This window comes from Bos javanicus, chromosome 5 (genome assembly GCF_032452875.1).
Source record: "Bos javanicus breed banteng chromosome 5, ARS-OSU_banteng_1.0, whole genome shotgun sequence".
In the NCBI taxonomy this organism is placed as follows: domain Eukaryota; kingdom Metazoa; phylum Chordata; class Mammalia; order Artiodactyla; family Bovidae; genus Bos; species Bos javanicus.
Genome location: NC_083872.1, coordinates 21,657,554 through 21,729,642, shown reverse-complemented (window position 1 = coordinate 21,729,642; position 72,089 = coordinate 21,657,554).

The following is a 72,089-nucleotide window of genomic DNA, read 5'->3' as shown; positions in this document are numbered from 1 at the left end:
TCAGACACACAGAACTCTTACTTGTTCTGGGCTAAATGAAAAAGTAACTATTTTATCAGTTTAATAGAGTACTGATGGCAAAGCTATTTTTCTCTTTAGTTAATTATTACTCAAATTAAAAGATGAGCTCATTTTTGCCTGACAGTATGGGGCTGAATTTGACTCCTAGCTCTTTCTACAATGCCCCCAAATCAGTAACTTGACTCTCCTAGGTTTCATTCTTCTAATATATAAGTTAAATGATGTCAATTTTCAAAAGTATAAGAATTAGTGGTTTGTTTCTGATGTGCAACATGGTGATTTGATGTTGGTATATATTGCAAAATGGTCACCACAGTAAGTCTAATTACCATCCAATTAGCTTACAAAGGGGGCTTCCCTGATAGCTCAGTTGGTAAAGAATCTGCCTGCAATGAAGAAGACCCCAGTTCAATTCCTGGGTCAGGAAGATCCCCTGGAGAAGGGCTAGGTTACCCACTCCAGTATTCTTGGACTTTCCTTGTGGCTCAGATGGTGAAGAATACACCTGCAATGTGGGAGACCTGGGTTCGATCCCTGTGTTGGGAAGATCCTCTGGAGAAGGGAAAGGCTACAGATTCCAGTATTCTGGCCTAGAGCATCCCATGGACTGGAGAGTCGGTGGGGTCTCAAAGAGTCAGATATGACTTTCAATTACCATATAAAGTTAATATACAATATTATTGACTGTATTTCTCAAACTGTACATTATATCTGTACACCTTATTTATTTTATAACTAGAAGTTCGAGACTTCAAAAAAAAAAAAAGGAATTAATTTGATCTCCTTAAATATGAAGAGATAATAACACCAGAAAAGACCCTGATGCTGGGAAAGCTTGAAGGCAAAAGGAGAAGAGGGTGGCAGAAGATGAGATGGTTAGATAGCATCACTGACTCAATGAACATAAATCTGAGCAAACTCCAGGAGATTGTGAAGGACATGGGAAGACTGGCATGGACTGGCATGGACTGGCATGCTGCAGTCCATGAGGTCGCAGAGTCAGACTTAACTTAGCAACCGAACAACAACGACAGTTAACGTTTCAGGAATTACCAGTTCTGTAAATGGTACTGAGTTAGTCTCCATTTTTTTTGTAGTACAGAAATTCAAAACTACTGGGGCAGAATTGACTGGAGCATTTGCATTTTGCAAGGCGCACTCTTGGCTCTTTACACGTGAAATCACTTTTAACACTCTCAACATATCTGCTAGGTAGAGATTGTGATCCCACGTTCTAAAAGGGAAATTGAGGCTCAGAAATTTTGAGTGACTCACCTGAAATTGCTCAGCTAGCAGGAAGAGCCGAGATGTGAACACAAAGCTGAAACTTCCCACTTGAATCAGGCATCTTGCTCTTTTTCAGTATTCTAATCAGTAAAGTACTTTCCTAATTTAGATAAATTGTTTACAATTAGAAGACTTTCTTGGCACATTCATCTTGGTAACAAGACAGGCATATGTCATATGCCTAAACTTACAGACTTAGAGAAAGTGTCAAAGGAGTATAATGGTAAACGTCCTTTCAGATGTTCATACTTCTGGTTAATAATTGGGTATCATTGGCCCAAATCCTAGTACTCTCTAGAAATTCAATTCCTCTGATTTTTTTTTTTTTTTCTTAAGACTGCACAGGACCCTAAAAGAATCGTACTTTTAGATACAGGGAGAAGGAACTTGCTTCTCTGCTCATGTCCTCCTTCACTGAATTTTTTTATTTGTTCATTTTTCGTCCTTTTATTCCCCAGGTGGTTGATGATCTCTTCACCTTTTCTCTGGGTTCTCAATATCAGGGGCTAAAAATGAGACCTCATTTCACTTAGTGTGTGTGCCCAGCATGAATGGAAAAAGACACAGGTACAATAGCCTAAAAAGGAAGGATTCTGCTTGAAATGCAAACACTGCCTCTCACTGCCATTTACTTTATGACTCATTAAGAACCCCAGGTCTGTTATTTTCCACATTTCATTACCAGTGTTTTTCCTACTGCTTGTCTTCTTTGTATGCATTTTTCAATTGCTATATTTTACTTCTTCATGCATTCCTCAGGCCTCTTTAATTACTCTTGCCAGGATTATGCTGAGGAAGAGGGTTCAGTTCAGTTCAGTTCAGTCTCTCAGTCGTGTCCAACTTTTGCGACCCCATGAACCACAGCACGCCAGGCCTCCCTGTCCATCACCAACTCCCGGAGTTCACTCAAACTCACGTCCATAGACTCGGTGATGCCATCCAGCCATCTCATCCTCTGTCATCCCCTTCTCTTCCTGCCCCCAATCCCTCCCAGCATCACAGTCTTTTCCAATGAGTCAACTCTTCGCATGAGGTGGCCAAAGTACTGAAATTTCAGCTTCAGCATCATTCCCTTCAAAGAAATCCCAGGGCTGATCTCCTTCAGAATGGACTGGTTGGATCTCCTTGCAGTCCAAGGTTCTCTCAAGAGTCTTCTCCAACACCACAGTTCAAAAGCATCAATTCTTCGACACTCAGCCTTCTTCACAGTCCAACTCTCACATCCATACATGACCACAGGAAAAACCATTGCCTTGACTAGACAGACTTTTGTTGGCAAAGTAATGTCTCTGCTTTTGAATAAAACGGAGTGCAGAGAGGGTTTGGCCGTCTCTTTAAATGCCCTGTCAGTGGTATTGGGCCCCAGGTGTGGACACATAGTTACCTGATGTTTTCTTTTAGTGCGGATACATAATACCTCTTGTTCCTCAGCTTTAGGTTCTAGCAATCAACCCTAGAGCAACAGAAAACATCACAAAATTTTGTCATAAACATATTACCATGTTTAACTTCCCTCAAATCTATTTTTCACTGAAAAACTGTAGCTCAGAAAGTTTAAGCAGTTTGTTTAAAGTCACACAGATGGTGCTGGTAGATTTGGTATTCAGGTTTAGGCCTGATTGACTCCAGGCAACAAACACATTCAACAACTCTGTCTCCAGAGAGGCATACGATTTCCTGGGGCTGCATCTTGGGTAACGTTCCTGTGGATTTTAGTATAATTGGTTAGGTGAGACACCAGAATATAAAATATGCAAAGACATCCAGGTCTGCCCCTATATTTCAGGAGACAGAACTAAGATCACACAGGGACCTTTAACCATGCCTTGTCCCCCTTTCCTTCCAAACTTGGCTCTTGAGGTTACACCGTAAGGGATCACTGGCCGTTTCTTAGGCTCAGCTGCGTCTGACTCTTTGCAACCTCATGGACTCTACCCCCACCAGGCTCCTTTGTCCATTGAGTTTTCTAGGCAAGAATACTGTAGTGGGTTGCCATTTCCTCCTCCAGAGGATCTTCCTGACCCAGGGATCAAACGTCTCCTGCATTGGCAGGCAGATTCTTTACCACTAAGCCACCTGGGAAGCCCTTCTTAGGTCTGGGGTCCTCTCAATAGGAAGGATCTGGGAAGGGGATTTATGCAAACCCCATAAGCAATGTCAGGGAATTCCAGCAGGGAAATTCAGGGTCCTAAGTAACTGGAGAGAAGTCTAGAAAGATAGGGGATGTGGGTAACAGGTGTCCGGTACACCTTTGCTGCATAAACTCCTATCTGTAGAGAGAAGTGGAGCTAGCAGAGCAGCAGGACAAGCCAGGCCGGCAGCTCCAGGACCTGGGCTTCCGGGCAGAAATGAGTCTGGAGCCACAGGACGCCTGCTTGTGGTCACAGAGCAGCACAGTTTGTGTACTTAGTGAGCCATCAAAATCACAACGCGGCCACGAATTCACTTTTATGAAGCACACCTGACTGTGTGAATGATCCTTCCTCTGTTTGCTGCTGCAAATGTGTAGCCAGAACAGGACGGCCTCATCAGTGGGTTGGCATTCTAAGAAAGTACATAGTTAATTAAAAAGGAAAAAAAAAAGTGTTCAGAGCATTCTTTTCAGCTGCTTGCGATTACGTGTCTTTAAATGTTTACTCAGCCACTTTGTGCTAGAAACCGGAGTTACATTGGAAACAATAATAAAGAGGGTGATATTAATAGCAGTGTAAAGAAGATAATGTGCTGTGTATTGTGTACTAGGTACCAGGTACACTTGCAGATATCAAGATTGCCAACCTAACTGATTCCTGCCCTTATAGAAACTTTCACACATTTAGAATGACTTCCGCATGTAAAAAATTACAGTTGTGATAAGTGCAATTGAGAAATTTTGGGGTGCTGGGAAGGTTTATGTTATGAGCTGAATTGTATCTCTTCATTCATGTGTTGAGGTCCTTACTCTCTGTATTTCAGAATGTGATTGTATTTGGGGATAAAGTCTTTCAAGAAGAAAATAGGTTAAACGGAAGTCATTAGCGTGGAATCTAATCCAGTATGACTGGTGTTCTTATAAGAAGAGAACATTTGGATACAGACATGTACAGAGAAAAGACAATGTGATGATACAGGAAGAAGATGACCATCTATTAGTCACGGAGAGAGGTCTGGAAAAACCATCGCTTCAGATATCTTGTTCTTGAAGTTGCATTAACAGTTTCCAGAGAGTCTGTAATCCTTTGTTATGGCTGCTGTAGCAAATTAATATAGCATGTAACTCAGAATCCTTATCTAGTGAGGGACGGCTAAAATCAGACATTGTTGAGGATGCCTTCTAAATACAGAGCCAAAGAAGAGATATGAAGCACAACAATGAGAAAGAGGTGGAGTGACCTTTAAACAGTTACTGGAGTTGGTGCAAACTGAAGGCACTTGAGACAGAGTGGAAAGTTCAATGAAGACTCTTGAGAGTCCCTTGGACTACAAGGAGAGCAAAGCAATCAATTCTAAAGGAAATCAACCCTGAATATTCATTGGAAGGGCTGATGCTGAAGCGCAGGAAGGGGATGAGATGGTTAGATAGCATCACTGACTCAATGGACATGAGTTTGGGCAAACTCTGGAAGATGGTGAAGGGCAGGGTAGCCTGCCGTGCTGAAGTCCATGGGGTTACAAAGAGTCAGATGTGACTTAGCGACCGAACAAGATTGTGAATATATGATTTACTTGATAGATAAGTGTTAGTTGAGAACTTTTGAATAACTGACTGAGCACATTACTTTGTTTATATAAATATTTGTCATGCCTTAATATTACTTTTACAAAAAAATTTTACATCAGTTATCAGAATCTAGGCATCTGAGGCCTTGTTTTTTCAGTGTCTATTTATTGACCCCTAGCGGCAGGATTCTGCATAGTTCTAGGAAACTTGAAAAATGAGTTGCTCACACAATAGAGATTTCAAGTCATTCTAAACATGCATTTATTCACTTGTTTATCCTATTTATTGAATCTATTTTATGTATCCAGCGCTGTTTTGTGGGCAACTGAACTAAATTGAGCTCTATATCCTAATTTACACTAATTCAATCATTTCAATAGCCATGATTTCTTGAGCACTTAGTATATATTAATACTAATCACCAGCCTGGGCAGTTTTGTACATTATTTCATTTGACATTGACAAGCATTGTTCAGAGTTGTTATTCTTTCCCTCAGGTCAGTAAACTGAGGCTCAAAATTAAAAGATATTTTTCCCAAACTTAGTCAGTTAGTTGAAGAACTGCAGTTCAACCCTTACTTGCTTGGTTGAAAAGTTCATGTTTATTTTACTGTATCACACGGCATCTTAAACAAATCATTCATGAATTTATTTATTTAACATATCTTAACCTGCACTTTCCCCTTTCATGCATTGGAAAAGGAAATGGCAACCCACTCCAGTGTTCTTGCCTGGAGAATCCCAGGGATGGGGGAGCCTGGTGGGCTACCGTCTATGGGGTCACACAGAGTCGGACACGACTGAAGCGACTTAGCAGCAGCAGCAGCAAGATGTATATGCACATATGTTTGTATATAAATGTGTGTGTATTATATACATGCCAGGGACATTATTAGATAAAGATGCATCTATTCATCCATGGAATATTTATTGAGCAGCCACAGGTTTGCCATGCATTATGTAGTGTGCTGGCAATACAGTGTTTGCCAAAAAGATGTGATCCCTGTTCTCAGTGTGTTTAGGGCCAGATAGAACAGAGGGACATGAATCACACAATTGCACTAATAATAATGTATGCACAATTATAATCTCGGCTTCACTCTGTTAAGAATGACAGTTCAAGTATGTGTATATGTACATTAGAATCTAAATGCTCTTAAAAGTTAATAAAATGGTTTTCCCCAAGGATACACCTTTCAGCTGAGATCTGAAGAATAAACACCTTGAACATATATGTGTTAGAGGAGAAAGTGGCAGGGGCAAGTGGATAGGTGACAGGAGTACTCCAGACATCAGGGACAGCGTGTGTAAATGGCCTGTGACAGAAAAGGGAAATGCAGTTAGAGAAACGTAGCGTGGAGTCAGGTGAGACTGGGGAAGTAGAGGAGTCGGTAGGTAAGAGAGGTGACCACTCTGTTTATGATGCAGTGTATTTTCACCAACATCATGAAGCAGGAACTCTTCATCTGTATATGGCTATTGTAAAGGGAATCCTCCTCCAATGCTGGAGGGAAGAAGTTAGTATAGACCCAGGGCAGATTCTGTGTATGGTCCTTACTGGGGGTGAGGCTGGGTAGTTGGCCATATGCTGAATCAGTTTCCCTACAACCCCTGGGAATACAAACAATGTCCTTCATGGGTATCCCTGTGCTATGGCACTTTACATTCTGCCAGTGTGGCCCCTACACATGCAATCCCATAAACAGAACCCCAACATTATCAGTCTTTTCATCTCTGCCCTCTTTGTCTTTCCTTCTCTTCTACTATCTGGGAAAATGTTTTCTAAACAAGTGCTCTCCCAATGACAGAAAGAAATGCTTGGTATCTTTCTTACGTTAAAGACACCTCTTTTTCCCTCTAGTTTCTGCCTGATCATACTTTTCTCTAGAAACAGTGGGTTCAACTCCACATGGAGGAGAGACGAGCAGGAAAATGAATTACTAAGAAAGAAATAAATAGTATGAGGTATTTCAAAATATTATCCCTGCGTATCTCCTGAAAAACAGCACCCCTGCAAAATAGTACAGAGTTCTCTAGATGCTCAACTTTCATTGAGAGTAGGAAAATGTCTTGAATTGGTTTCTCCCAGACAAGGGGGCTTCCCTGATGGCTCAGTTGGTAAAGAATTGCCTGCCATGCAGAAGATGTGGGTTCGATACCTGGGTTGGGAAGATTCCCTGGAGAAGGAAATGGCAACCCACTCCAGTATTCTTGCCTGGAAAATCCCATGGACAAAGGTGCCTGGCAGGCTATAGTCTATGCGTTCACAGAGTTGGACACTACTTAGAGACTAAACCGCCACTCCAAGACAATAAATTCCTCTCTCAGAGAAACTTCAGACAGTGTGAGCCCTGTTTCCCCTCTGTTCTCCCAGAATCAGGTGATTGAATGTGAATTGCTCCTTTGAGGATAACTGCTTATTTCCCCAGGCACATTCCTAGGCCAAAGCACCCTCTCCCAGAGTGTTTGTTTGTTTTTTTTTCCCTGCCTTGTCTTCCAGATCAGCACTCTGCAGTGGGATTTGACATCTGGCCCATAGGCAGGCCTGCGTCACCTCCTTACAGATAATGCGCCCATCTTCTACTACTTCACTTGGCTTACTAATTCCTTGGTACAGAAGAGTCAAAGGTTCCCATTTTCTTTCCATCGAGCTTCCTTTCAACTCTCTCAGTGAGAACAGTTTATCGTCTAAATAATTTTATTCAGGAAAATTCACCCCCACTCCAGTGAAATTCCTTTACTTGGTCAGATCTATTTTTCTCCTGCAGTTTGACCCTTGGCTAGAAATTAGAAAGGAGGTAGGATTCCCACTGGCAGCTATTTGTTTTTAATCCAGAAGTCCTCAGTGTAGAGCAATACTCTGCCCTCTCCTTGCAAAACTGGACACTTTGCCCTGCCATCAGAGTGTTGACTGCTGTGGTCTGCATTGCATTAAACTGTGTTAGAGCTTAGAAAGTTCCATTTCTGTAATACATTCTTAAAGCAAACTGAACACCGAAAAGGATGCTCACATATCACTCTTCTGTCACCCACCTCGAAGCAGAAATCAAAAGCAAACCACCTGAATGGTAACATATAAGATTTTCTTGAATGGCAAAATTGAAGAAGGAAATCTTGTGGCATAATTCCTGGACTCCTTATGAAGATATGCTAAGAGAGCCAGGTGCCCAGAGGAAAATCCCATGGACAGAGGAGCCCAATGGGCTACGATCCATGGGGTCTCAAAGAGTTGGACATGACCAAAGCAACTTAGCACACACACACTCTGTCTATCATTGCCATTTGGGAAATTAAGCATTGGTATTTTTGCATGCATATGAATTGTTGTTATGCTATAATTCAAAAGCTCCACCAACATAACTTTCTGTAATGGAAAGATTTTAGGCTAGAAATATTAATCTGAGAAGAGGATAGTATGTCTGATGTTAAAAAAAAAAAAATTCCAGATGGTGAAGACTGTTGGCATGCCCACGCTTCTCCTCTGAACTGAAAGCTGCTGCTGCTAAGTCGCTTCAGTCGTGTCTGACTCTTTGCCACCGTAGCCTGCCAGGCTCCTCTATCCATGGGATTCTCCAGGCAAGAATACTGGAGTGGGTTGCCGTGCCCTCCTCCAGGGGATCTTCTGACCCAGGGATTGAACCTGCGTCTCTAGTGTCAGCAGGCAGGTTCTTTACCCCTAGTACCACCTGGGAAGCCCGAGACTGAAAGCAACTGAAGAACACAGGATTAGTACAGGAGCTTCAGGGAGAGGGGAGAGAAGGAGAAGCGAGCTCCAGCTGTACCTCACTGTTCTTCTTCTGTGAACCCCATGCCCCAGCTTGACTCTGATAATTGAGAGAAGTCTGAAACCTCCTATAGGAGCCACAACCCCTCTCCCCACATGGAAAACATTTTGTTCCCTTTGATTCATGGGACCAAGCACATTGCTGGACACTGATTTTTTTTTTTCCTGATGTAGTGATTTCTCCTTGTTGGAATATTAGATGTACAGTGTTCTTCACAGAGCTTTGCCTGAATTGTCAATCACCAAGGGACAATTTTAAGCCTTCAATTTCAAGGCAGCTGGCACCTTGAGTCCTTTCAGAGTTCTGCCAAGACCAATTATGTCACTAAGTAGGCTAACACGACAAAGTAATTCATATTCCCCAGTAATCTTTTCTGTTAATTAATGAACACTGACAGTGGTCAAACAGCTCACTATGAGCATCCTTTTAAGACTGAGAGAATCCCACGGGGTATATATGTAAACAATTTGCTTGCTTTTGTTCTCCCCTCATTAGTCATACATATTGATAATATCCAGTTTTCAGGATCAGCCTGACAACCAGTTGGTTTGAAAGACCCTGTCCAAGGCCATTTGGCCTCAGGGTACAGTTCCTGGTCAATGTCAGTGAAATTATTCAGTGTAGGAAGATCTCAAATATGTCTGTATTTTGTCATCTTTTTTATGAACCACCATGATGGAGATGCCTGAAAGCTACTGGGTGAAGAACCCAGGCAGTGAATCAGTGTCTGCTGATTGAATCTCACAAATCCTTGATTCCACGCAATACAGTCTTTCTGAGATCCAGCTGGGAACTGGCAAATTATTCCTCTGCATTCTACTGGCTGGAGAAAGTCACAAAGCTAACCCAGATTCAAAGGATGGGGAAATAGACTCAATGGAAAGTGGTCCAAAGTTTCATTTTAAAGAACATGAAAGAGGGTGGCATGAACAACTGGGGCCATGCTTGCAATCAATCCACCGCAGTGAGACCGTACAAGGTGCCGAGGGAGTGGAAAGAATGTGAATATATTTAGGGAAAAGAAGTCAGGGGATATTTCCCAGAGGATGTGAGTTCCAGGACTCATCTGGAATGAGAGTTGTCACTGAAAAAGTGAAAAGTCAGGGGAGAGGATGGCACTTCAAGCAGAAAGATTGACCTAAGAGAGCATGAAATCAGGACACAGCACCTTGTTGGAAATGATGCTGTTTGTGGTGGGCAAATGAAGAAGAGAGGTTCAAAACCAGATTTTAAAACACAGTTTTTTTGTGTGCAATTTGGAAATGTCCTATTTCCTTGTATGTGTGTGTGTGTGCTCAGTCACGTCCAACTCTTTGCGACCCCCTGACTGTAGCCCTCCAGGATCCTCTGTCCATGGGATTTTCCAGGCAAGAGTACTGGAGTGGGTCACCATTTCCTAATCCAGGGGATCTTCCTGACTCAGGGATTGAAACCTCGTCTCTTGCGTCTCCTACACTGGCAGACAGATTCTTTACCGACTGTGCCACCTAGGAAGCCCCTATTCCCTTAATCAAAGGAAATTGCTTTCTTTCTCTTTTGATCATTTTGTGACATTGATGTTTATTTAATAAAAAAAAATATGTTTTTTTTTTAATGGTTCTCTTTGACATGCAGAAGTGTAGGAAAAACCACCTCTGAAGAATGTAATTGTAGACTTTCACTGTACATGGAAATGTCTTTTTGACAGACTTGTCCTTATTGATAAGTTTTGAAGGACTAATCAACACTTCTTACCCTGAAAGGGCCCAGAAGGGAGGCATTTGGAATGAATGATGTGTGGATAGATGACTGTCAATCAATCTGTCTAGATAGCAATTCTCTGAATGTGAGGAGATGGTGAGGAAGACTAGGAGAGATTTGAAAAGAGAAAGTATGACTCCTAGGCCGTTAAGATTTTTTTTTCAAATATTCAGCATGATGAGAGAGAGGGAGGAAAAAAATCCCAACAGCCATGAACACATAGAACTGAAGGACAGATATACAATATAGAAACCAATGAATGATTAGTCTAGATGAACTTTCATGAAATCATGCAGTTTTCATAATTTTCTATTGGCTCTTTAGATTATATTCTATTTCACAATGAAAAATAATCTTTGTTTTCATGACTGCAAACAAAGTATCAAATTTTGTTATGTTATGAAACATTGGCTCCAAACCAGATTAATTTGTCCTTTGTTTGGATCCCACCTAAGAGTTATGAAGACATATGTACCAGAACTGGAATGTTTTCATAGCTGTAGGACGACACTGTTCTTTTAAAATTTTTTTTCAGGGTGTTCATATTCCACATCTAGGATTTCTACCTCTCACCTATCCCCATCTATTTCTCTGGAATACCTCTAGTGTTTCTCTTAAACTTAATCCTACTTTATTTTTTCCTATATAAAATGTTTTCTGTCTCTGCAACCGCTCTCTACCCCAACTTAGCTGGAGTGAGTATTCTTATTTTATGAGAAAGCACTGAAGTTAGTACCAGTCTCTACTCTAATATCTGTATGACAACACATTGCATGTATTGATGTCTGTCTTCATTATTAGACTGTGGTTTCCCTCAAGGGAAAAGTCTGTGTTTTCTTGGTCCTGTGTCTTCTTTCCCTATGATGATGCCATAGCAGCCACCCAACATGGACTTGTGGAAGCAAGCTATGAGTACATGAGTGAGTGACTCTCAACTGCAAGAGCAGCTTTGAATGAGATACATCTGTTTCCATACCAAAAAAATTAAAAATATATATTAATTTATATTTATTTTAAATAATGCATTATTTATAAAGCCCTTTTATGTGGGCTTCCCTGATGGCTCAGACACTAAAGAATCTGCCTGCAATGCAGGAGACCCAGGCTCGATCCCTGGATCCGAAAGATCCCTTGAAGGAAAACATGGCAACCCACTCCAGTATTCTTGCCTGGAGAATTCCATGGACAGAGGAGCCTGGCGGGCTACAGGCCTTAGGGCTGCAAACAGTTGGATACGACTGAGCGACTAACACTTTATATATCCTATTATTAGATTATACTTAGAACAACCACATCATCCGCATCTTAAAAAAACACTCAGGTTCACAGGAGGTTATATAGCTGCATGAAAGAAAATGCAAATACGCACCCACAGTCCCGCAACCTCTATTCCACACCGTTGGGGGAAATAGCAGCTAAGTGGGATAGCATTTCTGCAGATCATTCTCTGTAACATAAAATTTGGGTCATTCCTTTGTTTCAGATTCATTTTTCTTATGTTTAATAAGGAAAGTAGTCAAGAGTTCCCTTCAACTCTACCTGACTTAGGAAACCTACTCACTCACATACTTGTTGAGAACTCTCGACCTGGGCACCACATAATCCAACCACTAGATGGCGATGCAGCTCAACTCAGTGCCTGGGTCTGCACTCCTACTTAATGAAGAAAGCTGTGACCAAGGTAGTTTCCCACAGGCCGAAGTTTTTGAAAGATAGATATGAATTATAGTTGAGAATCCACCACATCCTCTGCCAAGAGAAAGTGTTTTAGGTTGCTAGCCATCCATAAGCAAAAGGCTACTATTATTTATTCATTGCAAGGGACTGTGCCCAGCCCTCTAATAATTAACTACTTAAATCCTTATGGAAACACTACATATTAAGGATTATTATCTTTATTTTACAAAGAATGAAAGGGAGACACAGAGAGATTAAGGAAATTTGCTAAGGTCACTACCAAGATCACCAATTCCAGTTTTTACAATATAAGACTAGGAGCATATTGATGAACGAGAAGCACGTGCCAACAAATCTAACAGATACGACTTCAGAGAGTAACTAGATGTGCCCGTTCAGACCACAATATTTGTTCTTGAAAACCATTTCCTTTGGTTCAGAATAGGGAAAAAGTAGAATTTCTGATTTGTCTCACCATAGCTGTTGTCTACCAAGTTCTTCATAGCTGGATGGTCTTTAGTTTAGTTCAGTTCAGTCTCTCAGTCGTGTCCGACTCTTTGCGACCCCATGAATCACAGCACACCAGGCCTCCCTGTCCATCACCAACTCCCAGAGTTCACTCAGACTCACGTCCATCGAGTCAGTGATGCCATCCAGCCATCTCATCCTCTGTGGTGCCCTCTCCTCCTGCCTCCAATCCCTCCCAGGATCAGAGTCTTTTCCAATGAGTCAACTCTTCCCAGGAGGTGGCCAAAGTACTGGAGTTTCAGCTTCAGCATCATTCCTTCCAAAGAAATCCCAGGGCTGATCTCCTTCAGAATGCACTGGTTGGATCTCCTTGCAGTCTTCTTCAGCTCTCAGCTTTCTTCACAGTCCAACTCTCACATCCATACATGACCACTGGAAAAACCATAGCCTTGACTAGACGAACCTTTGTTGGCAAAGTAATGTCTCTGATTTTCAATATGCTATCTAGGTTGGTCATAACTTTTTTCCAAGGAGTAAGCATCTTTTAATTTCATGGCTGCAGTCACCATCTGCAGTGATTTTGGAGCCCCCCAAAATAAAGTCTGACACTGTTTCCACTGTTTCCCCATCTATTTCCCATGAAGTGATGGGACCAGATGCCATGATCTTCGTTTTCTGAATGTTGAGTTTTAAGCCAACTTTTTCACTCTCCTCTTTCACCTTCATCAAGAGGCTTTTGAGTTCCTCTTCACTTTCTGCCATAAGGGTGGTGTCATCTGCATGTCTGAGGTTATTGATATTTCTCCCGGCAATCTTGATTCCAGCTTGTGCTTCTTCCAACCCAGCATTTCTCATGATGTACTCTGCATAGAAGTTAAATAAACAGGGTGACAATATACAGCCTTGACAAACTCCTTTTCCTATTTGTAACCAGTCTGTTGCCCCATGTCCAGTTCTAACTGTTGCTTCCTGACCTGCATACAAATTTCTCAAGAGGCAGGTCAGGTGGTCTGGTATTCCCATCTCTTTCAGAATTTTCCACAGTTTATTGTGATCCACACAGTCAAAGGCTTTGGCATAGTCAATAAAGCAGAAATAGATGCTTTTCTGGAACTCTCTTGCTTTTTCCATGATCCAGCGAATGTTGGCAATTTGGTCTCTGGTTCCTCTGCCTTTTCTAAAACCAGCTTGAACATCTGGAAGTTCATGGTTCACATATTGCTGAAGCCTGGCTTGGAGAATTTTGAGCATTACTTTACTAACGTGTGAGATGAGTGCAATTGTGCGGTAGTTTGAGCATTCTTTGGCATTGCCTTTCTTTGGGACTGTGTCTTAGGCTGGCTCATTTGGTGATCCTAAACCTAGAAAATTGTAATGCCTTAGTTGCAGTGCTTGCTATTGTGCTTGTACCCTGGGAGATATTATTTCCTTGGAAGGCTTATCTAACCTATGCAGAGGCTAGAGAAAAGCCAAAGAGACAAGTTCTCAAGGTGATATGATGAGATACCCTTATCTCAGGCTTGAGTTGAATCAGTATTTAAACATAGTGATTTTTTAAAGTTTATATTTCTGGTATTTCTCTAACGGTCCAATGGCTAGGACTTTACGCTTCCAGTGCAGGGGAACTGGGCTCAGTCTTTGATCAGGGAACTAGATCCCACGTGCTGCAGCTAAGTGTTCACACACCGTAGCCAAAGATCCTGCATGCTGCCAAGTAAGACCCTGTGCCACCAAAGAAATAAATAAAACAGTATTTTAAAAAGTTTATATTCCTTCTACCAAGTTGCTAGATTACTTATAAGTTTGGCCTCAATTTGATTGCTTTCTTTTGTTTACACACACACACACACACACACACACACACACACACACACACACGGCTTCCCTGATGGCTCAGCAGTTAAAGCTTGCAAGTCAGGATACCTGGGTTCGATCCATGGGTTGGGAAGATCCCCTGGAGAAGGGAATGGCTACCCACTGCAGTATTCTAGCCTGGAGAATTCCATGGACTGTATAGTCCATGGGGTTGCAAATAGTTGGACATGACTAAGCAACTTTCACCTTCTTGGGTGTAGCATCACATCTCAAATACATATATATATCAACATATATATGGAGATATATATATATATATATTCACATATACATACATTTTTTTCCCTATGTTCCTAGACTGGAGGAAACATTTCTGGAAACAAAGAGGAAGAAAAAAAGAGAGGTCTTTTGCCCATGTCTTGTAATCTAATATTAACAGAGTACTATAACATGAAACATTGAAGAACTGAAAACACAGCTTTTTGTTGTTGTTTTAGAAAGCTAAAAAGATAGTAGGAATAAATCCAATAAAACAGCCTTGACTCAACAAAGTGGCACTTTTTATGCACACATGGGTAGCAGAGATTGTTCATTAGAATTGTGCCTTTATCTCGCAGGCTAATTCTTTCAAATGACTTCAAAGTAGGGAACACGGACTGAGGGACAGAGGTTGGGGAGAGCACTCGGCCTGTATCTAGGAGACAAATACTCTCAAAGATTGTAAATACACAATTTTAGCTTTACTTTTGACTTAAAGCCCACTGTGGAAGAGATTGCCAATGATCTTTCAGTATTTCTTCTTTTTTATTTCCTTTTAGTAATGAAATGAAGAAGTGAAAATCGCTCAGTCGTGTCGGACTCTTTGTGACCCCATGGACTATACAGTCCATGGAATTCTCCAGGCCAGGATACTGAAGTGGGTAACCTTTCCCTTCTCCAGGGGATCTTCCCAACCCAGGGATCGAATCCAGGTCTCCCGCATTGCAGGCAGATTCTTTACCAGCTGAGCCACAAGGGAAGCCCCAAATAAAAGCCATTAATTTTAAGTGAAGCCTTACGACTGAATTCCCAGACCCCCAGTGGAACATGAGTGCAAGTAACATGCCCAGCTTCCATGCACCCTCTTTCTTTGGATGCAAGGACTAGAAAACAAGCGTTAATAGCAGCTGCCCCTAGCCCTCCAGAGCTCATCACTGGTTATGAGAGTGACTTATAGGTTATTGTCTTATAACATCTACTGCATTTAAAAGTACTTTATTACACAACTAGCTACTATAGAAATAAGTGTCTGGATGTTCCTCATTTTTATAACAAAAAACACATAGCTGTTGATCAGCAGTCAAGCAATGAATGGTAAACAAATAACTATTCCAGCCCAGAGACCTGATGATGCCTGAAGTACTGTGGCAAAGCATCTGGTAAAAACATTGCCTGTGATATTTGAGGCAGAGCTTTTGCAACCAAAACATGTAGCTAACTCCAAACGAACAGCTGAAGAAAAAAAGAAGAGACTTCTCCAAATTCACATGCTTGGACTAGAACTTAAGTCTTGGGTTTATTGTTTCTTTAGTTAGAATACATAAAGGAAGTGCTCCTGATGCCCCATGACAAGAAGTATCTCTCATTTATGCTCTTCTGATGGGTGTTCAGCTCCCCTTAAAATACGAAAATATTACATCATAGTCTGTTAGATGAACACTGTCTCATTTCATTTGCATCATAAAGATACATTTCTCTAGGGATGTTAATAGATAAAATTAAACTTAACAAGTACCTACTCATTAACGACATCTTGTTAGTTGTTCACGATTAATGATTTGAAAGAGAGCTGGAAAATAAGCATTTTAAGTGCCTTTGCTCCCTGCCCTCCACCAAGGCTTCTCCAATCCCTCTTCCCCTTGTCTTCGCCATCAGTCAACAGACATGACTATTTCATCATAGCAGTATTTCACACTAAGCCTTCTTTTACTCTCAAAATCATCCTCAAGCATCCTCTAGGCACTTTTACTTACTAACAGAGTCAGCATAGGATAGGAGATTAAACCTCTTTAACTTGTGGTGGGGCCAGGGGAATTTATATTGAATAGGTACACTACTTAAGGTCGAATTTCCAGCATATAAGAAGGCAGGTGTGAACGCAACAATTCCATCATCTTCCCAAAGCCAGCCAAGGACATCCACTTCTTTGTACTGACAAGGGTAGATCTGTTTGATTTCCTGTGAGTACCATTTATTTGAGTTCCAAGAGTCTGAGATCTCATAGCCATTTTCTAGGACCAGAAAAGACTCATTTTAGCAACTAACAGCCGTGTCCTCACTCTGAATTTAAGTAATAAGATTTGAGAGCAAACATTCAAGAATAACTGCTACTTAGGATTTTGTAATTGTTCTTCTCAGCAAGCTTTACATATGGCTAGGTATGCATTCTACCCACACAACGCTCTTCCATACTTATTCCCAGGAGCACTGGTCAGCTCATCTTTGGAAAGGAAGGAACCATTATTATTCTTTTCATTTCAGCTTGGCATTTGGCATTCACCTTGGAATTTCTTCCCACTGTCTTCTTATTCCAGTTTTTCACTGTAACTGTGGACTGTTAATGCCATTATTTTGCTATTTCAAAGGAAAAATGTTCTGTTGCTTTTGGGGGAGTATTCAGCAATCTAAGCCTATCATTAATATCTCTAAGCATATGCCAGTTTCTATTTTCCCTTTTAATTTTAAATTGGAAGACCCTAAACAGTATTCCAAAATCACTTTTTGTTTTTTCAAGGTTATTTTGACAGTTATGTCAAAATGATTTCAATAAATAATCATAAAAAATATTTTCCTCTAAGTAAATCAAAATAGCTAACTTTTGAGATCAAATTTATACTAGCAAATATGTGAAAACTTACAAAGGCTAGAATTATGTAGTTTGAAGAAATATTTTTAAAAACTATAGAATTTTGCATTTTTGGATGGATTTAGATACCAGATAGAGTATTTGAAAAACAATTTTAAATGTCTTTTACTGTAATACTATAGTTTTAGAAACAGGGAAGAAGAAAAGCAAATTTGATTTAGTTTAATTCTGTGATTTTGATTAATTCAAGAATTATAAATAATTACCTACATTTTATGGCACCTAAAATGAAAAAAGAAATGCAAGATATGTACATAAATTGCAACCCTCTGAAACTGATACCCCAGGTGCTAAGGTACTCAGCTACTAAGATAAGGGATACCAGGAGCCAAGATCCTCTGCCAAGTTCTCCAGGACTGAGCTCCACAGAGCTTTTTAGAAGAGCAGCTACAGGCCACCCTCACGATAAGACATTTGGAGGCAAGGGCTCTGTAGGAGAAACTCGTTTGTCTTTTACTAACACAGCTAGCAGTTTTATTAAGAATGCTAAATCTGTATATCTGATATACATTTTAGATTCGTCTTCCACTAATAAGCCAATGGCTAGCTTTGGTATACTACAAAAAGGGCCAGGAAAGGATTTAAAGTATCTGGATCCATAACTACTTGCAGTCTTCCGGCATCAGTGGAATTTTCTCTCATTGCTTGCATGCGTGCTCAATTTGTGTTGAACACTCTGTGACCCTGTGGACTGAGCCAGTCAGGCTTCTCTGTCCATGGGATTTTCCAGGCAAGAATACTGGAGTGGGTTGCCATTTCCTATCCGAGGGGATCATCCCAACCCAGGGATCAATCCCACATCTCCTGCGTCTCCGGCACTGGCAGGCAGATTCTTTACCACCATGCCACCTGGCAAACCCTTTATTGCTCATGTGCAAAATGCAGAAGCTGGGTTATTTCGATGGTCTGAGAGTGGTTTAGTGAAAATCGCAGGGAGCATTGAATTCAGATAGACCTATGTTAGAATTTCAGCTTTGCTGCCTTTGTGCATGATGCTTCTGTCTTTAGTTTTTGACAAATAAGTTGGAAGTAGAAATATCTACCTCCAAGAATTTGGAGAATTACTCAAGTTAGCAGTGATAAAGCTGCTAGCACACAGGAAGATAGTGGCAGCTAATATCAGTAATTTTGAACCTCTCTCTGTAGATATATTCTCTCAGCTCTGTTCTACTACAATCATCATAAGTCTAATTTTTCTGCAGTTGAACATTTCTTCAGTCTATGTAGAACTAGATGAGACCCATAGATCCATAAGCTAGAGAAAAGCAGAGATTAAAAAAAAAAAAAAAAAACAGTTGAGGAATAAATTGTCGAATGGCACAGAATTATATCCGTACTGGGGGGAAGTACCTCCTATTCTTTATTCACCATGTCTGTGACAATAATCCCATCCATATGCTCATTCATATATTCAGTGAACATCAGTTAAACTTTGACTGTGAGCCAAGTCCTTGTCCATGGTTTGACCTACCTCTTTCTCAAGCTGGTGTAGGCTAAATCTGTTTTATGAGTTATAGAGGTGAATATTTTGATGCCAACTGGTATTTATTTATGACTTTCTCATTTCTAAACACCAAAGCAGCTTTTCTTTATTTATCTCCAGACTATTACATGGCATATGGTTTGGTTTTTGGATATTGTCTTCACACTTTCCTAATGAGATCAACTTTATCTTCAGACTCCTTATTTAGAATATCTCCCAAGACTGTGTTCTGGGTTACTTGTATTCTTAAACATGAAAAGAAATCAATTCAAGTTTCTGTGATTATTCCCACAAGTCAGATTTTATCTCATTTTACATTTGCTTTGGAAGATGCTAAAACATAACAGGGGGAGAAGGCAATGGCACCCCACTCCAGTACTCTTGCCTGGCAAATCCCACGGACGGAGGAGCCTGGTAGGCTGCAGACCATGGGGTTGCGAAGAGTTGGACACGACTGAACGACTTCACTTTCACTTTTCACTTTCATGCATTGGAGAAGGAGATGGCAACCCACTCCAGTGTTCTTGCCTGCAGAATCCCAGGGACGGGGGAGCCTGGTGGGCTGCCGTCTCTGGGGTCGCACAGAGTCGGACACGACTGAAGCGACTTAGCATAGCAGCAGCAGCAGAACATAACAGGAATTCAAAAGTTTCCAACACTGGGAGAATTGCCACTTAAAAGCAGGGATCTGTGTAGAAATACTCTATAGATCATATTTATAAAGTCATGTGCATAAGACAGGCTAGCAGTGAAGATGGAAACTTCTGGCTCCTAAGTCATCCGTGAGGTGTTATGAAAAAAGATGTGACAGCTCTGGCCCTCAGTTTCCACATCTTGATAATTGGGGAAAAAATAGTATCTCAGCTCTCAATGACAGCTTTGAACAATAAAATTAGATAGATATTAGAGCTTGATAATTATAAAGTACTTTGTAACAGTTGTCAGGAGTCCTGACATCCTACCTGAACTAGGCTGGAGCACTAAAGGTGGTCTGAATTTGAGCATCAGAGAGAATGATGACTTGGAATACAATTGGGTCACTGGTGAATCAGCAAAAACAAAGCATAGAGAAAACACATGGTCAAGGATGCCACTGAGCAGACCTGGTCCAGGGTCCCTCTGTTTACCCTCACAGATGAATGCCCTGTGCAAAAAAATCAGATCCAGCAACCCACGTAGAGGGGGGAGTCTACCAAAACAGAGTACCCCAGGATTCCTGTCTTTGATATGCTGTTTTCCCTGGAGGGCTGGGGAGGGGAGGTTATTGACATCAGCATGCAGTGTGTCAGTTGCTCAGTCGTGTCAGACTCCTTGCGACCCCATAGACTATACGCCACTGGGCTCCTCTGTCCACGGGATTTTCTAGGCAAGGATACTGGAATGGGTTGCCATTTCTTCCTCCAGGGCATCTTCCTAAGCCAGGGATCAAACCCCTGTCTCCTGGTCTCCTGTGTCTCCTGCATTGCAAGTGGATTCATTACCACTGAGCCACCAGGGTCAGCATGTGGTGGTAAGCCCTACTTCCATGGAAGGAAATTCTTGTTGTGCCACTAAGATGCGCACTCGCAAAGCATTTCTTTCTGTGCCATCGGGCCTTCTGGAAGTTTTAGTCATCTGGCCGGCTTTATCTGACCACTGTACTCTCCCTCCAGGAACTTCAGAGAAAAAGGAAGGCTTTGGCTTTGACTGAGATAGATTAAAGAATATAATCAATGGAGGGAGAGAAGACAACTACCCCGTAAATAAAAGGCATGGCGGAGACAGACACATACAAAACCAGGCCTGACTCTGGAATAAATCAGACTCTAGGAGAGTTGTTATTTATTTATTTATCTCTCTTAGATTCCCCCACCTCTTCAGTCTTTCTCTGATCTGAGCAGACTCTCCGTATCCCAATTTTCCACTCTGCCCTAGAAGTGCCATGGCTGCTTCAGGGACCATATCAGCACCCACTGTCCACAGTTCACACTGCAGGAAACCACCTATTCTCTTCCTGCCTCCCTTTGGAATGTTAATTAGTCTTTCCTATCTCATAGGCACCCTGATCCTTGAAATCAGTCTTCAAAGGTACTGAATACCTGCCTATGAAATGCAAAGCAATAGGATTTAAGGGAAAAGTCTGACCTCAGAATCACGTAGACCTGAGCATGAATCTTGGTTCCATCACTTGCTTGCTGGAGGATTTGAGGCAAGGGTTCTAATCTCTCTGTAAACTGTTGTCTCCTTATCCTTGATCAGGCACGGTGAATCCCAGCTCAGAGGCGGGTGTGAGCTCTACATGTACATTTTATGTGAAATGCACATGGCAGGGTGTCAACAATTCACATCTTCCCATTTGTCCCAATCTGCAAAGTTGGCAATTTCAGAAACAGGACTATGAGGAATACTTTTGATCTAACAAACGAAACTCACTTACTGGTTGCCTGGGTTTTTGACAGCCCCTTGCCTAGCCAACTTCAATTCTCAGCAAATTATGGTCCAGATTCTAAGGAATCAAATTGGAGGGTAAAGTATCTATATGCCACATTTTCCAGACTGTGTTTTAAAAACAACTCAATTGCTATTTATTTCTTATAAAATATATCTCAGATATATTCACCATTTGCCTCTGAGTAGAACAATGGCACCCCAGTCCAGTACTCTTGCCTGGAAAATCCCATGGACGGAGGAGCCTGGTGGGCTGCAGTCCATGGGGTCGCTAAAAGTCGGACATGACTGAGCGACTTCACTTTCACTTTTCACTTTCATGCATTGGAGAAGGAGATGGCAACCCACTCCAGTGTTCTTGCCTGGAGAATCCCAGGGACAGGGGAGCCTGGTCAGCTGCCATCTATGGGGTCACACAGAGTCGGACATGACTGAAGTGACTTGGCAGCAGCAGCAGCAGAACATAGACTATACCTTTTACTTATTTTTTAGTTTAAATCTAGGAGTTTCGATTTATGTTAGATCTTTTAGTTTATATTGGATCTTTCTCAAATACGATTCTTTTCTTTTTTTTTTTTTTTTTTTTTTTGAGTGTTCCATGTAGGTAGGAATACATTCATGTTGATAAAAAATATTTAGAGTCACATACTTTGAAAGATGATGCCGTGAAAGTGCTTTGCTCAATATGCCAGAAAATTTGGAAAACTCAGCCATGGACACAGGACTCGAAAAGGTCAGTTTTCATTCCAATCCCAAAGAGGAGCAATGCCAAAGAATGCTCAAACTACCACACAATTGCACTCATCTCACACACTAGTAAAGTAATGCTCAAAAATCCTCCAATCTGGGCTTCAACAGTACATGAACTGTGAACTTCCAGATGTCCAAGCTAGATTTAGAAAAGGCAGAGGAATCAGAGATCAAATTGCCAACATCTGTTGGATCATCGAAAAAGCAAGAAAATTCAAGAAGAATATCTATTTCTGCGTTATTGACTATGCCAAAGCCTTTGACTGTGTGGATCACAATCAACTGTGGAAAATTCTGAGAGATGGGAATACCAGACCACCTGACCTGCTCCTGAGAAATCTGTGTGCAGGTCAGGAAGCAACAGTTAGAACTGGACATGGAACAACAGACTGGCTCCAAATAGGAAAAGGAGTACGTCAAGGCTATATATTGTCACCCTGTTTATTTAAGTTATATGTAGAGTATATCATGAGAAACACTGGGCTGGATGAAGCACAAGCTAGAATTAAAATTGCCAGGAGAAATATCAATAGACTCAGATATGCAGGTGACACCACCCTTATGGCAGAAAGCAAAGCAGAACTAAAGAACCTCTTGATGAAAGTGAAAGAGGAGAGTGCAAACGTTGGCTTAAAACTCAACATCCAGAAAACGAAGATCATGGCATCTGGTCCCATCACTTCATAGCAAATAGATGGGGAAACAGTGTCAGACTTTATTTTGGGGGCTCCAAAATCACTGCGGATGGTGACTGAAGCCATGAAATTAAAAGATGCTTGCTCCTTGGAAGAAAAGTTATGACCAGCCTAGACAGAATATTAAAAAGCAGAGACATTCTTTACTAATAAAGGTCCATCTAGTCAAAGCTGTGGTTTTTCTAGTAGTCCTGTATAGATGTGAGAGTTGGACTCTAAAGAAAGCTGATGCCAAAGAATTGATGCTTTTGAACTGTGGTGTTGGAGAAGACTCTTGAGAGTCCCTTGGACTGCAAGGAGATCCAACCAGTCCATCCTAAAGGAAATCAGTCCTGAATTTTCATTGGAAGGACTGATGCTGAAGCTGAAACTCCAATACTTTGGCCACCTGATGGGAAGAACTGACTCATTGGAAAAGACCCTGATGCTGGGAAAGACTGAAGGTGGGAGGAGAAGGGGAAGACAGAGGATGAAATGGTTGGATAGCATCATCGACTCATTGGACATGAGTTTGAGTAAAGTCCGGGAGCTGGTGATGGACAGGGTGGTCTGGTGTGTTGCAGTCCATGGGATCGAAAGAGTCGGACACAACTAAGCGACTGAACTGAACTGACTTTCTTTTTCTTTTTTAACATTTCTATTTTATATACTCACTTTGGTCTTTCAGCTGTATTCTGGTCAGCATCAAGCATGATTTATAGTTGCCAACAATTTTTTGGAAAAAATTGAAATTGTTCCTTTACTTAGAAAATGTATGTATGTTCTTTAAGATAGATAAAAAGAGAAGCACCATTAATGTGTGTACATTCAGATTCTCTTCCGGAAACTGAAAGTCTTGTAGTTTATTATTATAAATATTATATAAATTATCTTTCACTTTATACCTTACAGGGGGATGTTTCCACTTCTGGGAAATACGTAATATTAAGAATCCCACAGGACTTAGAGGGATGGGAAGAGCAAATCGCCCTCCAGAAACCACTCAGGATCTGTGATGACAGATTTCCTGTAGGTTTGTTACTGTTCCCCAAACTCTTCTAGGCCATTTCTGATGAGCTAATTTATTATTAAATTGAAGGTCTTTTAAAAAATATTTATTAGTTAATAGTAAAGCGTTGCTCAGGCACTGAATACACTATAGTACTCAAGACTGTCTACAGAGCTCAGTTATGTGATGCAAGTCTAATAGGACCTGGGAAGTTGATGCACTGGAACATGCCCTGAAATGGGATTTAAAAGGCACATGCGAAAGGAAGAAGTAACATGTAGATTTAAAATAACGCTAGTGGAGCAATAAGAAAAACTATTTAGCAAAACTGTGAACAAGGGAAAACAGTCGTGACAACAAAAGGATTATAGAAAACTCATTGCAGTATTGTATGCCTCGATGTGAAGGAAAAATTTTGATTGAACATAAATGATTTATGTTTAAGTAGTTGCTAAAACAGGAAGAAAATTTTTTTATTTATACTCATGCCAGAAAAACACAGCTAAAGTTCATTCCAATTCTGTGAAACATTAGTATCTTTGACACAATTTCAACACTGTGATTTTTGCCAACTAAACGTCAGAAATATCTCAAAAAATCTACAAATGTTCCCAACTCTAGTGTGTATTGGGCCTTTTGTAATATAGATGGATGATGCAGAAACTAGCATTAAGTTATACACAGTGATAGAAATATTATATAATATGGAAGGAATGTAATAGTTTTTTTAATTCATGAATTTCCTAAAAGACCTGAATTATCTGCAATGAGAAAGCAGAGAAAATGCTGGGGCATGCAGAATCCCAAAGAACTGTTTTTCTTAAGGAAATATGTATCCTTGCAACTTGAGAGATGAGAAGACAATTCTAGGTAAGCTTTTTTTTTTTTTTTTTTGGTTATATTCAGAAAACTGAATTCTAACTGAATTGTATTTACTTAAAGATCATGTTGAAATGACTTTGTTTTCAATTTTGTGAGTTAAGCCACATGATTCAATATCCCAAGCTATACCTTCTAAGTGAAGCTAATATAAACATTCAACCCTTTTTAAAGTAGAATGGTAAGTGCCGCGTTGACAGGTAGGCCATGTATTAGAGCTTTTTTACTGTCTGGGTTAGGAATCCCCAGTGTTTTTTAATGTGTTTATCCCCCAAATGTACTTTGAATCCACTGGTTATTATGAGTGTTTTAAACAGAAAGTGTCCTAGAGCACGTTTTCTTCATGAAGAAAGACTCATCCATGTAATTAATCTTATTTACTCCTTTATGTTGCTGGCTTTATCTTTAAATGGAAATTTGCCTTACTTCCCTTAACCTTTTCTATCATTTCTTTTTATAGCTAAAGAGTTTCCTTTTAAAAAAAATTATTAAAGTATAGATGATTTATAGTGTTGTTTTAGCTTCTATAGACAGCAAAGTGACTCAGTTATGTACAGGTATTGTATATATACTTTTTCATATTCTTTTCCATATTCTTTTCCATTATGGTTTGTCACAAGATTTTGAATAGAGTTCCCTGTGCTATAGAGTAGGACATTATTATTTATCCATACATATAATAGTTTGCTTCAGTTAATCCCACACTCCCAATCCTTCTCACCTGTACCACCCCTTGGAAGCCACAGATCTGTTCTCTATATCTGTGTTTATATTTGTTTTGCAGTTATGTTCATTTGTGTCATATTTTAAATCACAGATGTAAGTGATATCATATGGTATTTGTCTTCCTCTTTCTGACTTAACTTTAGTTGGTATGATCATCTCAAGTTCCATCCATGTTGCAGCAAATGGCATTATTTCATTCTTTTTTATGGTTGAGTACTGTTCCATTTTAGTTGTATCCAACTTTTTGCAACCCCATGGACTGTAGCCCACCAGGCTCCTTTGTCCATGACATTCACCGGGCAAGAATACTGGAGTGGGTTGCCATTTCCCTTCTCCAGGAAATCTTCCAACCCAGGGATTGAACCCAAGTTGCCTGCATTGGAGGCAGATTCTTTACCATCTGAGTCACCAAGAAAGCCATATATATATATATATAAAACCATAAACCATATATATATATATTATAAAACCATAATTCAGAAAGATACATGCATGTATCTTTTTGAATTATGGTTTTGCCTGAGTATACGCCAGGAGTGGGATTGTTGGATCATATGGCAATGCTATTAGCTTTCTGAGGAACCTCCATACTGTTTTCCATGGTGGCTATACCAATTTACATTTCCACCAGCAGTAATAAGAGAGTTTCCTTTTCTTGACAACTTCTCCAGCATTTGCCCCTAACCCCTTCTTGATCTTTTCTTTTTGTCTGAAAACGTGTGACCAAGGAGAAAGAAATATCATAAAAAAATAAGTCCATGTTACTTATCATGAAATTGATTGGATTAAATTACAAGCATTCCTTTACAATTGGAGATATGAAATCACCATGGATTAAAGGCCGGCCCAGAGCCCGTGAACTATTTGATATGTAGCAAAAACAGAGTAGAGGAAGTTTAGTTTTTCAGTGTGGTCGAAACCTAATGTTATCAAAATGTTTATAAACTGTCATATCATCTTTGTGCTTGCTGGTTGTTTACACACACAAAGATCTCCCTTGCTTAGCCAATGTAAGTAATTTGTATGATGTGTTTGTTTTTTTTTTCCTCTCTTCCTTGAAAAACACCAAGAACAAAATATTGCAAGAGCTCTTATAAACAGAAGAAAGCAAAAAGTGTATTGTAGAGGACAACTTTTTATGAGGGAAATTCTTCGCTATGTTTTTTACCATTTAGGTTTCACAGTAAGTTAACAGAAGTAGTTATGGACAGATTTTATTTTTCTATTTATTCTTTCAATAACAAGCTTTGCCAGCAATTCTAAACTGACTCTCAAGAAAAGTTTTCCAAAATAAAGCTATTATCTATCTTTCTTATGTTGAAATCCAGCTCTTTCCTTTTATCTTCTATTTTTCGGTGGATGATGCAAAGTTGAAATATAAGCCCTTGAAATTTTATGGATTGAATCTGAACATATCAGAGCTCATTTCTATCAGCTGCACCTGTCTTTGCCTTTCTTAGATGGACATGTCCACATAGACATCAAAAAACAGGAAGAAAAAAAGCCTGTGGCAAATACAAAGGGATTTTTCCTACGGTATTAAGTATACCCAAAGATTAAAGACATGTCGAAATTCATAAAATACATGTGAAAAGCCACTGATGACAGGAACTTGAAAGAATCAGAATTTTTGAAATAATTTATCCTGCAAGGTGGTTATTGAATTTAAAGAGAGAGAAGGTAAATTCAATGGGAAGTAGAGGGTTGAAGGACACCTCCAGTCTAAGTTGAGTTTTTGGCATGCTCTACTCCAGCTCACACTGATCAGTGTATTATTCCTTGAATATGCCCAAACATGTCACCGCTTTGGATTTTTTGTCATTTGCTATTCTCCACATCTGGAAAATTCTCCCCCTAAATAGTCACAGAGTCCACTCCGTCAGTTTACTTAGATGTTTGTTCAAATGCTACCTTATTAGATATAAATTTTCTACCCTTTTATTTAAACAGCACATCCCTATCAACCTCTAACTTTCTTCTTTGCTTTTCTTTTCTGTATCACATTTATCTCCACCTAATATATAATCTGTTCTCTGCTGTATCCCCAGTGCCTACAACAGTGCCTGGAACTACAGGGCCCAATGCATATGTGTTGAATAGAAAAATAATTTAAACAATCTTTTCTATCATTCAGGGAAATCTTGTCAATGAACCTCAAATATTATGATACCTGCTGAGTATGTCATTAGATTAAATGGAAGAGGGTGGTTTTACAGGATTTTTGACCCAGGTTTTAAAAAACTCTCCCTGCCCCAATTTTTTTGAAGATTTCTCTCTTCAAAATGGCAGTGGTATCTTTCTGCTATTTATATAGTTCATTCTTACTGCATAATCCAAAAAGATTAGAGAATTCTGATGAATTGTCTATAGTGTATTTCATTAGGTGCTAATGATGTGTCCTGATACTCTTATTACAAATTTCACTTTGTTCCAGAGCATATTGTTTGGGGATTTAATGTGCTTTATAACCAATGAGCATCTCAAAGCAGCTATGCTATCCAGGAGCCCTTCTGCCTGATGCAGGTTTTGACAGATGAACATTATATTGGTATTCTGATCTTCCTGATGCATTTGGTTGTAGGTGACACCAATTGCCATTTGCAGGGCCTCCCAGTGGTTATGGAGTCATCTACGTAACATAATGAAGACTAACAAACAGTGACCAATCTAGAGAGTAAGTCTTAGCAGCTTTATTGACCTCTTGCTGTGTATTCATATCAAGGGGATATGTTCTGGGTCCTAGAGTACAACTTATGGTAGAAAGTTTTCACAAACTTTTAAATGAACTGGATCTTTCCTCACTTTTTAGCCCTTTCATAAGTCCTAATCCACACCTATTCCAGCACCATGATAAAATAAAAACATGGTTTACAGAAAAATAAACTGATAGGTTGAATTTCATTAAAATTAGAAACATCTACTCTGGCCTTGTCTAGTGGTCCCGCAGTTAAGAATCTGCTTGCCGATGCAAGGGACACGGGTTCAAGTCCTGGTCCAGGAAGATTCCACATGGCATTGGGCAACAATGCCTGTGCGCCACAACTGCTGAGGCCTCCGCACCCGAGAATCTGTGCTCAGTAACGAGAGAAGCCACCGAATGAGCAGGCTTCACACTGCAACTGCAGAGGAGCCCCCACTATAGACAAAGCCCACGGTCAGCAATGAAGACATGCACAGCCAATAAATAAGTAATTATATAATTAAAAAATTTTTTTCTCTTCATGAGACATTGTTAAAGGAACGAAAATGCAAGTCACATTCTGGGAGAAAATGCTTGCACAACATATATATATATATATATATATATATATGCATGTTTTATATATATATATTTCCATGTAATATATACAATTTATGATATTTGATAAAGGCTATGTCTTCAGAATATAAAGGGTACTTACAACAGAATAATAATGAAAATGAACAATACAACTAAAAATTTGAATAAATAGTTCAGTAAAGGATATATGCTGATGATGAATTTTGGAAGTACAAATTAATGAGATAATACAATGAGCTAACACTGTGTTTCCATGAGGATGGTTAAATAAAACAGACCTACCGTACAGAGTGTTGGCAACATTGCTGGGGATTTAGAACTGTCATGTATTCCTGGGAAGAATGTGAAATGGTACAAACAGTTTGGAAAATAGTTCGGCTGTTCTTAAACAATTAAACATAAATTCAGCTATTTTCCTCCTATTCATTTATTCAAGAGAAATAAAAGCATATGTTTTTACAAAAACTTTTATGTAAATGTTAATTATTAGCCCAATTCGTAATAGGTAAAAAACTGGAAACAATTCAAACGTTCATCAGTAACTGAGTGGATAAATAATCTGCACATTTGTAAAATAAAGTATTAGTCATTAATAAAAAGGAATCTATCCTACAACATGGATGTAAATGTTAGCAAAATAATTATGTTGAGTAAAAGAAGCTATATAAAATAGGACATAGTGTAGGGTTCTATCCATAGCAAATGAAAATTAATGTATAGTAGTAGAAAGCTGGCAAGTGGCTGCCTTCTATGGCAGGAAGGTGAGGAGGAGCGAGAGTGAGGAGTTACAAAGGGGCAACAGGAAACTTTTAGAAGTGACAGTTTCATTCAACATCTCTGTTGTGGCAATGGCCTCCTGGAGATGGATACAGATATAGATATAAATATAGAAATATGTGCAGTTGTTTTATGTCAGTTATGTCTCAATGATTCTTTTAAACACACACACACACACACACAAAGCAATATAAAGGCCATCATCCGTCTTTTGCTCCCGACCACTGCATAGGTGTCACTGACTATATGGATAGGTTGGCATTGGGTAGAGGGCTCACTGTGAATTTACCAGCTGTGGGTAAGGCGTGGAGATGTAGTATCCATATGTTGTCATCTTGAAGACTTCTCTTTAAGAAAGTTGCCTTAGGTTGAAGGGTTGCAGGCTTTCTCAGACTTGGTCTGTTTTTTCTAATGCAAAAGAAAATGCAAATGTCACCAAGAATAGACAGAAAATTAGTGAGTTAGGCTTGAAACATTTCTTACCACTCATTGCCCCTCGGGCTGGTTTGCAGGTCCAGTCTGGCTGTGACCTCGTTAAACTTTTTTAGCGTTTCCATTTATCCTGGTAATTTCAAATTTCACATTCCACATTCCAAAGAAGTAGATATTGCTGAGACTTTGAACTTTGTTTGAAATGTAATCCTACACTCTACCAGCCATCTTATTTTACCACAACACTTGACAGCTGTTTAAGGCTATTATATTGAATTAATGCTCAAGGAAGTTTACAATTACTCACTAGGAATAAAATACAAACCTTCTTGTCAGTGTTGGTCAGCAAAGAGATGCCAGTGTTTTGTTGCTAATGAGTTCTTAGATTTCATCTTTCTCTGTCTCACACATTTTGATTTTCCTTTCTTAAAAAGGGCTACTCAAGCGAATAATTATATACTTAATATCCCTAGACAGTTGGTGGACAGATTTTAAAAAGGCATTAAGATTATTTCAAAATAGGAGCATAAGAGTTGAGCAAATCACAAAGCAGGTATTGTACATTATTCCTTTCATACATATTCATCAAACATTTCCTGTGTGTTGGGCATCATATTGGAGCTTGATGAACAAGAGTGAGGAAAAAATTGATTGGCTTTTTGCCCTTAAATAGCTTATAGTACAGGAAATGCATTCAATTAGATGTGCAGTTTACTCCAAACTCAAGCTTCTAGTTCTTCATTCCTCATTTCCATCCAAATTATCTTAATTCAGTAAATTCACACTTACATTACTGAGGTTATGGAACAGCTCAGAGAGAGAGGATTTCGGTATAGATCTTCTGAGAAGGTAAGCCTTTCTCCTCATCTCCCTCCTCTTCTTTCCTCCTCATCTTCCACTTTTTTCTCTTTGCTTTTCTCTCCCACTTCTTTTACCATTTTCAGTGTTTAATTTTGAAATAATTTCAGATGTCTCCCAAATTTTCAAAATTAGTACAAAGAATTCCCATATGCCCCAACCCAGAGTTCTTTTTATCAGCATTGCTTGTACTCACTCTGTCTGTCTCCCCAACACACCGTGGACATGGCTATGAATATAGACGTTGTTCTTGTTTAGTTGCTGAGTCATATCTGACTCTTCTACAATCCCACCGACTGTAGCCCGCCAGACTCCTCTGTCCATGGGATTTCCCAGGCAAGAATATTGGAGTGAGTTGCCATTTCCTTCTCCAGGGGATCTTCCCGACCCAGGGATCAAGCTGACACCTCCTGCATTGGCAAGTGAATTCCTTACCACTGAGCCACGAGGGAAGCCCTGGATAAAGATATAAGTGTTGGTGACAATATACCTGTATCTAAAATTTTTTTCTGAAATATTTCAAGTAAGTCGTAGACATGATACCCTGTACATCTAAGTTTATTAGTATATATTTTCTGCTATGTAATCACATCTCATGAATATAGTCAAGAAACTAACAATTCCATCATATATATATATATATGTATGAATATTATTTACCCATAAAACTGAGGAAATCCTACTGTTTGCAATAACACAGATGGACTTAAAGGCATTATGCTAAGGGAAATGTCAGAAAAAGACAAATACTCTATCATCTCACTTGTATATGGAATCTAATTAAAACATAGAAAAAGAGATTAGATTTGTGGGTATCAGAGGAGAGGGAAACAAGGCCTTAGAGAAAGAGAATTAAAAGGTACAAACTTCCAGTTTTTTTTTTTTTTTTTTTTAAGTCACTTTCTGCACTTTCTTTATGCTACTGATTAGGCTTTCAGTAAGTGAAAATTCTTCCTAGTTTCTGGAAATTAGCTGATTGTTGATCCCAGTTTTCTCTTTTGAACTTTTATCTTTTATATTTATCTTTAAATGCACTTGAGAAGAAAATTGTGAAGGGGTATGTTGGTACATAACCAATAGTCTGGATTTTTGGAGTCCCAGCTAAAATTACCTCTTTGATGTATTCCCCCCAAAATTAAGCTAAATGACATTTACCTGATTGATATTACTAAAATCACTGTCATCTTTTCTAAAAATTCACATAGCATAAGGGAATTTCTTATATGGCTATAGACTCTTTAAAGGGTCAGAATGCAGTTCTTTCAAAAAGTATGAAGCTTACAAACTGGATTTCTAGGACCTCTGATTTATTTAGTTTTTTTTTTTAAGAGTTTAGATTTTATTTTATTTATTTATTTTTTTTATACTGCCCCTACTTTGTTTTTTTTTTTTTTTTTTTGACAGCAATTTAAACAAGATGAAGAGACAGAGGAATACCCAGCAGATAAAGGAACAGGATAAATGCCCACCAAACCAAACAAAAGAGAAAGAGATAGGGAATCTACCAGATAAAGAATTCCAAATAATGATAGTGAAATTGATCCAAAATCTTGAAATTAAAATGGAATCACAGATAAATAGCCTGGAGACAAGGATTGAGAAGATGCAAGAAAGGTTTAATAAGGACCTAGAAGAAATAAAAAAGAGTCAACATATAATGAATAATGCTATAAATGAAATTAAAAACACTCTGGAGCCAACAAATAGTAGAATAACAGAGGCAGAAGATAGGATTAGTGAATTAGAAGATAGAATGGTAGAAATAAATGAATCAGAGAGGATAAAAGAAAAAACGAATTAAAAGAAATGAGGACAATCTCAGAGACCTCCAGGACAATATTAAACGCTACAACATTCGAATCATAGGGGTTCCAGAAGAAGAAGACAAAAAGAAAGACCATGAGAAAATACTTGAGGAGATAATAGTTGAAAACTTCCCTAAAATGGGGAAGGAAATAATCACCCAAGTCCAAGAAACCCAGAGAGTCCCAAACAGGATAAACCCAAGGAGAAACACCCCAAGACACATATTAATTAAATTAACAAAGATCAAACACAAAGAACAAATATTAAAAGCAGCAAGGGAAAAACAACAAATAACACACAAGGGAATTCCCACAAGGATAACAGCTGATCTTTCAATAGAAACTCTTCAAGCCAGGAGGGAATGGCAAGACATACTTAAAGCGATGAAAGAAAATAACCTACAGCCCAGATTATTGTACCCAGCAAGGATCTCATTCAAGTATGAAGGAGAAATCAAAAGCTTTTCAGACAAGCAAAAGCTGAGAGAATTCTGCACCACCAAACCAGCTCTCCAACAAATACTAAAGGATATTCTCTAGACAGGAAACACAAAAACGGTGTATAAACTCGAACCCAAAACAATAAAGTAAATGGCAACGGGATCATACTTATTAGTAATTACCTTAAACGTAAATGGGTTGAATGCCCCAACCAAAAGACAAAGACTGGCTGAATGGATACAAAAACAAGACCCCTACATATGTTGTCTACAAGAGACCCACCTCAAAACAGGGGACACATACAGACTGAAAGTGAAGGGCTGGAAAAAGATTTTCCATGCAAATTGGGACCAAAAGAAAGCAGGAGTCACAATACTCGTATCAGATAAATTAGACTTTAAAACAAAGGCTGTGAAAAGAGACAAAGAAGGTCACTACATAATGATCAAAGGATCAATCCAAGAAGAAGATATAACAATTATAAATATATATCCACCCAACATGGGAGCACCGCAGTATGTAAGACAAATCCTAACAAGTATGAAAGGAGAAATTAACAATAACACAATAATAGTGGGAGACTTTAATACCCCACTCACACTTATGGATAGATCAACTAAACAGAAAATTAACAAGGAAAAAAAAAAAAAAAAAACATGTATCTATAAAGCTCACTAAAGCAAAGCACAGTAAAATGACGTATGGCAATAAAAGGCATTAAATTTATCAAATAAAAAAAAATAAAGTGCTGAAACTTCCAGTTTTAAGATAAATAAGTACTAGAGATGTAACAAAACAACATGATGCCTATCATTAGCGCTGCTGAGTGATATTTATGTGTGAAAGTTTGTAGGAGAGTAGATACCAAAAGTTCTCATCACAAGGAGATTTTTTTATTTTTTTCATTGTATCTATATGAGATGATAGATGTTACCTAAATCTATGGTGATAATTATTTCACAATACGTGTAAATCAAACCATCATGCTATATACCTTAAATATATACAGTCATTTATGTCAATTATTTCTCAGTAAAACTTAGAAAATTTTTAAAGAAACTGAAATACTAGTGTCTAACCTGTAAAACATATTCAGATTCAGCGATCTGTACTACTAATGTTTTTAACTAATCCAGGATCACATGTAGTATATTGTCACGTTTCTTTTTCTTCCTTTAATCTGGAACAGATCCTCGTTTTATTAAATTTTGTATATGAATGGTTTTGTTGGTTTGCTTTTTGACTTTCACGACAAATATTTTTGAGGAATACAGGGCAGGTACTTTGTAAAGTGTTTCTCTGTTTGAGTTTGTCTGATGTTTCCTTAATTAGATTCAGGTCGTGCATTTTGGGAAAGAATGCCATTGGGATGATGTGTCTTTCTCAATGCATCATGATATACCATCACTATGATAGTAATCCTGGGTGCACAGCGATAAGGAATCCACCTGCCTGTGCAGGAGACACAGGAGACGCAAGAGATGTGGGTTCCATTCCTGGATCGGGAAGATCCCTTGGAGGGAAATGGCAACCCGCTCCAGTATTCTTGCCCAGAGAATCCCATGGACAGAGGAGCCTGGTAGGCTAGACTTCATGCAGTTGCAAAGAGTTGGACACAACTGAGCGCCCACACACACCACACACAATTTAACTTTGTCCACTAGATAAATGTGGTACCTGCAATTTTCTCCAATGTAAAGTTACCACTTCCCCTTTTGTCATTAATAACTATCTTGTTGAGAGTTACTTTGAGATTATATCATCATCCTGCTTCTCACCATACTTTTATCTACAAATCCATTGATGCTTTTCATTTGATTTGATTATTGTTGGGGTACTAAGGTGGTTTCCAAACAGTGATTTATGTATTTTTGTAGTTCCTTTCACCTTGATTAGTAGGAATTCTACTGTAAGGAAGAGCTATCCTTTCTCCCCTGGTAAACTTCTTTTCTGAGCTCTCCTCATCTGTTAATCCATATATTAATCCACCCATCTCTTTAGTCATTTTTAATCCATCCATGGCATCATTCCATGTAGTACCAAAAAGCTCCATGCACGCATGCTCTGTCACTTCAGTCATGTCTGACTCTTTGTGACCCTACGGGCTGCAGCCCGCCAGGCTCCTCTGTCCATGGGATTACCAAGGCAACAAAACTGGAGTGGTTGCCATGCCCTCCTCCAGGGGATCTTCCCGACCCAGGGATCAGACCCAGGTCTCCTGCATCTTCTGCATCACAGGTAGATTCTTTACCACTGAGCCACTGGGGAAGGCCAAAAAGCCCTATGGTATAGACCTATTTCATTTTTCTCACCTAATTGAATTTTCACAGAAAACTCACAGTGATGATCATACTCAAAATATCATTTCCCTAAGGATAACTAAATATTCATGCTGCTAAGTCGCTTCAGTCGTGTCCGACTCTGTGTGACCCCATAGACGTTAGCCCACCAGGCTCCCCCGTCCCTGGGATTCTCCAGGCAAGAACATTGGAGTGGGTTGCCATTTCCTTCTCCAATGCATGAAAGTGAAAAGTGAAAGTGAAGTCACTCAGTCGTGTCCAACTCTTCACGACCCCATGGACTGCTGCCCACCAGGCTCCTCAGTCCATGGGATTTTCTTTTTTTTTTTTTCCATGGGATTTTCCAGGCAAGAGTACTGGAGTGAGGTGCCATCGCCTTCTCCGAGGTTTTAAAAAATTACTATTTTTTCATGGGATTACATCAGAAAACAGGATAAAGTCCATTCTTAAAACTCTGTTGGAGGCTCATCCATAAGTGAGAGATTTGTACTTTCCAAAATGACCTCACGTCATCAGATGAATCCACATCTATTAAGGAACATGAATTTAGATTGTCTGTAATCCTCGCCTAGTCTCCTTGTCAAAAATAATCGCTGATTGGATTTTAGGCTGAAACTGTAAGTCCTGACTATTGTAAATTTGCTATTTTTCTTAGATTGAGTGTCTAATTAGTCCTATGCTTTACACTTGCTCAAATGATTAAGATGTCTTACATCTTCTCATGACATTTGTGACATCTGTCCATTAAACTTCCCAAATTTGGGATATTAGTGAGGTGCTCCATCATATTGCCAAGGTACAGGTTGGAACTCAAGTGATTACATATGAAACCAACTGAGTCAACTTAACCTAAGTGCATGGCCATACATTTCAAAAATTGAAGTGCTAATAAGCTTTTATTTGAAACTACAGAAGATGTATAGTTTTTCATATTTTTAAATACAAAAATTGTGGGGAAATATAGCCAGAGATATCATTTATACAGTGCCTAAAATGTAGCCCCAGTACCTTACATATAACATTTGAAAGTCTAATAAAACTCTACAAAGTCCATGTTGACGTCTCAATTTTTAAAATCTGCAGCAGGGGTTTTGAAAAGGCTACATAATTGAACTGAATTCAAAGCTAAGAAGCAGAAGCTCTGGAATACATATCCAAGTTTGTCCTAACTGAAAAGGCCATGTTGTCTCTCGGCATTACAATGATAATATACCTGCTACCAGTAATAAATATATAGAGGAATAAACTTGTATAGTCTGTGAGATCAGTAAAAGCTGATGAGATTGCGTGGCAGAAAAATCAAATTCTCTCTTATTTTTAGAGTGCACCACAGTACTCAAGTTGTGCTTATTTAGTTCACTTGGCTTTACTCGTTTCATTCCACTGATCTCTTTCCTTCTTCATAATATCAGTATATTTAAAGATCTTAACATATGCTCAAACAATACATTAGTTAAAAATCTTAAAATCTGAGAGATAATCATAATGATGGTATTAAGCCAAGCTTTGAGCTCTCCTTTCTGTAAATTGAACTCATTAAGTTGTATTTTCTATTTTAAACAGCAGGTGGCGGTACTGGGTCATTCTATTAAATTGAAATCCTTAATTACAAATCTGGCTGTTGATGAAAAATAATATGTAATATATATTTTGGTTTCTGAACCAGTTACATCATCCTGTTAAAATTTACTTTATAAAATAATATACTTTATGAAGTCTTATATTACTTGAAAAATATTGCATATATATAAATCCTTCAGAAGAAAGAAAATGACTTTATATATATATAAAACACATATTTTTAAATCATTCTATGTAGTTTGGTATGTTATACAATTATTTAAATGATTTTAACATGTTTGGTAATAAATATCATTTAATATTTTGGATTAATTATTATCTAAAATATACTCCAAATTTGTAATAATTATAAAAACCATAATGTTAAAGGGTCCTTTTCACGTGGTAAAAGAATGGATGGAAAAATAAAGCTTTGTCTCACTCTTTCAATTAATTCTTAATTGAGTACAGTTATTGCTTTTAATAAACTTTCAATCAACCTTATAATGCACCATATACTTTATGTTACTCATCAATCTACATTCCTGTTCCACTCTATTTAATGTCTTTAAATAATTTATTTTGAGTTTTGGCTATATTTCTGCTCTTTATTGGTTTTTAGTGAAGCTTAAAAGTGTTGGTGTTTTTCCAGTTTTCATTCCAGCTGTGTATTTGGTTGGAGTGGGAAGGAGATAAGGAAAAAAGAGAGTATTGTAATTTTTAAAAAGCCATTGCTATTTTTGGTGAAATGATATTTGAATGTTGTAGTTTATCAGGCCATTGATGATAACTATGATGTCAAATTATTTGAGCCAGTCTTTCAAAGGTCCCAGGTCTACAATGCAAAGGTAATATTTATAATCTTGAATGATTCATAAGCAATTATTAGGTAGCAGATGGCATCTCTCAGATTTTAATGACTGTTTCACTGCAGTGACTGCTTCATGGCAGATGGGATGGAATTGTGGAGTGGCTGAGGCTGGGAACTGTTGGAATGAGGTAGAGAATCAGGTTGTTGGCAGAAATTAGGGATCTTGTGGAAGGAACAAGGGTTAACATAAAGACAGCAGTTAAAGCGAAATAAGGTGAATAGGACTAAAACTGCTGTTAAGCAGAGTCTGCAAAGTGGAGATGTGGCAACTATTTACATTTTATTTTTAGGTCAATCTATACTACTTCAGCACCCACTCCAGTGTTCTTGCCTGGAGAATCCTAGGGACGGGGGAGCCTGGTGGGCTGCCATCTATGGGGTCGCAGAGTCGGACACAACTGAAGTGACTTAGCATAGCATAGCATAGCATACTACTTCAGCATTTTTATTGTGATTGCTGTGAAATTGCAACTGGAGTTTTAATGGTGTTCTGAATGATCAGGTGTGTCTGTGACAGAGTTCAAATGAGTAGAATCAATACCCCCAAATTAGTGCTCAAGGGCTACTTTTGGAAAGAGTGCTTACAAATTGAACCTTGTGCCCCCTCCCTAGCACCTTACAGTTGTCGTCATTTCCAGATAAGGAAGTCACCCAACAGAGCAGCAAAAACTTCAGCTTATTTTTAAATGAAAAATGTCAGTAGAAGACAAATTCTGGGGCTCCTTTCAGGTTTAAAAGTCTTAGCTTATATTTGATTCTTAACATGTGATCCAAAGATAATCAGGCTTAGCTGGGGTGCAGATATTTAGGTATCATAAATATACACACACAAATATATTGCATATAGTATGATACATATGATCCTATGTTATACACACAAATATATTGCATATACATCTTATAGGCAATGTCCAACTCTTTGTGACCTCATGGACTGCAGCATGCCACACTTCCCTGTCCTTCACTATCTCCTGGAGTTTGCTCAGACTCATGTCAATTGAATCAGTGATGCCATCTAACCATCTCATCTTCTGCCATCTCTTTCTCCTTTTGCCTTCAATCTTTACCAGTATCATGGTCTTTTCCAGTGAGTGAGCTCTTTACATCAGGTGGCCATAGTACTGGAACTTTAGCATCAGTCCTCCCAATGAATATGTGGGGTTGATTTCCTTTAGGATTGGTCAGTTTGATCTCGTCACTGTCCAAGGGGCTCTCAGGAGTCTTCTCCAGCCCACAGTTCAAAAGCATCAGTATTTGGTGCTCAGCCTTCTTTATGGTTAAACTCTCACATCCATACATGACTACTGGAAAACCATAGCTTTGACTAGACATATATTGCATATATAGCACATCTAATATTCAACGTATAGAAGGCAGTGGCACCCCACTCCAGTACTCTTGCCTGGAAAATCCCATGGACGGAGGAGCCTGGTGGGCTGCAATCCATGGGGTCGCTAAGAGTCAGACACGACTGAGCGACTTCACTTTCACTCTTCACTTTCCTGCATTGGAGAAGGAAATGGCAACCCACTCCAGTGTTCTTGCCTGGAGAATCCCAGGGACGGGGCAGCCTGATGGGCTGCCGTCTATGGGGTTGCACAGAGTCGGACACGACTGAAGTGACTTAGCAGCAGCAGCAGCAGATGGTTTTCAACTTATGATGGTTCAACTTAATGATTTTTCAACTTTATGATTGTACAAAGGTTATTTGCATTTAGTAGAAATTGTACTTCAAATTTTGAATTTCGATCCTTTCCCAAGGTAAGATACTCTTGTGATGTTGGGTAGAGGCAGTGAGCCACAGTTCCCAGTCAGCTACATGATCATGAGGGTGAGCAAACAATACACTTACAACCGTTAGTTCTCATTTTCAGTGCAAAATGCAATGGGCTTTCCAGGCGGCTCAGTGGTAAAGAATCTGCCTGCCAATGCACGAGACACAGGAGGTGCAGGTTCAATCCCTGGTTTGGGAAGATCCCCTGGAGTAGGAAATGGCACTCGTTCTAGTACTCTTGCCTGGAAAATTCCATGGGCAGAGAAGCCTGATGGGCTACAGTCAATGGGGTCTCAAAGAGTCAGTATGCAATAAATTTCATGAGATATTCAACACCTTATTCTAAAATAGACTCTGTGTTAGATCGTTTTGCCCAACTGTAAGCTAAAGTAACCTTTCTGAGCAAGTTTAAGGTAAGCTAGGCTGAGCTTAAATGTTTGATAGGTTAGGCGTATTAAGTGCATTTTCAACTTAGGATATTTTCAGCTGGGAACCTGTCATAAGTTGAGGAAGATCTGTATTCTTAAAATTGCAAACTAGACTACTGAAATATAAGCTCTTTAAGGTAGGAACTTTGGAATCATATTTGAACCAATTCTCCAGATAAATATTATGCACAATATAGCTGAGAACCACTGGTTTGGATATTTTAAATACAGTTGCTAAAAGCATTATCTTCATAACATTAGTGAAAACAAAACAAAAAAGAAGCAGCACAGGTCTAGCAGAGGCTGATCAGGTTTACATGGCTTGAGACCCACACATATTGGGATCTTTATGGGATAGAAAATTAGAAAACTTGTTATAGTGTCTTCAGAGTAAATCAACTTCTGAGGCTTAAGCACTGAGGCCAGCTTCACTTACTGTCATCCTGGGGATGTTTCTGGGCCTTTTTGAGTTGAGAATAATGGTCTCATGGGGTTGTCAAGATCAAATAAACCAACATGCATGCTTAGTTACTCGGTCATGTACAACTCTTTGCAATTCCATGGACTGCAGCCCACCAGTCTTCTCTGTGGAATTTTCCAGGCAAGAATTCTGGAGTGGGTTGCTATTTCCTATTCCAGGGGATCTTCCTGACCCTGAATCAAACCTGAGTCTCCTGCACTGGCAGACGAATCCTTTACCACTGAGCCACTTGGGAAGCCCCACATAAGCCAACAGCCCTTCATAAACAGTGAAATACCCTACAGTTATGGAGGTATCATCCTCTTCACATATGATTACTTCATACACAAGGGTGTGAAATGAACAGAGGGAAGCTCAGAAGACTTGTGTCCCTGCTCTTCTTTATCTTTTCTAGAGAAATCCAACGCTTCTACACACCCAGATCTTAGTATTTAATGTTTAAATGGCTGATTGAATGATGAAGAAATGAGTGGAAGGGTGAGGGGAAAAAATAAAGGACCTATGGTCCCTCTGTTGCTCGTCAGATATGATTGGGCAGAATCTCAGAAGTGATTTATTCTTTTGAAGATTTTAAATTAATTAACTTTATGCTGGGATGAATGAGACTAATTGAATTGGGTGGAGATTATCTATACGGATCGCCTGGAGGAAGAGCCTTTTTGCAAAGCTTTGGAAGAAAGGAGTCTGGGTTTGCAAAATCCAACAAGAAAGCCTTTCTAAAGGGCTTTTTTTCTCATTTCCATTTCAACATTAGCAAACCAATGATGCTCATTTACCTTATATATCAGGGTGGTTTCACTGAAAAGTATTTAGACTTTTAAAGTAAGCAGAGTTAATATTTACTAAGTATCCCTTGTGGAAAAGGCACAGGAAATTGCACTAAATCCTCCCCATAATCCACAAAGTCAGAATTTTCTTACTTGAAAACTGGGGCTTCAGGAGCTTAATAACTGCCCAAGATCACAAGATCTTGACTATTACACAAGATATTGCAAATAAGTTTCAAACCCCAGACTTTATGGTTTAATACACACGTTCTCCTATTATATAATTTTAAGTAACAAAATATTGCATTTTGCATTTTATAGAAGTATGAGTAGCCAAAGAGCCTCTATTTTAATAATTTTCCTGTTGAGAATGTGAATAATTTTTAATTTTGTGTATTCATTTTATAACATTTTCTACTTGGGTCATAAAAGGCTCTACATTTTCCCCGAACTGTCTATACCCCACCCTTCCTACATACAACATTGTAAAATATGAGGAACTCATATAACATAAACACACTCCATACACACCACACACACACATACATACATACAAATATATACACATCTATTTCTATATATATGTGAATATGTGCTCTGCTTGGTCGCTCAGTCCTGTCTGACTCTTTGCAACCCCAAGGACTGCAGCCCGCCAGGCTCCTCAGTCCATGGGGATTCTCCAGGCAGTAATACTGGAGTGGGTTGCCATGCCCTCCTCCAGGGGATCTTCCCCACCCAGGGATCAAACCCAGGTCTCCTGTATTGCAGGCAGATTCTTTACTGTCTGAGGCTCCAGGGAAGCCCATATGTGAATATATCTCTCTCTACATGTGTGTGTGTGTGTATATGTGTGTGTACATTTTATTTTTTTAACTGAGTTTTAAAACGAAATATTAAACATGATTTTTGACTGCTTATTTACTCAAGTACTGAAACATATGGGCTAAAGTACTTGAAAATTAACTACAAAATAGACCAGTTTCTAAGCTAAGGTGAAAACAATCAGAAACATTCTGAATATTTTGGTTGAAAGTGCAAATCCTTGCTTCTGCTTTATTGCCATGCCCCCTATGAATTTTAATAAAACATATATCAGAAGAAACAGGAACTTGGTGGAAGCTGCACATTATAGAGGAGAAGGCAATGGCACCCCACTCCAGTACTCTTGCCTGGAAAATCCCATGGATGGAGAAGCCTAGTAGGCTGCAGTCCATGGGGTCGAGAACAGTCGGACATGACTGCACGACTTCACTTTCACTTTTCACTTTCCTGCATTGGAGAAGGAAATGGCACCCCACTCCAGTGTTCTTGCCTGGAGAATCCCAGGGACCGGGGAGCCTGATGGGCTGCCGTCTATGGGGTCACACAGAGTCAGAAATGACTGAAGCGACTTAGCAGCAGCAGCAGCAGCACTTTATAGAAAATGAATTTATCAAACAGTTATGAGTAGTTTTCTCTTATTTTATTCAGGACATCATCATAGTCTTGCAGTCTTAAAGAACCCTATCTTAGACTTGCTTATATAAGCAAATATGCCTCAATGTGTGTGCTTGAGTGTCTGTGTATGTCTGAAGAGGTAAAGCACAGACTTTTAAGACCCATCCCCTTTTCTTGATGTCAAAAAAACAAACTTCAACCATCCTGATCTTACTCTTTAAATATTTAAATCTTCTTTTATTTCTGACAATTCTTTGGCTTTCCTGATGATGTGACAGAATCAAAGGACACCGATTTTTGATGCAAGCGCTTTGTGACTGTTTGGGATGCAAACAGCAAACCCCCGAAAGACTTCTATGTGGCCAAATTACAGAGGTTTATGTACCCAGTAATGTTGCTGCCTAGTCTCTAAGTCCTGTCTGACTCTTTTGTGACCCAGTAGACTGTAGCCCACCAAGGTCCTCTGTCCATGAGATTTCCCAGGCAAGAATACTAGAGTGGGTTGCCATTTCCTTCTCTAGGGAACTTTCCGACCCAGGGATTCAATCCATATCTCTTGCATTGGCAGGTGGATTCTTACTTCTGAGCCACCAGAGAAGCCCAGGTAGTGCAGTAGTAAAGAATCTGCCTGCCAATTCAGGAGATGCAAGAGATCCAAGTTTGATCCCTGGGTTGGGAAGATCCCCTGGAGTAGGAAATTCCAACCCACCCCAGTGTTCTTGCCTGGAAAATCCCATGGACAGAGAAGCCTGGCAGGTTACAGTCCATGGTGTTTCAAAGAGTCAGACATGACTGAGCAACTGAGCACACACACACACACACACACAGAAACACACGCATACACACACATATTAGGAGAGACCAGATATAAGGATTCTAATTAGGAAAATGATAAATATATATTGCTCCCAGAAGCTCATTAAAAATATTACATTTCCTTGGAAGGTCTTTATATTGACTTTTAATTTGAAATTACAAATAATTTTTGCAAAAGTCAGTTGCAGGAGATACTGTTACATGGCTTCACTTTAATTTTTCAGAGTTCAAGGCTTGTGGATGTGTACTACTGATTCAATTCCCAAATTCTGGTAGTTGTCCCAATAGAAAAAAAAAATGGATTAAAAAACCCCAGATCTAAAAGTGCCCATTTGTTAGCTTCAAGCATGCCAAAGTTGTCAAGTGATATTACAGTTATGGTCTTTAAAGCATTTGAAAAAAATTGGATAACACTATGTAAAAAGCTGGATTTTATGGCTTTGTCTATGCCAAAGAGACTATCCAGCAGAAAGCACCCTGGTAAGCCTAATTATTACTCCACATATGGTACGTGGCATTATAAGCTATTTTGAGGTTTTTCGGAAAGGGAGAGATATGAATGACAACCACAACAGGGCGTGCCGAAGAATTTTAACTCCAACTCCTAACAGTCTCATATTGGCAAAGCATAAAAACCCAAAATGCTGTTTTAGTAATTTGTTTAGTATTTATTTTCAGGCCTAACAATTTTGTTAAAATTTACAGGGCAGAGTGGAGAAGGAACTGATACAAAAAATATAGGACATATATTCAGTAATAAATTGCTCTTCAGAATATTATGGCGGTTTAGAAGGGCAATTTTCATTTCTTACTTTAAATTCACAGCAGATTTTGTGATACTTGATTTAGGGAATAACGTAGAATCTGATTTGGAGTAAGGTAATGACTTAAGGTAAACATCAAAAACTTGTATGCATATTAAATTTGTGTCAGTAGGTGGTTACACCAAGAAAATAGTTTGGGAAAATAAACTCAGAAAAACATGGAAGCCATCAGCCACGTATCAGATTTACCTCTATGCCTTCAGTAGCTTATGTCTGAAAGGTGCTTCACTGACCCCGTGTCTCTTACATCTCCTGCATTGGCACGTGGTTTCTTTACCACTAGCGCCTCCTGGGAAGCCCTCAGAGAAGAAGATATAGAAGGAGGGGTGCTTTACACTGATGATTTCAATGTATCAGTAAAATGAGAATTATTGCTAAGTCAAATGTTTGGATATCTCAACATTGCTTAAAGCAAAATTCAGACATCCCTTTATCTCTGTCTTTGAGTATTTTAAAGGTCAGCCTCATCTGTTTAGTTGCAGCATCTTGAGCTAGACAGTCATTGTACCAGTGGAGAGCATGCCCCGATTGCTCAGGACGTGTGAAGGCTGTTTGCACAAATTAAACAATAAGTATGCTTACATCCTCTACAAGCTTTGTAGGATTTCAAAAGCTTTCACTATCCAAGTCCAAGAAACTTAGAAGATTCCTGGCACCAATTTTTCCTTGTTTTGGATAAAATAAATAAGAATTCTCTGCTTCTCTGGTTTTCTCTTCTAAACACTAAAAACAAGACACTACGTGAATAACGTTAAGGATTACCTAATCTAGGGCAGAGTCATTGGGTGCAAGCAATGAATATTCCCAGTAGATCTCTATCCATGATCAAGCCTAAAAAAAAAATAATAACATCAGGATTTGGGGTAGCATTTTGTTCTTTTGTGGTTATCTCAAACATTGTTTTAAAATAGAATCTGGTATGCCTCATTACCATAATTCAAAGATGAAGAAAACCAAAGCCAGAGTTTAATTTAGCTTTTACTCTTATTTTTGAATCAGATGATTTAGAAACTCTTAGATAAAACATTATTATAAGATTAAAATGATATTTACAACTTCATTTTTCCCTTTGAGAGTTCAATAGAATTAATGTTTTAAAATCTGGCATCTGCTGCTATTGCTGTTTTCTCCAAAAGATGGCGCTTGTGTAATCTTTTTCTTTCTCAGGGTGCAGAGAACCAGGGGAGCCAGAGGGACCGGAGTGAATTTTCAGAATTGTTTTTCTTTAACAAATTCCAAATAGCCACGTCAGAAACCTGGGTTTTTGCAACTGCAGCTACTCTGTGCTCTTAAAAACTCTTCAAATAAGAATGAGTCTGATTTGGAGAAAGAAAAACATGCTTCCCGTCTTAGTTTGATTTAAACTTTGGAATTTTTTATCCTAAGTTTGTTTTATAATGTTTTTCTTCTCCTCTGATCTTTGACTAAGGTTCTAATTCTTTTTTAAGATAACCTTGATCCATTTGAAGTTGTCCTTCTTAATTAGAATGCATAAGCAACACATGAGTATGTCTGGATTCTATCTAAACAAGCCTTTCTGACAGCATAAATCCAGAAGGATAAATCATTCGGACAGGAGAAGTCTTTTGAACTGTGAACAGACAAGAAAGGGTGAGAGGCATAGAGGGAAAGGAAAACATATTGGAGAGGTTCTGATGATGAGACAGAAATTAACAAATGAGACTTAAACTAGCAGATTCTTTCCAACAATTCAAGCAAGTTTGCTCCCTGTCCCTATAGATGAAAAGAATTTCAAATATGATCTAATGAAGTCCAACCACCTCATTTTACAGATGAAGAAAATGAGTCCCAGAAAGCTAAAGGGTAAGTGTTCAATGCAATGCAACTGAATTTTGTGTGTTCTGGTGAAAGAATGCAATGACCTGTCAAAGAGACGTGTTAAGTCACAAGCTGTAGAAAACAAAATCTCAGATAGTTTTGAAAATTGGAATCTGTTTAACCATGGTTCTTTTTTTTTTTTTTTTCGGGCACATATAATTTTGAGTCACAATGCTATCTTAGAAGCCTTTTCCTTCTCCAAGAAGGAATCAGTTCAGTTCAGTCGCTCAGTCGTGTCCGACTTTTTGTGACCCCATGAACTGCAGCACGCCAGGCCCCCTTGTCCATCACCAACTCCTGGAGTTCACCCAAACCCATGTCCATTGAGTCAATGATGCCATCCAGCCATCTCATCCTCTGTTGTCCCCTTTTCCTCCTGCCCCCTATCTTTACCAGCACCAGAGTCTTTTCCAATGAGTCAGCTCTTCGCATCAGGGGGCCAAAGTATTGCAGTTTCAGCTTCAACATCAGTCCTTCCAATGAACACCCAGGACTGATCTCATTTAGAATGGACTGGTTGGATGTCCTTGCAGTCCAAGGGGCTCTCAAGAGTCTTCTCCAACACCAAAATCAGAGTTCAAAAGCATAAATTCTTCAGCGCTCAGCCTTCTTTATAGTACAACTCTCACATCCATATACGATCACTGGAAAAACCTATAGCCTTGACTAGACGGACCTTTGTTGGCAAAGTAATATCTCTGCTTTTTAATATGCTATCTAGGTTGGTCAGAACTTTCCTTCCAAGGAGTAAGCATCTTTTAATTTCATGGCTGCAGTCACCATCTGCAGTGATTTTGGAGCCAGAAAAATAAAGTCAGCCACTGTTTCCACTGTTTCCCTATCTATTTGCCATGAAGTGATGGGACTGGATGCCATGATCTTCGTTTTCTGAATGTTGAGCTTTAAGCCAACTTTTTCATTCTCCTCTTTCACTTTCATCAAGAGGCTCTTTAGTTATTCTTCACTTTCTGCCATAAGGGTGGTGTAATCTGAATATCTGAGGTTATTGATATTTCTCCTGGCAATCTTGATTCCAGCTTGTGCTTTCTCCAGCCTAGCGTTTCTCATGATGTACTCTGCATAGAAGTTAAATAAGCAGGGTGACAATATACAGCCTTGACAGACTCCTTTTCCTGTTTGGAACCAGTCTGTTGTTCCAAGAAGGAATATGATCATTCATTAACCATATAACTTATTAGATCTGTCATGTCTAGTACAGTAGCCACTAGCCACATGTGACCATTTAATTGAAATTTAAAATTATGAAAATTGAGTACAGTTTAAAACTTAACTCCTCAATTATACTAGCCACATTTCAAGTTTTCAACAGCTCCAAGTGGCAAGTGGCTGCTAACAAGGCAGGGTACACATAGAGTTTCATCCTTGCTGAAAGTTCTCTTGGACAACACTTGTACAGATCATTAACTGTAGCAAGTATGAAAAGAGTGCAACAGAATGTCAGGTACACAGTATCATGGGGTAATCCAGTGTGTAAAGGCTAAAGGCATTTGTTACATGGGTGTACAAGCAGATTTACAACCAATTCTTGAAAATTAGCAGGTTTATGTATCTTTAGGTCTTCCATCCCTCCCTTTTTCACTGTACTTTTGCCTTCACCAATATTCTTCACGTTAGTGTTCAAGAAAACTTTGTAAGTACTATATTCCTTTTCTGTGCATTATTCAATTACATTTCATGATGTTTATTGAGTACCTACTGTGTGACAAACTTTGCACTAGGTAACTAAAAAGGAAGACTTAGATGCTCTGTGATAATGAATCAGGCAGGAGGAAAGTACATTTCCAGACTGATTCAGATATTGAATGAGCTATTCTAACTATCTGAATTAGCAAAAGCAAGTAGTATTAGAATAATTATGTGGATTAAGAAATGGAAGCTTGGACTTGTCTGATGGTACAGTGGCTTGGAATCCACCTGCCAGTGCGGGGGACATGGGTTCAATCCTTGATCTGAGAAGATTCCACGTGCCTTGGAGCAACCAAGCCCTTGCTTCACAACTACTGAGCCCATACTTTAGAGCCTGGGAGCCACAATTACTGAGCCTGCATGTTGGAACTACTGAATCCCGTGCACCTAGAGCCTGTGCTTCTCCACAAGAGAAGCCACTGCAATGAGAAGCCTGCGCAGTGCAATAAAGAGTAACACCAGCTCACACCAACAAAGACTCAATGCAACCAAGAAGATGCCTATTGAAAACTGTTTCACAGTCCTGGGACCTCAGACTGTGCTGCTTCTAAATGTACTTGTCCTGAAGTATATTTAGTATAGCTTATAAGTTCAAACTAGGCTTCCACTAATTTATAAAAATAAATCCCATTTTCATTGGACTGATGCTGTGACCTGATTCCATGAGGACTAAGACCACATCTCCTGGACACCATTTTTAGCTCAGAACCTGGAAAATGGCCATGCATCTAGAACATATTCAGTAGTTATTTGTTGACTAAACAAGCATTGAATGTTACCTTAACATTGTCAAATGTTAACACTGAATTGTTGAGGGAATATCTAAATACCTCACTGGCTCCTTTGCAGAGAGACTGTCTTCTGCCTCAGTGTTTTCAGTTTTCTTTAAATTTATTCCTTTTGGTGCAATACAATTAACATGAAACAAAAGTTATATGTTCTGATAAAATCTAACAACATTATAGAATATATGGTATTACCAATGCAAAAGAAAAAAGGAAGTAAATAATTTAAAAAAGAGAGATGGAAGCTTATTATGAAAAGTTCAGTGACTTGGCCAAAATAATACAGGTGGTAATGAAAGTTATCCTCTTACTGGAATTCATGTCTTTTTACACCAAGTCTGTGCCTTTTCAAATCTATGACCAACTCAGAGATTGATTTATGCCAGTTCAGTTCAATTCAGTCACTCAGTCATGTCCAACTCTTTGGGACCCTGTGGACTGCAGCACGCCAGGCTTCCCTGTCCATCACCAACTCCCAAAGCCTACTTAAACTCATGTCCATCACATTGGTGATGTCATCCAACCATCTCATCCTCTGTCATTCCCTTCTCCTCCCACTTTCAATCTTTCCCAGCATCAGGGTCTTTTCCAATGAGTCAGTTCTTCCCATCAGGTGGCCAAAGTATTGGAGTTTCAGCTTCAGCATCAGTCCTTCCAATGAATATTCAGAACTGATTTCCTTTAGGATGGATTGGTTGGATCTCCTTGCAGTCCAAGGGACTCTCAAGAGTCTTCTCCAACACCACAGTTCAAAAGCATCAATTCTTTGGTGCTCAGCCCTCTGTATAGTCCAACTCTCACATCCATACATGGCTACTGGAAAAACCATAGTTTTGACTAGATGGACCTTTGTTGGTCAAGTAATGAATGTCTCTGCTTTTTAATATGCTGTCCAGATTTTCTTCCAAGGAACAAGTGTCTTTTGATTTTTTGGCTGCAATCACCATCTGGAGTGATTTGGAGCCCCCACCCCCAAAAAAAGTGTCTCACTCTTTGCATTATTTCCCCATCTATGTGCAAGAAAGTGACGGGACCAGATGCCAACTTCCTAATTTTTTCTGACATCTGCCAATGAATTCTCAAATAAGTTGTGCCTTCCATACATCAACATTCTCTTAAGTCCAGTTTTTATGATTCCTTTGAATAAAGTCATAATTATATTTGTGTTTTTATATAGGCTTCTTTTGGGAACTCTCAGCTAAGTGGTTGTAGAAGGTCCTTGTGTGGAATTGACCTGTGCTTGATGTTCTATTATCAGTAATACTTAGAACTTGTAAGGGTTGAAAGAGCTTAAATATAGATTAAACAAATGTTCTTTCTTAAGGGAAAAAAGAATGTATGTAATTCTTATAAATTGGCAGAGGAAGAAAAATCACACCATTTGCAGGCAATCAGGACAATATCAGTAATATTCAACGTTTGAGTTTTGGGACTTCCCGTGCCTTTCTGCATAAATGAATGATTCAACCTAAATCCAGATGTTTTCCAGAATCTAGGTCTTACATAGACTTTGTCTTTCCAGTAGTCTTTGCTTGGAATGTGATACCACTATCCCATCGTTGTAGTGGCTTGGTAGTTGGCTGTAGCAGCCCATTACTAACCATCTCCACACCAGAGTATTGGCAAGGTTTTACCTACACATCATGTCACTCTGTATGAAGACTAGTATAAGACTTTCCCTCATACATTCAAGTTATCAGCAAAATCTTACTTTTTATGTTTCAATGGATCTCATGGTACCCTGTGTTACTTGCAATTATTTTAATCACAAATTGTATGACAGTGAGATAGGACTACATTTATTTATAAAAGAAACCTAGCTAGAGATTGTCCTTATCTTCATCAAATCAGATCAGATCAGATCAGATCAGTCGCTCATTCATGTCCGACTCTTTGCGACCCCATGAATCGCAGCACGCCAGGCCTCCCTGTTCATCACCAACTCCCGGAGTTCACTCCGATGGACTCACGTCCATCGAGTCAGTGATGCCATCCAGCCATCTCATCCTCTCTCGTCCCCTTCTCCTCTTGCCCCCAATCCCTCCCAGCATCAGAGTCTTTTCCAATGAGTCAACTCTTCGCATGAGGTGGCCAAAGTACTGGAGTTTCAGTTTCATTCCTTCCAAAGAAATCCCAGGGCTGATCTCCTTCAGAATGGACTGGTTGGATCTCCTTGCAGGCCAAGGGACTCTCAAGAGTCTTCGCCAACACCACAGTTCAAAAGCATCAATTCTTCAGCACTCAGCCTTCTTCACAGTCCAACTCTCACATCCATACATGACCACAGGAAAAACCATAGCCTTGACTAGATGGACCTTTGTTGGCAAAGTAATGTCTCTGCTTTTGAATATGCTATCTAGGTTGGTCATAACTTTCCTTCCAAGGAGTAAGCGTCTTCTAATTTCATGGCTACAGTCACCATCTGCAGTGATTTTGGAGCCCAGAAAAATAAAGTCTGACACTGTTTCCACTGTTTCCCCATCTATTTCCCATAAAGTGGTGGGACTGGATGCCATGATCTTCGTTTTCTGAATGTTGAGCTTTAAGCCAACTTTTTCACTCTCCACTTTCACCTTCATCAAGAGGCTTTTTAGTTCCTCTTCACTTTCTGCCATAAGGGTGGTGTCATCTGCATATCTGAGGTTATTGATATTTCTCCCGGCAGTCTTGATTCCAGCTTGTGTTTCTTCCAGTCCAGCATTTCTCATGATGTACTCTGCATATAAGTTAAATAAACAGGGTGACAATATACAGCCTTGACGAACTCCTTTTCCTATTTGGAACCAGTCTGTTGTTCCATGTCCAGTTCTAACTGTTGCTTCCTGACCTGCATACAAATTTCTCAAGAGGCAGATCAGGTGTTCTGGTATTCCCATCTCTTTCAGAATTTTCCACAGTTTATTGTGATCCACACAGTCAAATGTTTTGGCATAATCAATAAAGCAGAATTAGATGCTTTTCTGGAACTCTCTTGCTTTTTCCATGATTCAGCGGATGTTGGCAATTTGATCTCTGGTTCCTCTGCCTTTTGTAAAACTAGCTTGAACATCAGGAAGTTCATGGTTCACATACTGCTGAAGCCTGGCTTGGAGAATTTTGAGCATTACTTTACTAGCATGTGAGATGAGTGCAATTGTGCTGTAGTTTGAGCATTCTTTGGCATTGCCTTTCTTTGGGATTGGACTGAAAACTGACCTTTTCCAGTCCTGTGGCCACTGCTGAGTTTTCCAAATTTGCTGGCATATTGAGTGCAGCACTTTCACAGCATCATCTTTCAGGATTTGGAATAGCTCAACTGGAATTCCATCACCTCCACTAGCTTTGTTCATAGTGATGCTTCCTAAGGCGCACTTGACTTCACATTCCAGAATGTCTGGCTCTAGGTCAGTGATCACACCATCGTGATTATCTGGGTCGTAAAGATCTTTTTTGTACAGTTCTTCTGTGTATTCTTGCCATCTCTTCTTAATATCTTCTGCTTCTGTTAGGTCCATACCATTTCTGTCTTTATCGAGCTCATCTTTGCATGAAATGTTCCTTTGGTATCTCTGATTTTCTTGAAGAGATCCCTAGTCTTTCCCATTCTGTTGTTTTCCTCTATTTCTTTGCATTGATAGCTGAAGAAGGCTTTCTTATCTCTTCTTGCTGTTCTTTGGAACTCTGCATTCAGATGTTTATATCTTTCCTTTTCTCCTTTGCTTTTCGCTTCATCAAATAGAAACTTTCAATAAACCTGCCATGTTTTCTTATCCTAGTCATCCAGTTTTCTATACAGAATTTAATTGACTGACACCTTTTCTCAGTCCTTCATAGAGTACTTCCCTGATTTCATCATCTGTTTCACTTTGTCATACTCTTCTACCAAAACAAAGCAAACAAAACAAACAACCCAGCAAAAATCATCTTTAGAATGAATTTTCTACATTTCAGTGTGTCATACTCTTTTCTTCCCAACCCATCATTTGATAGAATCTTCCTTTTCTTGTCTACAATTCATTTATTTCTCTTTCAGTATTGTTCTCTAGAGTCTTAGAATTTAAAGGCTTTCATAACCAACAATACTGTTCATGCATTTTCAATACACTCTCCTTGTATAACAAAAGTGTATTCATGTATCAACTAATATATATGCTGCCCTGTGTAATGAAGCGCCATAACTTTTTCAGAGCAGATACTCCCTAACCTATGTGGCTTTGAGAAAATGAATTTATTATTTTGGACTATAATGTCCTCGTGTAAAAAAATTAATTGGAAAAAACATAATAAAAAGAAAATTTCATTTCTTATATTCTATATTTCTTTAGTTTTAAGAGAATCTAAAAAAAAAGTAGCTAGTAAATCTTTTGCCTATAGACTGTTTGATAATATAACTCAAAACATTTTCTAGAATGTATTATCACTAAAGAAAATAATTTTGGAAAACAAAAGCATTTGGTCAAAGATAAAATTTGTTATTTTCCTGAGGTCTTTTATGACTCTCTGCTAGAAAACTTGGAGAAGGCAATGGCAACCCACTCCAGTACTCTTGCCTGGAAAATCCCATGGATGGAGGAGCCTGGTAGGTTCCAGTCCATGGGGTCGCTAAGAGTCGGACATGACTGAGTGACTTCACTTTCACTTTTCACTTCCATGCATTGGAGAAGGAAATGGCAACCCACTCCAGTGTTCTTGCCTGGAGAATCCCAGGGATGGGGAAGGCTGATTGGCTACCGTCTATTGGGTCGCACAGAGTCGGACACGACTGAAGTGATGCAGCAGCAGCAGCTAGAAAACTAGAGGTGGGCATTTTGCAAAATAAATATGCTCTTATACTAGCTACAAAAAATAGGGGATAATTCATATATGTTTAGCTGAAGAGTGAATTTGTACCATTAAAATATATTCCAATTTATATTATACAGCATTAGAAAATGCTGGAAAAATATCCTTTAATAGTCCACACCCAGAAATTGGATTCATACTTAAAATGGCATTGATGCCTGTCTCAGCTGGAATCATTTGTATTTGTTCTGTGGTTGGGAATCTCTCCATCAACTATGAGCACAGAACTGACTATCTCCCAGTCAAGCCTCCAATACGTGTTCCTCTCTCATAGCCACAGCATATTTCAACTAGTCAACTTGGCTTTTTTTTTTAAAGTACGTACCTTGACCACATTAAAATGTGCAACTTTTCATATTAAAAGAAAAATTTTGTGTACAACAGACAGGTTCTAAATCTGAGTTGTTAATTTTAAAGTATTTTAGAAACCAAAATAGCCAGACCACCTCTTTGTAGGCTTTGCTTCCAAATAAAAGTTACTTCCGTGGGCTATCCACTCAATCTTGCTGTGACATCAGTTCAAATCTTGAAACTTGTTGAATATTTGGGCTCCCCTTCCTTTATGAGGGGCTTCACTTGTGTCACAGCGGTAAAAGAATCCTCCTGCAATGCAGGAGATGGGGATTCTATCCTTGCATCAGGAAAGATCCCCTGGAGAAGGAAATGGCAATTCACTCCAGTATTCTAGCCTGGGAAATCCCATGGAAAGAGGAGCCTGATGGGCTACAGTCCATGGGGTCACAGGAGCCGAACTCGACTTAGACTTAGTCGGACCACCACCACCTACTCTATGAATATTTAAAGCACCTGTTGGCTGTTATCTTACTGCTCTTCCCCTCATGGCTTTTCTCTTTAATATGGCTCTGCTCTTGGCAGACAAGATGCTAGATCCTGAAGTGCATTATCTGGTTATGATGCATCTCTGACGTGAGCAAAGATCCAACCAGAGGTCAGAAGACCATATCCTCTTCCAAAGATATAAATTTAATGGCATTACATTGCAGAAAAAAAAATAATTTGTACAAACTACTCTTAAGCAAAATAAAAAAAAAATTGAGAAATATAGAAAAGGAACATATTAACATAAACTGTTTGCTTTTATTAATTTGATTATGTGCCTTTTTACTTAGCTGGTCTATAATAATTGCTTACTAATTTTTCATGAAAGACCTTTGCTGCTCTCTGATTCTATTTGGCAAAATGCAGCTTATAATCAGTCACCAGAATGTGATGGTGGAGTATCCACTGAAATGAAAGAACTGTGTAAGAACTGATCTTGTTTGAAAATGACAAGGTAATGTATGCCAGCTTATTATATGAAAGCAAATAGTGTCCATTACTTTCCAAAATGTCTTTTACTGGGAAGATGGTGACTTTTTGCATCTATGGGCTATGGTCTGTTCATCTCAAATGTCATAGCAAGAGAGATAGCAAACTGTTTTTCTGGTATTATTTAAACAGCCAAGATTTTTATGCTTCCCTGTCTCTAATTTAACACTGTTGAGTCATTATCTTCTGAGGTTCCTCCTCAGCAGAACTCTTTGGAAATTCAAGGGATACTGGAAACTATAATTTTGCTGTAGCTCGAACTCGCCCAGATTAAAGGAGGGACAAAGTTCTGAACAAACTCTCCTCTGGCTAAAGTCCAGTACCACTCTATGCCAAATACCTTTTCTTTTTGGCCTGTAAAATGAAAAAAAAAGGGGGTTCTTTATAAAGAAAAGTTATTTTCACTGAAAAGGATTTTTCATTCATCTTGTCATGATTGTAACAAATTTCACTAATCTCACATTTTTAGGTACTTTGACCTCTGAGCGTATTTTCAAAATTTTCTTTCCTTTATATATTAAAAAAAAAAATCCACTCTAAATTACCTAGAATGAGTAATGATTAAAGAATTTCCCAACACAGCCATAGACAAACATCAACAAGCAAGCAATGGATGGATGGATAAAATGACATTGGCAAATTCTTTTATTTACAAACGTTGAAAAGTAGGGACATTGTCTTTTGCCTCTCTGAATATTTATATTCTCAACATAAAATGAAGTCATGGAGACGTGCCCATCTGTTTACTTTTTAAAATCCATGGTGTCAACAGTTTAGGAGTTTCCAGTAAAAACCAGGAATGAAGGCATTCTTGTGGGATGTCATCAACTCAAGGAATTCTGTCCAAATCTTTGAAACAAACAAAATATTTGGCTTATGCTTCAGAAAAGTTTAGATAAGCTTTTCATTTTTATAACTTACATTCTTTCAACTGATGTATATATGTGTGTGTATAGTTATTAAAGTTAGAAGCAAAGTACTAAGGAGATTCCATATTGTTTGATATCTATGAAAACCTGGTTGATGTTAATCCAACTTAGAAGCTGATGGTGCTTTGTCTACCAGCATGGCAGGAAGGTATTGAGATGTGAAGGACTCACCCTTATTTGGGTATCATTTACTCGGAGTTTGCCAGGAACAAAACACAAGAGAATAACAAAGCATGCTGGGTTGTCCTCTCTCTGCCTTCTTAGTCTATGCTCCATGCTGGGCCTTAGACTTCTGGGCTGTGAAGGCAATATCTGAAGATGCTTCCCTGGGCTCCCTTGCCAGCTGACTTCTCAGAATCATCACTGGTCCCAGTGGAATGGGATATGACGGTGAAAAAACTAGAAACTTATACCTTTCATCCCCTCTCCCTCTCTTTACCAGCACCCTGTCCTTGGTAATCATCAGATTTTTCTTTCCCACCAAGAACCCACTCTTTTGCAATTCCAGGTCTTTAGTAATGGTGACCTCCAGCAGCATTGCTTCTTCCTCTTGTTCCTTGGGTATCATGGATGGAAATGACCTTCCGTTGTTGCAATTTTCTGGGTACGTTGCCAGTCTTTGTTTTCTCCCTTTAACGTGTGCACACATTGTCAGGACTCCAATCAATGAAAATAACTTTATTCTTTAAAGGCAGACATGTGCACAATGTGAGAGGAAGGTGGAATTTGCTCCTTGTCTCTCTAGCTATGGGAATAAAATTAATTATTGTCACTCAACCAAGTATTCATTATGGAAATCAAAAGGTAATTCATATTTATTACTGGATAGCTTTTGAAAATACTAAACATGGAAAAAATAAATAGGAATGAAAATAGTAATTATTCTGAGTGATTGATAGCAATGTGTTAGTTTTATCTCTATGAAATAGGCATTGCCATTGCCCTCACTTTAAAATATAAGAACCAAACTATTGAAAGGTAAAATGACTTGTGTGTAAGGCCATACAATTATGGGACAGCAGAGGATGGATTTAAACTTAGGCAGACTGATTCCTAAGCCTATGCTCTTAATTACTAAGCAAGTAAAGGGAATAGTATTTATTAAGCACCTACTATGTGTCATTAAGTGTACCAGATGCTTTCACAAGCACTATCTCATTTACTGCCCTTTCAGGAGCACTTGACACTGTCATCCATTCTCTGTTTTGAAGAACATTTTCCCTTCTAGGATTCTCTGACACCACATGCTGCTATGGCTTTTCTCTCCTTTTTCTTTACTTATTCTTGTCTATCATCCTTTAATTTGGGAATGTTTTGAGTTCACTTCCTGCTCCTATTCTTCCTTGTTAAACTCATCTAATTAAGTTGATTATGCCAATGATATGCAGATTCTTATATTTTTATTTCTAACTTGTCCCCTCTCCTTAATGTCATACCTGTATGTCCAACTGTAGCCTGGACATCTCCCTATGGGTATCGAGTAAGAATCTCAGATTTAATGTGACCAACTGAGAATGCTTGATTCATTTTTTCTTCAACCTAATTCTCTCTCTGTCATCTCTCTTTCATGAAATAGCACTGTTATCTACTGCAGTTGATCGAGATACAAACTGAGGAATTATCCTAGAGTGTTCATGCTTTCCTTTTCCTGATATCTAATTATCAGTACATCCTATCTGCTCCATGGGTGGAGATCCAAGTCCCTCCCCACTCACTACCATGATGTTTTGTCTAAGCCGTTGAGAAAACTTCTTAACTGACCATGCTAGTTTCAGTCCTGTTCACCTTCAAGGATTTCTACACATGGCAGCAAAATAATTATTTTAAGCATATCATGCCACTTTGCTTAAAAGTCTTTATTGGTTTAAAAAAAAATGCCATCCAGCTTCTCTTGGATACCTAAAGTGGTCTCTGTTGAATGAATGAATCTTGTAGTAGAGATGTTTGTGCTTTACAAAAGCTCTTCCAGATATTTATTAGTATATTCATTTTTTATTAAAGTAGAAATAGAAGCAGAAAACAACATTATATTCTCCTGTCCCTCAGCAGGCCTTGAAATCAGTTCTAAAGTGGACTTGACTAATGCAACATATAACAAACTGTTCTAAAGAGGATATATAATAAACACATATATTTATGTTTTATGAATTACCAGTATTTTATGAATTACTTACAATGTATGAGGCCCACTACTTTGGTCGGCACTTTTCATGTATTATCTTAATAATTTTTTATAATAAATGTCTTAAAAATGTGCTGTCATCTGCATTTGATATTTGAGAAACAAGGCTCAGAGAGGATAAGTAACCTACTCAAAAAGTCACAGTGCTGGTTAGTGGGAAAAGATTGATTTCATCTAATATCAGGTCTGTGTTCCAAAGTCCACAGCCTTAACCATGTGACTTCTATACCTCTTTGAAAAGATGGTGTATACATTTTATTATTCCTAACAAAGATGGTGTGTACATTTTATTATTCCTAACAATTATATATACACCCACCTTTTTTCTCTTTCAAAGATTATAAACTACTTTAGACATGCCAGGACTTAACGTTATTACAACTCTGTGTTTGTAGATGGAACGCAAAGATAGTGGTTTTGTTCAAAACCTGGTGACTATTCCATTTCTCCTTGGCTAGTCCCCAAACGATTACCAAATGGCACTTAAAGTAAAATGCAAGGGAGGAGGACAGTTAGTGTGAATGTTTAAAGGGAATTTTTTTAAGGAAATAAACTTTTTATTGACATATTCTTAATTTGACTTCCTTATGTGTAACATCTAATCAGGGATCTTTTGATTAAAATAATCCATACCAAAAAAATAGAATAATTTACACATGTGGTTATGATCAAACTCTCCTCTTATAAGGGAAATATTTTCGTATCGAGTGGTTCTGATTCACACTGGGAGGAAGGAACACAAAAATATTATGTTGATACATAACACAATGATAGACATGCAATGTGTTTCCCAAATTCTAAACTGGACATCAGAGTGATATGCCTATATAGGGATTCCACCTTGTTCATGCTGGGAGACAAACACATTGTAATTTCCATTCTGAAAATGACTCTTTGAAATTGCCAAAAGTTTAGTTTAGTTTGCTGCTTTGATAATGGTGAGTATATGAATATGTTGTTCCAAGTTAATCTTTTGCAGAGCTATTTCCTTTTCATGCCTAAAGAAATCACAAAGGGAATATGTCATCTGGTTTATTCCAAAGAAATTGTGAATGAAGTTTATTTTCTTTCTTGCCTTAGAAAACAAATGCCCATTGAAAGCACTATCAATAAGAAGGAAATTTGCTTCTCAAAGAATATTGAGATTGAAAACTGTGTTCAGTGTTACTTAGGTTTCTATTCCAACCAGTCACATGGATCCTTTCACTTATATTCACTCAGAAAATTTTCAACAATAAGCATTTTTATTTGTTTGCTTTTAAGAATAAAGATCCAGATGCTATGGTGAATATGCAGGCAATGACTATAATTTTACAGAAATAATTTTCTTATATAACTTATGAAATAGTCCTGATGAAAATTCCCAGAAATTGTTTTAAAAGTGTCATGAGCAATAGAATCATCATTGTACAATATCTCTTATGATGACTATAATGAAAGATGCCAGCTAGTTCTATGTGTGTATTATGCTAAAATTATTATTTTTAAAATTATTTTCAATGCTTGATCATTTTTCCTTTTATCCTTAACATGATAGTCATTGATTATCCCTCTGGTCTACTTTTCTGTGCATCTCAAAGGTTTTTTTTTTTTTTTTTTTTTAATGAGACACATCATAATCAGTAATGATTCATGTGGTTATTTGTTTTTGGATAATTTCCCCTCTCTTCCTCTGACAAATTCTGAAATACATTTGAGAACATTGACTAATGGCAGATTGGATACAGACCAAGTCCAATTAGATGTTTAAAAATTATAGTGCTCTGCCTATTACATAGAACTGATCTTCTTTCCAGGGAGTACTTGCAGCTAAAAATATCCTCAAAATGAAGTTATCTGCTTTCTGGTCCTATAATCCCAATGCAGACATCACTTACTTAGTCTTACAAACATGTCTGGAAGGGATGAGATAGAAGCTACAATTAAGCATTTAACTCAAATTCATCTATCAAATGCCCAATGAGCTATCTACTAGGACCTGAAGGAAACCCAGAGAATAGAAAAACCTTGGTATTTTGTTGGCAGAGATGAAAAGTAAAGGTCTTCAAGAAGTGGTGAAGCCAGACAAGTGGAAGGCCAGGAGAGTCTAGGTAGAATATGAGCGGATTTGCACCTGTGACTGACTAAACTCTTTTTGACCAAACTTAAGCCGACCTCCTCTAAGTGCTTTTGTCAGACCTTATCCTTGGGCTTTGCCCTTACATCTGCATAACTCAATTTTAGCAAGAATCCTGCTAGTCAATTTAGTGAGAATGCCCAACCCTCATCCTCAGTATCGAATCGTTCTTGATATCTGATGAAAACCCTCATTCTCCCACCCATCAAGGTGGCAGCTGATTTATCCTGGGCTGCCTTCAGCAAGAATCCTTTTAGATCTAGCCGTCAAGAATTCCCCCTAGCCTTGAAATCTCCTCTTAGTCATGTCTCTTCACCCCTCCCCATAACCTGCTTCTTGCTGTAAATTCCCACTGATCCTTGTAAATTCGCTTCTTGCCTCCCAATCCTCACTGCTGTATTTGGAATTGAACCCAGTTCTGTATTGAGGTCTCATTCCCTCTATTGTAATAGAATTGAACAAAATTGTCTTGTTTACCACTTTTACCAGCCAACTACTCTCTGGCTCTGATTTTTTTAACAGTCTCAGATATCTTTGGAAAGAAGATAGGGCAATATATTGCTAACAAATGCGTAAGGGTGAGAAGGTAGGAAAAGAACCAAAGAGGGAGGAAGTCTATTGGGGCTCATCAAGGGTTAAGAACACTCCAATGTGTCTGTGTCATAGACAAGCTTCAGCAAACTTCCCAACTTCCTTCAGATTCTTATTTTTACATCTACAGATTCTTTTCCTTTACTCTGCTCTCTGTATAATGCTTTCCAAAAGTTGGTCGTTGGTTTTTACTCTTTGCCCTGCCACTTTATTTCAACGTGTTCTTTAATCATGTTGCTCTCTTCAGTTTTAAAACAATTTCTATTCTTGTGATGCAATCCATTTCCATCAGTCTTTAATTTGGTTAGTTAGAATTTGTCAAAACTTGGAACTGATGTCATTGTCTCCCTTCTTAATAGGGAATCATAAAACAATCATTTTTTGGTGATTTTAATTTGTAAAGACACCCTTTGAATGTGATTTTTTTTTTCTCTTGTGACTTTTTTCATTCTGCATTTATTTCTTGATTAAGGATCTATTCCTGCTCATCTCCTTCACTCCTTTGATCATCTTAGCTTGAAACCCAGTAGGGAACATTTCATTTTCTGTAGGCTCTCTCCCCCTAATTGCTGCTCTAGATAATGTCTTATTTCTTCTTTCTTTCCCAGTGGATTCAGAAGGACTGCCCTCTGCTATTCACTCTTCAAAGAATGGGTTCTATTTCCCAAGGAGATGACTTGCAACATCAATCATGAGCCTGTTTGTCTTTGCCTTTTTGCCATATCACTACCTGAAAAGCATCTCAGTTTTTCTTTTCTCTTCAAAAATCCCCTCATTCTCTGTCCTTTTCTGTTAATGGCTTTAGGTTCTTCCCTACATGTGGACATGTTACCACTCAGTGTTGTAAATTCCTCCTTCATTCTGAGACCTTGAAGACAATCCAACTGTATCTGTCTCCATTTATTTTAACTTATTAATAAGAAGTTTGCTCAAATTTGTTCTTCTCTGATCAAGAATCACTCTCTGCCTTATTGTTTCGTTTGAGTTTGCTTTGTTTTTAAGCAAGTTGCTTCTGTATTCTAGATACTCCAACTTTTCTCAACCACTGATTTGTGGAAGATTTTTCCAGTCTGTTCTTGGATGTCCCTTACCCTTTTCAGGCTCTCTCTTGCCATATTACTACTTCACATTCATATTCCTTTATCCAAAGTCCAAATCAGTCTCATATTGTAATATCCAGTACATCAGAGTGACTCTTGCTTATGCATCACAGTGTCACTTATCTTCATCACCCCTCTAAGTACTTGGGAAACCAAATAGCCTCCTACCTTGTACTCAAATGTGGTACCTGATCCAGGTACTATTAACATCCCCTGGGAGCTACCACACGCCTGAGGTAAGTGGAGGCAGACGAGAGGAGCAACCCCACATCCAAGGAGCGGCGGCTGTGTGAGCGCAGGAGAGCTGAGAGGAGCTACTCCACATTCAAGGTCAGGAGGGGCGGCCCTGAGGAGATACCCCTCATCCAAGGTAAGGAGCAATGGCTGCACTTTGCTGGAGCAGCTGTGAAGAGATACCCCATGTCCAAGGTAAGAGAAACCCAAGTAAGATGGTAGGTGTTGCTAGAGGGCATCACAGGGCAGACACACTGAAACCATAATCACAGACAACTAGTCAATCTAATCACACTAGGACCACAGCCTTGTCTAACTCAATGAATCTAAGCCACACCCTGTGGGGCCACCCAAGACGGGCAGGTCATGGTGGAGAGATCTGACAGAATGTGGTCTACTGGAGAAGGGAATGGCAAGCCACTTCAGTATTCTTGAGTGACAACTCCATGAACAGTATGAAAAGGCAAAATGATAGGACACTGAAAGAGGAACTCCCCAGGTCAGTAGGGGCCCAATATGATACTGGAGATCAGCGGAGACATAACTCCAGAAAGAATGAAGGGATGGAGCCAAAGCAAAAACAATACCCAGCTGTGGATGTGACTGGTGATAGAAGCAAGGTCTGATGCTGTAAAGAGCAATATTGCATAGGAACCTGGAATGTCAGGTCCATGAAATCAAGGCAAATTGGAAGTGGTTCAAACAAGAGATGGCAAGAGTGAACGTCAACATTCTAGGAATCAGTGAACTAAAATGGACTGGAATGGGTGAATGTAACTCAGATGACCATTATATCTACTACTGCAGACAGGAATCCCTCAGAAGAAATGGAGTAGCCATCATGGTCAACAAAAGAGTCCAAAATGCAGTACTTGGATGCAATCTCAAAAACGACAGAATGATCTCTATTCCTTTCCAAGGCAAACCATTCAATATCACAGTAATCCAAGTCTATGCCCCAACCAGTAATGCTGAAGAAGCTGAAATTGAATGGTGCTATGAAGACCCACAAGACCTTTTAGAACTAACACCCCAAAAAGATGTGCTTTTGATTATAGGGGACTGGAATGCAAAAGTAGGAAGTCAAGAAACACCTGGAGTAACAGGCAAATTTGGCCTTGGAATACGGAATGAAGCAGGGCAAAGGCTAATAGAGTTTTGCCAAGAAAATGCACTGGTCATAGCAAACACCCTCTTCCAACACCACAAGAGAAGACTCTACACATGGACATCACCAGATGGTCAACACCAAAATCAGATTGATTATACTCTTTGCAGCCAAAGATGGAGAAGCTCTATACAGTCAACAAAAACAAGACCAGGAGCTGACTGTGGCTCAGATCATGAACTCCTTATTGCCGAATTCAGACTGAAATTGAAGAAAGTGGGGGAAACCACTAGACTGTTCAGGTATGACCTAAATCAAATCCCTTATGATTATACAGTGGAAGTGAGAAATAGATTTAAGGGACTAAATCTGATAAATAGAGTGCCTGAAGAACTATGGACGGAGGTTCGTGACATTGTACAGGAGACAGGGATCAAGACCATCCCCATGGAAAAGAAATGCAAAAAAGCAAAATGGCTGTCTGGGGAAGCCTTACAAATAGCTGTGAAAAGAAGAGAAGTGAAAAGCAAAGGAGAAAAGGAAAGATATAAGCATCTGAATGCAGAGTTCCAAAGAATAGCAAGAAGAGGTAAGAAAGCCTTCCTCAGCAATCAATGCAAAGAAATAGAGAAAACAACAGAATGGGAAAGACTAGAGATCTCTTCAAGAAAATGAGAGATACCAAGGGAACACTTCATGCAAAGATGGGCCCGATAAAGGACAGAAATGATATGGACCTAACAAAAGCAGAAGATATTAAGAAGAGGTGGCAAGAATACACAGAAGAACTATACAAAAAAAACAGTCATGACCAAGATAATCACGATGGTGTGATCACTCACCTAGAGCCAAACATCTTGGAATGTGAAGTCAAGTGGGCCTTAGAAAGCATCACTATGAACAAAGCTAGTGGAGGTGATGGAATTCCAGTCGAGCTATTTCAAATCCTGAAAGATGATGCTAAAGTGCTGCACTCAATATGCCAGCAAATTTGGAAAACTCAGCAGTGGCCACAGGACTGGAAAAGGTCAGTTTTCATTCCAATCCCAAAGAAAGGCAATGCCAAAGAATGCTCAAACTACCGCACAGTTGCACTCATCTCACACGCTAGTAAAGTAATGCTCAAAATTCTGCAAGACAGGCTTCAGCAGTACATGAACCATGAACTTTCAGATGTTCAAGCTGGTTTTAGAAAAGGCAGAGGAACCAGAGATCAAATCGCCAACATCTGCTGGATCATGGAAAAAGCAAGAAAGTTCCAGAAAAACATCTACTTCTGCTTTATTGACCATGCCAAAGCCTTTGTGGGGACCACAAAAAAACTGTGGGAAATTCTGAAAGAGATGGGAATACCAGACCACCTGACCTTCCTCTTGAGACACCTATATGCAGGGCAGGAAGCAACAGTTAGAACTGGACATGGAACAACAGACTGGTTCCAAATAGAAAAAGGAGTATGTCAAGGCTGTATATTGTCACCCTGCTTATTTAACTTCTATGCAGAATACATCATGAGAAACGCTGGGCTGGAAGAAGCACAAGGTGGAATCAAGATTGCCGGGAGAAATATCAATAACCTCAGATATGCAGATTATACCACCCTTATGGCAGAAAGTGAAGAGGAACTCAAAAGCCTCTTGATGAAAGTGAAAGAGGAGAGTGAAAAAGTTGGCTTAAAGCTCAACATTCAGAAAATGAAGATCATGGCATCTGGTCCAATCACTTCATGGGAAATAGATGGGGAAACAGTGGAAACAGCATCAGATTTTATTTTTTGGGTCTCCAAAATCACTGCAGATGGTGATTGCAGCCATAAAATTGAAAGACGCTTACTCCTTGGAAGGAAAGTTATGACCAACCTAGATAGCATATTCAAAAGCAGAGACATAACTTTGCCAACAAAGGTCCATCTAGTCAAGGCTATGGTTTTTCCAGTGGTCATGTATGGATGCGAGAGTTGGACTGTGAAGAAAGCTGAACACCAAAGAATTGATGCTTTTAAACTGTGGTGTTGGAGAAGATGCTTGAGAGTCTCTTGGCCTGCAAGGAGATCCAACCAGTCCATCCTAAAGGACATCAGTCCTGGGTGTTCATTGGAAGGACTGATGCTAAATCTGAAATTCCAGTACTTTGGTCACCTCATGTGAAGAGTTGACTCATTGGAAAAGACTCTGATGCTGGGAGGGATTGGGGTAAGGAGGAGAAGGGGACGACAGAGGATGAGATGGCTGGATGGCATCACTGACTCAATGCACATGAGTTTGGGTGAACTCTGGGAGTTGGTGATGGACAGGGAGGCCTGGCCTGCTGCAATTCATGGGGTCCCAAAGAGTTGGACATGACTGAGTGACCGAACTGAACTTGGAGCTTGTTAGAATTGCCAGTGCTCAAGCTTAAACACAGATCTTTGAATTGTAATCTCTATTTTAACAGGATTCTCTAGGTAGTATGTACTCACATTGAAGTTTAAGAAGTGCCAGTGTGTTGCAATATTCACAAACTTGAAAGTGCCTAAGAATTAACTGAGTGAGCTCAAGTATCTTGTGATTTGTATTGAACCTATCTTGCCTCAAAAGCCTCCTAGATTTTCTTTGGGTTTACATATAGCTATTGAAGTCACTATTAATATTATTCTTTTTCCTTTTCCAAATTTACCAAACACTCTCCTTCCCAACATGCATCATGGTCACACAGATTAACTTCTTTCCATGCCTATGGGCAAATGTATTCCCCACTTTACTAATAGAAAACTGAAAAGAGAAATTACATGATTTTTTCAGGGTTAACCAGGTAGCTAGTCACAAGTTTTAATAGAATGAAAACAAATACTGGAAATCCTTAATCCTTGGCTTAAAATTTGTACCATTATCATGCTGTTGTTTGTTTAATGTACAATGCTATAAATGTTATTTTCCCCATTTTTCTCAATGTTTTTAATATTAAGATACAAATTTTAGATTATTGTTAAAGACACATTTGGAAAAATAACCATATCTGCAACATTTTATTCAAGTATACCTGGAAAGAAAGTAATCAAATGTAATTGAAACTTTACAAGCTATATGCAAGAAAAGATGCAGTATTTCCTTAGAAATGCACAGAGGTTGGTGGTAAAATTTCACAAGGAAAAATATATTAAGTTCATATGTCTCTTGGAGAAGATTACTAGAACTACTCTGTGGGACGTGCCATCCTTCTAAAGTTTAACTGTCCCCTCCTCCAGTTTATCTTGATACACGTTCTCATTCCCCATAACACATCCATTAGCTTGATAAAGATAGCAAGCTAATGGATTTTGTCTCTTCTTTATGTATTGTAAATGTCTCTAATATTGATATTGGAAATGGAGGCACAATGAGGGACATTAAATCTTTTTGAACATTCACAAAAAATTATTAAGAACTACTATTTTCACAGCGGAAGTGGAATGATAGTCTAATTTGAGAGTCTCAACAAGTCCATGAATAATTAGATATGATTTTATAATATAGCAGTATGCAAAATAAATCTATTAGCTAGTAATTTTGGCAAGTAATTAAAAGATGAACATCTGTAGCTGAAATCAAAGTATGCTAATACCACATAATTTAAAATTCTGTTAAAATACCTCACTAGAATTTTTTCATTTCTCTATTGCTCTTGAAAACCTTAATTATTGACACCGTATGATTTTCAATGTGGAAATAAATATTATGGATGAAGTCCAAATCAAAGAGGCAGCATGTAAACGGATATGAAATTTGGGAGCCTGTTGAAGGACTGAATTTGAATTTTGCATCTACAACGTATTGTATGACCTTGAATAAATGACAGAGTGAACTACTCCTGATTTACGTGGGAGTTTCCTGGTTTTAAAATTGAAAGCCCAGTGTCCAAAGACTCCTGTATATCTTGAGTAAGTTGGGCTTCCTTGGTGGCTTAGAGGATAAAGCGTCTGCCTGCAATGCAGGAGACCCGGGTTCGATCCCTGGGTTGGTAAGATCCCCTGGAGGTAAGTTGGGATAGCTCTTCACACTAACAAGTGACTTAGGCTTCCTGAGTCTCAGATCCTTTATCTGAAATGTAGACATGTGCTGTGTGTGCTCAGTTGCATCTAGCTCTTTGTGACCCCGTGGACTGTAGCCCACCAGACTCCTCTGTCCATGGCATTTTGCAGGCAAGAATACTAGAACTGATTGTCATTTCCTCCTCCAGGGGATCTTCCACACCCAGGGACTGAACCTGAGTCTTTGCATTTCCTGCATTGGCAGGCCAATTTTTTTTTTTTTTTTTTTTTACCACTAGTGCAATATGTATACATATAAGATTTAAATCTTTTTTTTCTCTTTTCAGATATACCTATATTCTACCACGGTGCCTAAAAAAATTCATTCTTTAGCAAGTTATATACTATGATTATAACAGCTAAATCATAGTTATGATGAAGGAGAAAAATATCACAAATTGATCAGCAGGATTTGCACTTTAAATACAAATTCACTAACATGAGAGGTTTCTCTAAGAACCTGCAGTAAAATCAAATGTTGAGTGGAAAGCAAAATGCAACTTTGATTTATTAATAGTGAAAGGAGACAAGGGTTTGAGACATTCTGCAGTCTGGAAACCAAATCTTCAGTTTTTAAGAGTGGATGTTTTGGTAATATTATTTAGTCCACAATTGAAGTGATGGAAATTCATGTCATTTTCCACTGAACCTCAACAGAAGTTTATGGGAGGATGTTCTTTAAACAAAATAACAGAGACGTCTCCCTGATTCATTTCCTGATCTTAGTCAAGTTTTAACAAGAGTCTGTGGAATATTGAGACACCTGATTTCTGTGAAAGAACTCTGTTTATTCTGTTATTCTTGTAACCCTCAAATAATCACACACTGGATGCCTTCTCCATGTCAGGAACTGGACCCGATATTGTGGGTATAAGGTTATCGTCCCTGCCCTTGAGGAGTTCATGATTTAAGGAGGGAATCAGGTGAGGTATAGAGTCAGATGGTTAAAGCACAATTTGATACATTCTAGAAGAGAATTCTGAATAGTACTATGGAGACAAAAACAAAGAACAGGTATTTGCCCAAAGGAGTTTGGAAGGCTTCAGAGCTTGTGACACTTGAGTAGAGTCTGCAAAGATGAATTAGATGCCACCAAGCAGAAGAGGGTCAGAAAAACACCCCATAAAGGAAAGAGCATATCCAAATGCAAGAAGGCTTGACAAAGCCTCTCATCTTTGAGAGGACAGCAATGCTGGCAGAGTATATGCATCAAGATGAGAAAGATGGGCAGAAATGAATTTTCAGAGAGAATTTAGTAACATATTGAGGCCTTTCAGTCTTTTTCTTTTAGGTATTACGGAAACGTGAAAATTCTTTAGGGAGGGAGTCAAAAGTCTGGGTTCTTATTTTTGAAAAAAAGTAACTATGACAGTCATATATTACAGGATTAGTATGATAGGGAAGATTAGCAGTAAGCAGCTCAGGGAGAAGACTATTATACTGATCAGGAGACACTTGAAAAAAATCCAGGCAAGCTAGCGTCATTGAGCTGGGTGGGGTGGAGAGCAGGGTTTAGATTGGATATTTTCTATCAGACTCTTGGACCATTGAATGTTGAGGAGGAAGTGATATGAGGCAAATTTGTTTAGACAACAGGTTGGATTGAGCTTTCTAGATGGGATTTTACTGGGTTAAGCTAACTCTGTAGCATGTGGAGAGTCATAAAAAGAGTCTGTTTTTGACCATGAGGATGGTTGGGGCTGCTGTGACTTTGAAAACGTGGAATTAAAAGAAGAATAAAGCTTATTTTAAACAATGAGGGAAAACCGAGTAATCTTAAAGTCTATGAATTCCCAGAGGAAAGAAACTGATCCAGAAAGAATAGGATTCAGGTTGTCAAGGTGAGCCCAGGGTACAGAAATCTTATGGCGACAGTGTACACTGGCACAGAATGTGCATTTGAAACTTCAAACAGGCTGCTTTTAACTTAGAGATAGGGCCACTCCTTCACAGAGTGTCTAATGCTTTCCAGGACCCCAAGCAATATTCAACATTTATCTTGGGTTAAATCTAGAGTCTTTGAATTCAATAAAAGGATTGTCTCTTGGAGAATCAAGCCAGCAAACAGTACTATGGCAACTGGAATGCACGAAGAGAAAAGTGTGCCTTTGGGTGCTGGCAAAGCTTAAAGAACCTAGATGAAATCTTTACGTAAACAAAAGTAGAGCAATGAACTACAGCAAATTAATAGATAAAAGTGTTGTAAGTGGAAGGGATTTACCAGAATCCCCTTTTAAACCAGGCCACAGAGCCATCTTAACAAGCTATAAATACTTGTAGAATGTAAATAACTATTATAATAAAAGAGAAGCTGGCACAGTTAGGCCAGTTTCAAGGGAAGTAGATGAAAATGGGCAAGAAACAACTGGTCCTGGGAGCTCTCGGTGGGTGAAGCTGAAAGGATGAGGTTACATGGAAAAGAAAGAAAAGTGCCATGCTGATCAGTGAAGGAAACATTTTTCTTTATAAAATCCTGATTTGAAGAAACATAAATACATGTTCATTGTCACAAATGAAACAATAAAAGAAGAATATAAGCAAGAAATAAACATTTCCAGTTCACCACCCCCCACTACTTCCATACTTGTGGGAGTAGAAGATTAACTGTGTCTTTTACAAATCCTTATACAGATAAGTGGGTATGTGTGGCAATGTTTTACAGAACCAAGATATGACCACATTTGTTTGCAACTGTCTTTTTTCATTTTGCAGTGGATTATGGCAGCTCTCTAGTTGAGTAGGCAAAGATTTATTCCATCCGTGATGAGCACTCCAGCTGTTTACAGTGTTGCCATTATAAGCAGAGGTACAAACAAACACAAACATTGTAGGAACTTTTACATACGCCACTATCATTTTGGTAGAGCAAAACAAATGGCTTACAAAATTTTAATTATAATAGATATTGCCAAACTATTTTCAAGAAAAGTTTCAGCTAACACCTTCTTACTAGCAATAAGACTAAGAACGTTTCTGTTTTTTTCACATTATTAGACTTGAATGTTATAGGTCTTTTATTATTGTTGCGACCTGCACTTTCCTGAGTTTTTCTTTGAACTCTGGTTGACACCTTTGAAATTATTTTTTTTAGTCTTTGAATTGTGTCTCCTGTGAATTGCCTGTCCATCTCTTTCACCAATTGATGCTCTCCATTTTGATTGTTTTGTATCAATTTGTAGGAAGTCTCTGTGTATTCTGGAACGTAGGTCGCCTCCTAATTTATTCAGGTTTTCTTTTGTAGTTTATTGCATGTAGGCAACTTACCTATATTACTCATTTTGTCACAGGTATTTATAGCTCTTTTGTATTTAGATCTTCTGTCTTTTTATTAAGATGTAGAGCACATCTGTACAAAAGTGCAAGAAAATATAAATGTACAATTCAGTGAGTCAATACCAAGCATACATCTAAGTAACCATGTTTAGCGCTTTTAAGTCAGAAAATAGGTTATCACCACCACCCAAAATGCTCTCTGACATTCCACCTCCAAATTGCTAACTCTTCCTTCTCCCAAAAGGTCACTCCTTTCTTAACTTTGAATACTATATACTTTTGCTTTTTGTGTATTATCTCAATTAAACTATATCCACAAGGAATAATATGACATCTGTTCTTTTCTGTCTGGCTATTTGGGGCAGCATTACGTATTTCAGGCTTCCCTTGTAGCTCAGCTGGTAAAGAATCCGCCTGCAATGCGGGAGACCTGGGTTTTTCCCCTGGGTTAAGAGGATCCCCTGGAGAAGGGAAAGGCTACCCACTCCAGTATTCTGGCCTGGAGAATTCCATGGACTACAGTCCATGGGGTAACAAAGAGTCGGACATGACTGAGTGACTTTCATGTATGTATTTCAGATCCATAGTGTGCACTTAGATACTTTATTTTCACTCTTCTATATATCCACTCTATTGTTAATGGGCATAAAGACAGTTGTCAGTTTTGGATTATCATATATGCAATTGTTGATTTTTATCTGTGTTTACCTAAGAGTTGGGCACGACTGAGCGACTTCCCTTTCACTTTTCACTTTCATGCATTGGAGAAGGAAATGGCAACCCACTCCAGTGTTCTTGCCTGGAGAATCCCAGGGACAGAGGAGCCTGGTGGGCTGCTGTCTATGGGGTCACACAGAGTCGGACACGACTGAAGCAACTTAGCACCTAATGATCAGTGGTGTTGAACATTTTTTGTGTGTGCTTATTGGCCATTCATGTCTTTGGGTAAATATTAACTCAAGTCTTTTGCACATTTTTTAATAAGTTTATTTGTTTGTTGTTAAGTTTTAAACGTGAACGTGAAGTCGCTCAGTCATGTCTGACTCTTTGCGACTCCATGGGCAGTAGCCTGCACCAGGCTCCTCCGTCCATGGGATTTCCTAGGCAAGAGTACTGGAGTGGGTTGCCATTTCCTTCTCCAGGGAATCTTCCCGACCCAGGGATCGAACCCAGGTCTCCTGCATTGTAGACAGACGCTTTACCATCTGAGCCACCAGGGAAGTCCTTGTTAAGTTTTAAGATGTCTCCAATATTGGATATCAACCTCTTATCAAATTATTTGCAAATATTTTTTCCCATTTCATGGATCACCTTTTTACTATGTTGATAGTATTCTTTGATGTACAAACATTTGTAACTTTTATTAAATTCAACTTGTTTAATTTTGCTTTTATTGTCTTGATATTTCTGTCATATCAAAAAAAAAATACTGCCAGATCCAATGTTGTGAAGTTTGCCCTGTGTTATCGTCTAAGAGTTTTATTGTTTTGGATATTATAAATAGGTATTTGATCCATTTTAAGTCAACTTAAGCATGTTAGGTAAAGTCCACATTCATTCTTTTGCACTTGGATATCCAATTTCAAATGATCTTAGAAGCCTTGTTGAAAATAATTTGATTATTTAGGTAAGGGTTTATTTCTGGGCTCTCTGTTCTAATCCAGTTATCTATATGTACTTAGGCCAACATCACACCATTTTGATTATCTTTGCAGTAAGTTTGTATCTTTGTAGTAAGTTCTGAAATTTGAAAGTACAGATCCTCCAACTCTGATCTTTTTCAAAATTGTTTTGTCTTTTTGGGGTCCCTTGAAATTGCATATGAATTTCAGA